General features: G+C 42.2%; 1 protein-coding gene across 1 annotated transcript; it reads left to right on the top strand.

Moving 5' to 3' along the window:
- Positions 1–23,903: 23,903 nt before the first annotated feature.
- On the top strand, positions 23,904–35,941 carry LOC110078247 (uncharacterized). Its single transcript, XM_072978958.2, has 2 exons — positions 23,904–25,959; positions 27,181–35,941. Exon 2 carries the CDS (start codon positions 27,267–27,269, stop codon positions 28,392–28,394), a length of 1,128 nt encoding a protein of 375 aa, XP_072835059.2. The 5' UTR covers positions 23,904–25,959; positions 27,181–27,266; the 3' UTR covers positions 28,395–35,941.
- Positions 35,942–72,089: the final 36,148 nt, after the last annotated feature.

The raw sequence follows: 72,089 nt of genomic DNA, 5'->3' as shown, positions 1-72,089 counted from the left end.
AACAGGTTCCTCCTTCATTGGTATTTCAGCAATATTGTTTGTTTGTTTGTGGGTGTGTGTATGTGTGTGTTTATGTGTTGTTCTGCTTTGAGTAGGAGACGTGGTGGCACTGCGGGCTAAACCGCAGAAGCCTGTGCTGCAGGGTCAGAAGACCAAGCAGTCGTAAGATCGAATCCACGTGATGGAGTGAGCTCCCGTCGCTTGTCCCAGCTCCCGCCAACCTAGCGGTTCAAAAGCATGCAAATGCGAGTAGATAAATAGGGACCACCTCGGTGGGAAGGTAACAGCGTTCCGTGTCTAAGTCGCACTGGCCATGTGACCACGGAAGATTGTCTTCGGACAAAACGCTGGCTCTATGGTTTGGAAACGGGGATGAGCACCGCCCCCTAGAGTTGAACACGACTGGACAAAAATTGTCAAGGGGAACCTTTACCTTTACCTTTACCTGCTTTGAGTAACCCACCCAATCAAGCATCATATACGACAGTAGCTCCCAACCTTGTGCCCCCAGATGTTCTTGAACTACAACTCCAAAAATTCCTGGCCAGCACAACTACTTCTGAGAGAGGCCTTTCTCAACTGCCCTCCTTGGTTTTTCAATATGCCTCACGTTCTGCTTGTGAGCTATCATTTCCGCATCTTGGTCTTATGTTATTGAAGTTGTGCTTTATTTTAACTTGATATTTGTTTGTTTTGTCTTGCTGTAAACCATTCAGAATAGTGCACTGCATTACTGGAGTGGTATATAAAATAAAATAAATTCAGCCAACTAACCAACCAACCAACCAATGCAAAAGAGGACACAGATATCCATTCTTTCTATCTGCAAGCAAAGAAGTCTCTCCTCACTTCCAAGAGAAAAGAATCTGTCCCCCATAACTCATGAGGTCTTACCTTTTCTGTGGCTCCTGAACAAGTTAATTTTATTTCAGATTATTTTAATGTAGCTTCTATGAGCAGAATGTAATGATCTCGCCAATATTTCTGCTGATCTCACATAATGCTGAATATCACAACCAGCATCATAGACAGCAATGGAGGATTAGGTGAGTTTAGAAGTGACATGTAGATGCAAAAGGTAATAGGTAGCAGATTCTTTGCAGTCCTTTCTGAACTATTTCTGATTTAGGTTTGAAAGAGTGAAAATGTGTACAGAAGATGGGAGGGGAAAATCTATTCAGCAAGTTGAGAAATTTGTATGGCTTATTTTCTTTTTGCCTTTGCAAGAAAAAAAGAAGGAAAAAAAAGAAATTCTGTTCCTATTGACAGCTCCGTGTGCCTGTTTGTGTTTGCCTTGCAGCTAACAGATGCCAAGAAAAGGGACAAGCAAACAACAAGAAACACATCAAACTAAATCAATGCAATCTGCTCCACAGATCCTGGACTACCAGATGCAAATGAACAGGGACTTGCCTCGAAATAAGGGATTGATGCGTCGGACTCATCAGGGGAATGTACACAGAGGCTGGGAGCCATCTACGTGGATGCCCCATTCAAGCCGAAAGCTCGCTCTCCAGCTTCTGAAACACAAGCTGGAATTTGCAGGCATGTCGTGATGCCTGTTGTTTAGTTTTACACTGCAAATCTCAAGCCTCCTCTTATTCCTTCCAGGACGTTCAATGGGATAGTACCAGAGCATCTACCCAGAAGACCAAAACAGCATCTGTTAGCCACAGAGCAGGCTTATTGGAAGAAATTGCATTTGGGATCGGAGAAATGGAAAGGGGAAAGAAAGGTCTCAACGTGGCCAGTGAAGGAGGCAGTTGAAGCGGGAGAAGTTAAGCCCTGCTGGTTTGCAAATGTAGTTTTATGTTCTGATTCCATGTGGAGGCAGGAAACCAAAGGTCTCAAAGTTCTCTTTCTGATCTTTCTCTGTGTCTTCCCCACATACAGTCACGAGTAGAGTTCTCTGTTATTCTTTCATAGCCAATGGTGTAGTGCAGCCAATGTTCACAGGCTCATAGTCTTGGTTCATTCTGACTAACAAGGACATTATCTAACATGCTCCTCAAGCATTTTCTACTCCCACTGGGTTGTGTGCCTGTCTTCCCACTGGAAGATGTTCTAGTGCACCCGGAAGTCTGAAGCTTGAATGGAACCAGAGGATTACCTTACAAAACCTGTGCCCAGGTTAAGATTCAGGGGGGGTTCATCTTCCATCCCCAGATTTCCTGAGAGAGCTTCCAAAATGCAGAGGGTGAAATCCTATTCAAGTTGGTGTAGTTTAATTTTACACCTGTGGAAGTCGTCCAGGCCTCACGCCCGAGCAGCCAAGCATTGCATAATTGATTGTGCAGTTCACATGGCGGTTGCACAATCAGTTACGTCGTTCATGAGGGGACTGTTGTGGGACATTGCTGCTTTGTTCTTGGAGATGCTACAATTGATATAACAAAACAAAAATTCCTGTCAAAATGCTTCTAAAACTGCCCTTTGGAAGCAACTTATAACTAGAAAATAGTCTTTGTTTCATCTACCAAGTAGCTATCCCTATTAGTTATCTTGCTTTTGAAATGTAATTTTCTTATCCCATTGTTACTCCTATTGTGGGCAACAATGCATTTTTTAAAAAGCACCAATTTATATCAATTCTAGCTCTTTCCAGAATCCCAACCGAGAAGAGTACGGGCAAAAGATATCTGAATTATTGTCTCATCCCTTCTCTGTTTATTGAGGCCCAAATCATGTTTCCACCTTTAATTTGCAATTATGTCAGCATGCAATTGATGAGGCACTTTGAGTAAATGATTTCCGTTAATGAGCTCCTTTCTGAGATAATACTTGGGGCTGAATCGAGCCAGAAAACGATGGTTCCTTTGAGCAGGGAAGCTGCCCAAGACTTCAGAGGGTCGGGAGCAGTGCGGTGGGATGAAGTGGGGGCTTTTGACCTGGCTTCTGAGCCCCCACATCCTTGCTCAAGGCTGGGAAGGTTGGGAGCATCTCACTGCACACCTCAATCTCATTTTACCACTTGTCCAAGGGGAATACACTACATGGAATACCAGAGGAAATTGTGGGGACAGCTAATAAGAAAAAGTCTAACATGATGGATACCGGTGAGATGCAACAGACGTTCAGTGATCATGAGGCTGAAGGGAGTTAATTTGTTCATTTCCAGATTTCAATCCATCCTTATTTTAATATTAACGGCCATATGTATGCAGCATTTTCAAGTGGTCACAGGATTATATTGTCCGGCAGTCCCTACAATAGCAGCCTTTTGTAGGGGAAATCATGTTCCTTTTCTAACTATGTTTCCCAAAATCTCTCAACCAACAGGGCCATCGGCTGTGGGGAATCTGGGAGTTGTTTCCAAAAAAAAAAAAAAAGGGGGGGGGATATTCCAAAATTCGAAAGGCGACAGATTTGGCAGAGTTGCTGCAAAAGCTAGGAGAAACAACAAGCTTCCTCAGATATTTCCCTTCCTTTTTTTGTGCAAACAGAATAATCCTGTTTGCAGACATCATCTCAGAAAGCAAGACCTATACTGTAAATTCCTGCATGTGTACTTTGAACAAGCAGCAGGATCATTACCAGTAGACGTATTTTGCGAAATGAAAACCAAACCAAATTGACAAACAAGTCCATGTTTCGCTTCTTGCAAATGTTAAATTGCTACCTAATTACCTAATTGTAAATTTTAGCTAATGGTGTGGCTAAGATATTTTTTTCCAGTTATGCACTGTGCATGCAACTCAGGAGAATTGCCATATTTGGTAGGATCCTGTTGCTTATAGCAGTACATCACAACTTGAGTAGGCCCACTGAATCAATGGGAATTTGGTGACTCTAGTCCTTTGTAAATTCCACTAATTCAATGGGCTTACTTCAGTTGCCATTTACTGTCCTAAGCAACAGGACTTCTCCCACAGCCTCTGAAACCCATAAATGATTATGAAGTTGTGCTATATGAGGTGGCGTTCAGAAAACCAAACAATGCACTCTGCAACTTTAAAAAGTCTCCTTTTGTGTATTTGGTAGGCATGGCTCACAATTTCATTTATTTCCATCAAGGATCTACCCTTCCTTGAGAGGTGGCCTTGAAAGCACGGATCTGGGCCCTAAGTCATTTACTGATTTCTTCAGTTTACACTGCCCTCTTCTCCCTAAGATAGGACTCAAGCCAAGCCCCTGCAATGATGCATAATAAAATCAAAAATGGGAAAAAATCAACTATTAAAACAAAACTAAGTTAGAAGAAATAACCACATGGTTTGAAAACACATATCTAATGGCAGCGGGGTATTCTTCTGGTTGCACGCTCAGCAGCTGGTGACTTGCCAAGGCCTCATTTAAAGGTCAAACCCTGCCCTTTCAGTTGCCCCTTAAAAATGGGTCATAATTAAGGACATAAATCCTCCCGTGTTTTGTTTTTGTGTACAAGAACAACTCTTTAAAAACAGCCTGTTTGTGCGGCAGCAGAACATTTTCTGTTGGTCTCTGTGGCATTTGTAGGAACTGCCTTTATGCAAATAGAGGAGCTGAATTATGAGAGCGCCTGTCTTGTTGCACGCATGGACCTTTAGAAATTAATAGCATGAGTGTCTGTTGTGTCATCTTGCATGCCTTTCACAAAATGACCCGTTCTTCTGTGTTTACTAGATGTATGCAATTTGTTTCTCAAAGGGGAAAGGATTTCTGCACAGAGATATTTTGCCAGCATGGGAGTTTTGGAGTTTTTGGACTATGAATCCCATAATTCTCCATTCTGGGAGTTCCATCTGTCATATGGACACTTAGAATCATAGAATCATGGAGTTGGGAGGGGTGTATAAGGCCATTGGGTCCAACTCCCTGCCAAGTGCAGGAATCCAAATCAAAATGGGAGATGATTGTCAAATCTTCTCTTGAATGCCTCCAGCATTGGAGCACTCAGCAACTGTCAAGGTAATTGGTTCCACTGTTGTACTGCTCTAACAGTTAAGAAGTATTTTCCTGATATTGAGCTGAAATCTGTCTTCCTATAACTAGAGCCCATTATTAATCACCCTTCAATCTAGGATGATCTAGAACAGATCTTTATGGATTGAAACATCTAAATGTGGCTCATGTGGAAGAAAGGCTTAAACTGGAAGACTTTAAAAGCCAAACTTTGTCCTAGCCCCCTGTTTGGAAAGGAAGTTCCCAGCTAGCAATGGCACAGTTTGGTTTCTGAACAGAAAACTAGATGGAAATGTGCTTAATTGCCATTTGGTGTCTGTATGTTGGGTGGAACTCCCATACTGGAGAATTGTAAAAAAAAAACCCAAAAATCCCCAAATGCCTACATTTTGGGGTGAATTGAAGACATCATAACAACAACAAAAGGATTTGTTGTCTCATTCTTGTGCTGGAGGGGGGAAATCTCACATGGGTTGAATCAATCCTTCACAGGTTAGCTCAGCATGTCAAGATAACCTGCCTGGTTGAGAATGAGTACTTTAGCAAGGATTCTTTAAATCCCAGCTGGTAATCTAATGAATGGTGGGATTTTTATATATTCTTGCAGAAACAGCTCAGTGCATGAGCATTTCCCTGGTGACCAAATTTAGAGCTTCAGAGAGAGGTCTACTTGGATCGTGAGACTTGATTGGAAATGTACAGAACAGTAAACAAACTTCAGCACCTCCTCTTCCTAGTTTTGTCCCTTGATGGCATATTAATCACTGCTCAACAGAGGTGATGGTTGTTTGCCATTCAGCTGCTCTTTAATGGTGTTTTGCCCGTAACAGGTACCTTTTCATTCTGTTCTCTCTCCTCCTTTTTACATTTAAACAGAATTATTTTTTGATACCCAGGAACAAAATACAAAAGCCAGAGAGTTTCTTTTTGGATGGGGGTGGGTTTAACCAAACATCGGGGGCACGCCTGCTTTTTTTGTATTTGCTCTACCACTTTTCCTGTATCCTTTAAGTTGCACTAAGGCAGCGAGCCAGTGGGTGGAAGAAAACTGACACCCTAAGCTCTCTCAGCTTGTCAATGCCAAAATAATTAAACCGATCCCTCAAGGCCTGTTATATGCCTTCCCCTGCTATGTGAATTTCTGGAAGGATGTTTGGGTGGCGGCTGAGCAATTTTTATTTGTTGTGGCGAATTGGAAAATGTTATACCACTGCAGAGTTTGCTCCCTGCCTCTTTCTCTGCATTGCACCTGCACTTTCCAAGCTGTAGATATATCTCGAAATAGCTCTCAATAAATTTATGCAAATATTTCTGCATTTCCACCAGCTCCTCTATGCAACACAACTAGGCCTCTTTCCCCTGCCAGGCACGGTGTGGCCTTATTTTTAGACCTGTAGAAGTAGAAGGGGGAAAAAAATAACATATGGCATGATGGGGTGCAGGACGAAGACTCCAGACATGGCCTTGTATTCAACACACGCCCATGTGCAAAGTCTAAAAAGAAGAACTGGACAATCGTTTTATTGTGCCAAGAAAATATCAGAGTCAGTATACTAAAGTACAAAGCTGAAGGATAAGATGTTGTTTGCGATGGGTGGCATTTTGGACTATAATTCCCAGGATCCCCTTGGTGACATGGCCAGTATCTGCCCTACTCTGTACTGCAGGACTTTGCATGGTTGAGCTCTCATTAAGGTGCCCACATGCCTTTGTTTTGAAGAGTCATCCAGGGCAGGTCTGATTTCGAGACAAAGCGTCACTAAACAGGCTCACTAATCAGAGTTTTCCCCATTTTGCTGTAATAGACTCCATTTTTGTACAAGTTTCTAGGAGTGTTTCTATGTTCCATCTGAAATAAACAAAAATGTGCAATTGTAGGTAAATCAGTTTGGGAGAGCAGGCACATCTCCCTTTTGGGGGCCATTTTAAGAGGACTCTTGAACACTAGTTCCCATCAATTCTTGCCAATCTGGCCAAACGAGAAAGGATTGTTGTTAACAAGCTATAAATGAAGGCGAACAGGGTATAAATCTCTCTCTCTCTCTCTCTCTCTCTCTCTCTCTCTCTCAGCATCCCCATCACCCTCAAAGCTATCCAGTTCATTTCTTCTCTCCCCCCCCCCCAAAGAACCAGTTAGTTACCAAATCACCAGTTGGCTTCTATTTTTCTGTAATAACTTTCCATATTGAACCCTACAGCTTTGAAAAGGGTGCGCTAAATTAATCTTCTCAGCCGAAACCATCTGGGTACTTGGAATAAAGGATGTTCTCTTGATTATTAAGATAAAGTTATTCCTTTTATATTACAGCTCTGATCTGGGTAATTGGTGCTATGTAAGTTCTCTCTCCAGCCAACCAATACACCATTTGTTCTCATTTACACCACTCACCATTCAACAAAATGTGCTACTAAACATGACTTGAACATGACTTGGTGTGGGTGTGCGCACATGCACACATGTATCTATGCCCTTAAACATGTATATTCCAGAGCACGGTTAAGTTATTTTTTAAAAACAATACCCCAGAATTTCATTGCCCATGCTGGCAGGGGAATTCTTGGAAAAGCTGTGTTGTTGTTTCTTAATCCCCAAGCTCTGGCATACACTTATGTACAATGTGCACCTCCATGTATGAGCACATGTCTACCCGGTGAGCTCCCCTCTTGCAACTCTTGAGTAGCCACAAAGGAAGGAAATCCAACCAACGCCAACAAAATTCTCTTCTTCCTTACATGCTCCTTGCTTGTCCCTTCAGATCAGTCCCAGCGAATTAAGCTTTTAAATGCATTCTATTATGTACCAGTTGACCAAAGCAAACAAACCCAGTTTTCTGTACTGCCTTGCCCCTTTGTGGGATGTGAGGGCCCAAATCCTATTCCTTACATACACTAGCATAAGTCAAATAGCAGAAACTGCAGTGGCAAATTGCTTCAAGTAGTCAATGCTTGTGACTGGGTGTGCAACGCAGAATACGTGACTGGTGCAGGATGAGTAGTACTTGATGTCTTCACTTGCAGTGATTTATTGCAGTGATTTAGGTTGACGTCTGCCAGGAGATGTAAGTAATAGGATGCTGGCTTATGGGATGCTGGCTTATGAGTAAATCCAATGTCTTATTCTGAGCCTTTGCTAATTGTGCAAACTAGAAGCACACTCATATGCATGTGCAAAATAACTGAAAATATGGGCAGTGACGTAATTTGTGGGATTCCACTGTCCTTATGTAGATTACCTTGGTCCACAATTTAATTTTCTAGCACAAAATATATTCATCTTTCTAATAAATACTCCTTCTATTAGCATCCACCAAGATCTACTTAACACTCCTAGAAGCACTGCGCTTCTTTAAGACAAATGCTTTGTCCTGAATATTATGTGCAGTGAAAACTCTATGGGAGGAACATATTCCCCCTTCCGATGCCTTTGAATAAAGCAACAAGATACATATTCCTGAACAAGCATCCTGCTGCCTGTTCAGTATAATTACCTCCGCATACAAGCAATTTTGCATTAGAGTGGTGAAGAAAATATGGCCAAATAATTCACCTTGAGTTCAGGCGCTTATGTTATCGAATTTCTAAACAGCGTTCTTGAAATGGCCAAGACCGTTTTCTAAATGTCAGTCCCCGGCACTGCCATCCCATATTCTACGCATTTCTGTAATGTGGGTTGCGAGCATAACAAGAAATTCAGGCCACAGCAAGGCGGTGGGAAGCATTCAAACCGCTTTCTGTTGCAAAGGGAAGCTGAAAGGGAATAAAACATGATTTGTTTGTGAATTTACTATAGACGGAGGTGGGTGGGATGGGGAAGAAGCAGGGAAAGAAGAGATGAGACAAATTGCAGCCCCTGCAGGCTGCATCCCAATGCCTTTTACACTTTTGGAAGTCTCGGAGAGAAACCAAGATGTTGAGGTTGGATCGGCGGGTGGATTTACAGAAATGTTAACACAGCAGAATCTGGCCCCAGATCTGCAGAGACGCTTATCTGTGAAGACGACAGATAAAGAGGAATCTTTTGAAAGTACTGTTGACTCTCCCATTTGCTTTGCAATTGAGGAGCTAATAGGAAGCGGTTTCCTAAATGCCGCTCATCCTTTATACGACAATACAGCTCAGGGACCCGTGTCAAAAAAATTCCAGAGTTACTCACTGTGATGGGAACTGCCTGAAGCTGAAAGAAGCAAAAGACTCTGCCCCAATGCACATTATGCAGCTTGTTGATTTATTTTCCTTATTTTTTTTTTTTGCAATCTGCATACTTTGGCAGATTTCAAGGTGGAGTTATATTTTTAATAGCAGAAGGTTGGGGCTTTCAAGAGACGGGGAAATAATCAATTATGCAAGCCTTTTTCCAGAGATTATACGAATCTTAGAACTGCAGAGCTGGAAGGGACCCTATGGATCATCCAGTCCAGCCCCTGTCAGGGAAACACAGTGGGGGAATTGAACTCCCAACCTCTAGCTCCACAGCCAGATACCTAAACTACTGAGGTATCTATCCAGCAGTCCAGGAGCCCTGTGTTAAAAAAGAGGTGGTGATCCCAATCTATTGATAACCCTACAATTGTATGCTTATTGGTAACTGTGACACTCTGCTAATTTAGTGGTAGTGAATCAGCAGATAGGGAAGGAATATAGAAAGGAAGGTGAAAGTTACTGGAGTAAGTGTTTCCTTCTCTCCTCCCCCCTCTCTGTCTGGTAGAATAAGAAACATCACATTTTTTGGCCACAGAGTGGGGTGCAGGTAAAACACTGTGCATGCCTCAGAAGCAAGAGAAGAGCAGGAGATGTACTGTGTATCTACACTGTACAGTTATAGCAGTTTGATACCAGTTTACATGTCAAGGCTCCATGCTAAGGAATAGTGTAGTTTGTGGAGATCCAGTTATGGGTTTTTCTGAATTCCTGCGAACTACAGCAGAGAATCTATAGCACATCAGCCAACTCTACTTTTGGGGAGTCTTTGTGACGGAGGCATGGGATCAAACTTGTCTAACAGTGTAGTGTAGACACAGGCATGGATAGCCATGGGTTAATGGAGACATAAGGGCCGAACTCCTTTTGCTTGCTATTCTAGCAACAAGAATAGGTCTGTTGAATTACTGGAGAATTGGTGGGCTAATTCCTCTGTAAATTCCATTGATTAAACAGGCCTACTCTAGTTACAACTTACTACACCAAGCAATGCTATTTCAGCCAGTATTCCACACCATTTACTGTCCTGGCTGGGGCTGATGGGAACTGAAGTCCAACTGAGTAAATACTTGCAAACTGACTTATACACATCCCACCTTTCTTCTTGAAAAGGACCCAGCTTACAACATTGCAAGACAGCATTCAAAGTTGAAAACAATGGGTATACAAGAGTGGTTAACATCATTAAAAAGCAATATTAAAGCTGAGAAAAATAAGTATATAAATATTAAAAAGGGAAAAAAAATCCATTCGGTTTGCTTGCATGTCCCCTGCTCCTGTTATATACGCTGGTATTTTCCCATTGGTCTGCAATATCAGCTATCCAAGATCAAGCTGTAGGATTAGCTGACAACACCCTAGGGCCCAGTCTACCTGTCTGCTCAAAGAGGCAGATGGTGTTGACAATACAGGAGCGAAGGTCAAGAAATGTTCAGCACCATGGACAGAGACCATGGAAAGCAAGTCTTCTGCAATTAAGAGCCTCAAATAACAAAATGTTAGCCAATGCGATTTTTTTAAAGGAAAACTAGTATTTTAAGTGACCTTAAAGTGTGTCCTTTAATTTTATTTTAAGGACATGTTAAATACATTTGTAATTTTATGGTATATTTATTTGTTCATTCATTTTAAAACTGTTCTGTAAATCTAGGTTTACAGAATGTAGTTCAACCGCTCCAGTTTTTGCTGTGAAAAAAATTAGACTGCCATTATGCCACCATGCCTCCTGCCATTCTCATCTTTAGATTTCAAAGGGGAAGGTTCTTTCTGGTGGTCCATGGGATGCTGGATCCTTCTTGCATCCCATCATTTGGTCCTCCCTTCTCTAGTAGTACTCACAAACAGAAGCATGACACCATGAATTAAGAAGAAAGCAAAGGTGAAGATATGGAGAGGGGAATGTGTTTAGAGAGTCATTTAAAGTCCCTTTAAACACACAGAACACAAAAGTGTTCTCCTGGAAAGGTCTTGGAAAGCAGATGACACCCCATTAACTTTTATTATTTCCCCTACTGCATAAAAATACACACCTTAATTCTTTGCTTTTGATTTTGAAAGGTTCAATTAGAGCCCTTCCTTTCTACCTGCCTTATTCTTTGTCCTGCAGGCGCAATATTCATGAGGAAGGGGAAAACTGAGAAAAACAATTGTTCAAATGAAACAGCAACATTGGATTTTGAAAGGAGGAGAGTGAGGTACTTTGTTTTCATATTCTGCTTGTTCCTTAACTCGCCGCCCCTCCCCTTGAAGGTTTTAAAGCACTAGCAGAGGAAGAAAAAGACTTTCCAAAGCAGTGAAGTCTCCTGCTGTTGTTAAGGCCTTTCTTAAAGACAGGGTGGGGGGTGAGACAGTCCTGATAAAAGATGGTGATAAGGGCTCAATAGACTAGAAACACCTCCTTTAAGGGGAGAGCTGTAAACATCAGCCTCTGTTTCTTCACCCAGTAACTCAGACAAAGGAAAACACAAGAAGGCAGCTTAAAGTTAAATGCTTGACAGCCGCTTCCTCACTTAGTAAATAATGTGAAAAGATCTTTCCCCGGGAGGCTTCAAAAGAAGCCGGGAATTCTAAAGGCCTTGTTTAATCAGAAAGATATTTCCAAAACCAGCACTGCTACTCCACCAAAGACTGGCTCCAGCAGCGACAAAGAAGGCTATTTATTTTATTTGTTTAAATATTTTACCCTGCCTTTCTCCTTAAAAAGGAAGCAGGCTAAACAGCATGGTAAGCAAAAACACACTGAAAGCAGTGAGGCACAACAATTCATTTAAAAACCCACTGAGGCTGCCAGTCATTGTGGGAAAGCTTGCCTGAAAAGAAAGGTCTTTGCCTGCTTCCAGAAGGTCACCAAAGAGGGGGCCGGGCCGGCTTCCAGTGGGAGGGAGTTCCAAGGTCTGAGAGTAGCAACAGAGAAGGCCCTTCCCTATGTCCCCACCAAAGACACCTGTGAAGGTGGTGGGAGCATGGAAAGCCCTGTCCTGATGATCTTAACACCTGAGCAGGCTCATAAAGGGAGACACAGACCTTAGGATAGCTTGGACCCAAGCCAATTAGAGCAGTGGTCCCCAACCTTGGGCTCCCAGATGTTCTTGGACTACAACTCCCAGGAACCTTCACCACCACCTCTGTTGGCCAGGATTCCTGGGAGTTGAAGTCCAAGAACATCTGGAGGCCCAAGGTTGGGGACCACTGATTTAGAGCTTTATAGGTTATGACGTCCCCCATCACCACCTTCTGGTTTCTTTCCTCCAGGAAGGACCAGAGTCATTGTAAAACAGTACCTGCAAGCCCTATCACAAAATAACACCTTTTCTCTTTGGAGGCAAAGCACACGGAGAGTGTGAACACAGGGGAGCTGAGTGACCGAGGAGATCCCTTCTGATAGATCCACTTCTCAAACACAGCATGCAGCAAAACAGCAGCTCTCATAACTTCAGGCAATTGAGAGCATTTGGACAAAATTTTGTTCCTGCAAACAACAATTATCATCTGAAAGTTTAGGACTGAAGATCTGGAAGGGACCCTATGGATCATCAAGTCCAAGTGGGGAAATCGAACTTCTAGCCTCTGGGCTCTGCAGCCAGAGACCTAAACCACTGAGCTATTCTGCAGTTCTTCTAAGGACTCTCTCCACTTAACCTTGCTGTCACACAGCCAAGAGGGAGGGGAAAAATGGTTTCCTGTACTGATGCATGAGAATGAGACATGCAAAGATTTATCTTTCTGCTTCAGGCTCAACAGCTCGGCACTTGCTGACCATCTCTGCCAGAAGCTGATGGAAACGAGACACACATAGTTACCTTTGGCAAAACAGGGGATCCCACAGCCATTGAAAGCAATCTAGCTTCATGGGCAGATGCGTCTGTGTTCTGCTCATTTTGCATTCCGAGCCATGGAGAAGCAACCTAGGCAATAAAGAGAGCACAAGCGCACCATTTTCTATCGCCCAGGGAACCTTTCCAGGTGATTATTCTAAAGGCAATGGAGTGGAGGGAGGTGGAAACCCACATCATTTCATACTCCTCTGCTGCCGTTCCAATTGGAAATAAATGTTTGTACAAAATTACAGTCATTTGCGGTCAACAGAAGGGGACTTTACAGTCTGGAGCATCCTATACGTCCCCTTTAAACTACCTTTTGGACTTTTAAGTACTCAGAGATATATACATATATATAAAGAAACGACACTAGAGATGCTGAAGTGCCGTCCGCTCTCCATCACGTCCCTCAGCAATTGTTATTATCTATAAAACCTGGGCCAGTTAATAGAAGTGGCAGCAGAATAGAGTACACCCCTTAAAATAATTTATACCATCATCGTCACTAAATGCAGCTCCAGACAGTGCGTTTTTAAGCACCTACATTCATTTTGCGTCGGTGTGTGGGCTCCAGTGAGCCTTTTGCTTGCCTGTGGTGCATGCTCATGTTTATACATTTACACGGTAATTTAAAGATAAACACTGCAGAGGGATTTGATGAGGAAAAAGGGAAGAGAATGCTTCCGAAATGGCAAAAAGATGGCACAAAGAACCCACTACTTTAGTATGTAAAATATGAGGCCCGTACACATTGGATTCATTTCTTTTTTGCCCATTTCAAGCCGATTCCAACATAAGCCAAGCGCGGGCAAACAAGAAACAAAACCAGCCACGTCAAATCCCCCTCGATCTCATCCTCTTGAACATTAATGAGAGATCCCATTTTTATATTCCTACCAAAGGTGCAACAAGATTTTGGGGTGTTTGTGAATCATTTTTGCACAAGTGGCATAAAATCGCACACAGTGCAAATTGTTTTGTTTCCCATTTTATTAAGAATTAAACTCAGTAGAGGCCCTGACAGTAAGTCCAGCAAAGCTTTGCAAAACTGGATGTCCCAATCAAAGGAATAAGAGCAATGGAAAGGACATCACAGACGGGCTGAGCCAAACCTAGAGCAGGGTAGATTCTTTCGCTATACAATCTCTTGCACTTCTTCTAGTCTTCTTGAAATATATTGCACAGTGGACTGTCCACTGCATTCTTCGGGTGAGTGCTTTGCACTTCGATAGATTCACCATGGGAACATTTATCCTGATGCCCTTTCTAATTATTACATAGCTGAATCACATCCCGTTCTCACCCCATTGCTTGGAAAAAAAAGAGAAGAGAAGAAAGCAAACAGCATAGCTAAGCAGGTGGCTGAAAGATCACAACTGCTGTCATTGGCTAATTGTATTTAAAAAGACATGGCTGTGTGTTCAATCCCTTACAACTGTCAGAGCTCAGATACAGGGGTGGGGGGCAGAGGTGGGGTACAATTGTTTCCATCTACTCACCTTAGGACTCACCAAGTAACAAAGGTTAAGAACCACTGGCTTAGACCAAAGACCTCTGTTTCTATTGACTGTAATGTCCAGCTTGGTGTTGGGAAGGGTCTGAAAAGATTTTAGATACCCTTTGGAGCATAATTTGTAGTGTACCCTCAATTATTTGTTCATAGCTGTGCCAGCCTCTCCACTATCTTCCTGTCTTTTCTTAATCCTTGAGCAATATAGGCTGCCAGTATCTTTCTTCAGTGAACACAGGAGACTATTCACATCATTGATCAGCAATTTTACTCTTATCCTTGGTGGACAGTTAGACCTTCTGCCTTTTGGGTTGTCTACTTCATCTTCAGATTAATATACTAACTTTTCGCATTGATGGGAGATTTCATAGATCCATTTCAGGGAGAATCAGTGGTTGGCTACACAAGACTTTTAATATTCCTGGGAACATGTTTCTGACTTTGCACCTCTATTTTTGTACATTTTTCAAAATGAGAAAAGATGTCTGGAAAAGATACATGGCCCTCTCCACATGCAGCAATTTGATTGGGCTTCTACCTGAAATCAAACTGTGGGGTGAAAGGCCACCATTTTTTTTGGAAAATGAAATGTCCTTCAGAGATTAATCAAGCCATTATGTAAACTCTGAAGTTCTTTGCAGTCATGCCCGTCCTTGAGAAGCTCTTCCAGATTTCCACACAGCTAAGAGTTCAAACCTGCCTGTTCTCCAAACTAAATTTAACTTCCTATTAGGTCAGTTCTTGTGTCACCAAAGGAAATCCTGTATTCAGATCCACACTGTTCTAACAACATGCTTCCCTACCTGCCTTTTTGTCTCTGCTCTGTCATGCTGTGATTGGATTAACCCTTCTAATGTACTCATAAAAACTGTATCAAAGATAGCCCAAATAATAGTCAGTGTCAGTTGGTTTTGCAACAATTCCTTTTGAACCAGGCTGGATAACACATAAGCCATGGGTGATGTGAGACTCCCCATGAGCCGAAATGCAGACCCCCCCAAAAAAAAAATGTTCAAAAAGCCCCCTTCTGATGTCTAAGAGTTCGGAAGAAAAAAATCCTATGTTATCTAGAGCCACTAGAATTCCAGCACACTCATATACCATGTTTAAAAGATATAATAATAATAAATTGCCCCATATTGGTTAGAGAGAGTGGGAAAGAGAGAAAAGCCGTGTGGTGTAGTGGTTAATATGTTGGACTAGGACTCGGAAGATCTGAGTTCAAATCCCCACTCTCTTGCTGGGGAGCAGCGATGGTAAAGCACTCCTTGAATATCTAACCTGCCTCAAAAACTCTATTTGAGTCCCCATAAGTCAGGAGTGGCTTCATGGTACTAGCAAATAAGTGAGTGTGCATATATACATATATGTGTGTATATCTGCAGTAGCTTATATATGTTTCATTTATATACATGTGCCTTACTACACATGTGCATACAAACGCATACACAAACATACACACACAGAGCCACAAATGTATATATATATGTCATTGGTGTGTGTGTGTGTGTGTATCCATGCACAAACACACACAAAAAAATCTGAAAGGTGGGGATGAGAGCTTCTGGCCCAGACATTCTTAGAAACACTCCAGTAGAGGGTGAAGAATAGGAGCTGGAAGAGGCCATATTGCCTTTTTGATGTCCTATTCTGCTGCCTGGACCATTACATGCTGAATAAATGGGGTAAGGAGGTCCTTATGAATGGATCTACAGGGAGGCCCAAGTGGTCTTTCCAGCTACAGTGGGGTCTTGACTTGAGAACTTAATCGGTATTGGAAGGCGGTTCTCAAGTCAAAAAGTCTGTAAGTCAAGTCTCCATTGACCTACAGTGCATTGAAAACCGATTAATCCCGTAACAGGCTATTTTTGTTCCATTTTGGTTTTTTTCTGGTCTGTAAGTCAAATCTCAGTCTGCAAGTCAAACCTAAATTTTGTGGCCAGAGAAGTCTGTAACTCAAAAAGTCTGTAAGTCAAGCCGTCTGTAAGTCAAGGGTCCACTGTACCTAGATAAGATCTGAGATGTTTCATTGATTGTGATTCTAACGCACTGGTTCTTAACCTTGGGTTACTCAGGAGTTTTGGACTGCAACTCCCAGAAGCCTTCACCACCAGCTGTCCTGACTGGGGTTTCTGGGAGTTGCAGTTCAAAAGCATCCGAGTAACAAAGGCTAAGAACCACTGTTCTAACGTACCTTCCTCTAAGAAAGGGAGGAAGTTACTCAGATACAATATTTTGTTTAAGCTTCACAAGAACTCTGTGAGGAAGGCTTAAACTGAGGGCTAGTAATTGGCTCAACAATTCTAGTGCAATGGAAACAAAACCTAGATTATCTTCTTTTATAGTAGGTTTGTCCACTCAAGGCCTTGGAAAATTTCCTTTTCCATTTTTTTTAGTGACTTTTTTTTTCAGGATCTGTGCTCTAAAAAAAGTAACTTTTTCAAGCTTTGCAGCCCTCCTACTGTGTTTCTGGTGGCACTATGGCTGAACAGTACCAAAGCAACACATTGATGATTGTCCAAATGTATACTTCCCGTCACATTACGGAATCATTATCAGCATAATCACCAACAAGCTGACAATCGCTTACAGCCCTTCATAGCTGCCAAGTATATTATTTTTATCATTACAAAAATTTGCAAAGTTCCGTATTACCATTAAATAGCTAATTAATAGTCCCATCCTTGGGGTTTGTTTGTTCGCTGTCACCTAACTTAATGAAAATTGTGATTAGCTGGCGACATGCCATTAAAAAAAATAATTAAAATCTAATTTGAAACTTGCCCAAAATCAAATGAATATTTATTTTCCCAGCCTGCATTAAAGACTACGACAGCTTTTATATGTGCCTTCCAAAGCATCAAAATAAATAAAATAAATAGATCAAAATCGTATTTTAAAAAACCAGTGTGTGTAAAGGGCCATCATGCACACCATTTCCTCCGCTCGCTTGTTGCCCATTGTGTGGCTGGGCATACAGTCACATGCAAGAGAGCGCTGCCAATGGCCAGCTACACAAACAGAACGGCTTGTGCTTCGGATTCTGCCCAAGGAATCAAAGTTGATTTTTGAAACATTGAAATAAACCTTAGCATCTGCAAAAGTTGACCAAATATCCCCACTGTTCTTCCTGTTTTCACCAATGAGGGGCTATTTACTACTTTATGGGGTTTAATTCTTACAAAGAGCCTCACTTCTCAATATATGTCTTTATACCTTGCACAAGCATCCTGTGAAAAAAGCTTAACCAATGGTGTAAACATAGCCCCAGAAAACCAAGATTCCTAGTTACAGTTCCATCCCCTTAGATATGTATGGATATGCCATAGTAAGGTGTTTGGAGTGGCTTAATTTACCCTACTTCTCATTTCAGCCAACCGTAGGCATCTCATGGATGAAACAGAAAGGGTACCTCAACTGAGCATTTCAAGACTGGTTCCGCTCCTTGCTGTAGTCACAAACTGGCCTGGCAACCAACATCAACTCTGCCCAGACCCTCTCAAAGCCCATGGCCTGAAATCCAGGAAGATTTTTTTTAAAAGAAAGACTCCAGAAGGAAAGAGAGAGAAAAAGTCACCCATGCCATTGTGTAGCACAGCCTTCAGTTCTAACTCTGAACAAGAGTTAAGTGGTTGGTTATTTTCTCCAAACCAATTTGCCAACTGCTAGAGGTAGCCTTACTGACAATTGATAGCCCAATAAAGCAGAAGGGGGGGGAAGAGACTCCCTTGGCAGGTGGTAAAACCACTTTGCGGAGACCCTCTTTAATTGCACCTACACCCAGCAACCCAAATAAGATCTAGTCTTGCTTGCAAGAGATTTTTTTTTCTTTCTCCTGACAACCCCTGGGTAGATCTTTGACTGGAGAGAATTTAAAGCAACAAACATTAAAGAAAAGAAAAACTTATTTGCTCTTTTCAGAGTGCAAATCCTAAAAGTTTTTCTCTCTATTTTTTTTTTTTGTTCCTTTCTGTCTCCGCACCTTCTCCTTGACCTTACCGTGTCAGATGCAGCACAAAGATTATTGCTCAAATCAAAAATGCCTGCTTCGCCCGGAGAAAGACAGCACAGCGTGCTTTCTCTCCTTCGCAATGAGATTCAAAGGGCTTCAACCCGTATATCAGAGGTAATCAAATACAACGGTGGAGTGTGCTTTGGCCTAGACAGTGCCTTGGAAGAGGGAGACAGGCTGAAACACATGCGTCTCTCCGGGAATTTTAAAAAAAACATACCACCTAATATTCATGCTAGGTTCACACCAGAATCAGCCACACCGCTGCAGGTGTTCAGGGGGCAAGAGAAGAACTCAACCACAGGATTTTGCCTCTCAGGAGAAAGAGCCTACTCATGAAGAGATCACTTACTCACAAGGAGACGTCCTCAGTTGTTTGTGGGCTCCATCTTGAGACTTCCAACTGAGTTCATGACCTCCATCTTCTTCGGTCCCTGGGGTTGGGGGGAGGTCTCCTCTCTTCCTCGCACTCAGCTCCTGAGCCCTCAACATCCACACGCTCCAGCTCCCAGTCCTCTGATGGTCTGGGATCTGCAGGTCAAGCAGTTCCTCCACCCTACCAAGCTTTTGAGTGTCCAGTTCCTCAGGGCTGTCCTTCCTGGAGGACTCCTTGGCTGAGATCATGACCATGAACCTATTCAACAGAGTTTTGCAACAGCCATCTGCCATAGATGCTTCAACTGTGACTCCATACTCCTTGGACTCCCTTCCAGCTTAAAAAAACCCCTATCATTCTACAAGATGCATTCAGCAACATTGACACCACATGCAGCTATGTGTCCTCCTTAGTTTTCCTTCCCAGTGTTCCAGCTGAAGGCTGCTTCAACGATGATTGCTTTCAGCAGAAATTAATTAGGCTTTTTTTTAAAAAAATGAGATCTCATTTCATGAGAACGTCTTCACTGGGGTTGTGGCAGCAGTTTGTTAATGCCTAATGCTTAATCTGATGTTTGTTTTTAAATGCAGGTGGGACTTAATGTGGATGATGGAACATTTGCCGGGAGGAACAGTTGTACTTTATCACATGCTAGATTGGTTTGGTATATTCCTGTGAGTCTGTGCATCTGTATGATGATAGGATTATAGCAATTACCTTTTTAAAAAAAATTAAAAGGCACATGGCTACATTTATGAGTAGTTTCTGAGTCACCCTTGTGTAGGTAATGATCCTTCGTTTAGGGCTGGACAAATCTGTCAGTTTTTCTTTCTCCCCCATTAGTCAAAATCCAACTGCACATTTCTGCTGGCATCACTCAGATACGATACATGAAAAGCCACTAATTAACAAGCTGGCAATTAACTTCCTAGTTGTGTGCTGAGTCACATAACTAGGGCAGGTCTAGGACTCCAGTGAGGGATTCTTTAATTGGTGGGTATTGATTGCTCCAAGCTATGCCATCATACTTACACAGGCATAAAGGTGTACCTAGATTTCAGCTAGATTTCAATTGCCAAAGTCACAAAGACTTTTAACAGTTTTGTGGGAAATGTGGCAGATTTTTGTAAGGTGTTACGAAAAACCAACAAAACGAAAATGTCCTCAATGGCCAAATTCAAACAGAGAAGAAGAAAGTAGAAGATCATAGGTAATGGTAAAGGTTCCCCTTGACATTAGTCCGGTCGTGTCCAACTCTAGGATGCGGTGCTCATCCCCGTTTCCAAGCCGTAGAACCAGCATTTGTCCAAAGACAGTTTCTGTGGTTACGCGGCCAGCGTGACTAGACACAGAACAATGTTACCTTTCCGCTATGGTGGTACCTATTTATCTACTCACATTTACATGCTTTCAAACTGCTAGGTTGGCAGGAGCTGGGCCAAGCAATGGGAGCTCACTCCATCGTGTGAATTCGATCTTATGATGGCTGGTCTTCCGACCATGCAGCACAGAGGCTTCTGCGGTTTAACCCGCAGTGCCACCACTTCCCTAGAAGATCATGCTGACCTCTTAAATATGAAAAGACTGTCAGAGGGGGAAAAACCCAGAAGGCAACCTTGACCCATCATCAGAAAGATAGCTGACTACCCAGTATCTCAACATGCAAACACCCAAAGCCTTGATGGCAATAGTGTATTAATTTTCCTTCCTTCCATATATACAGTATATATAAAATTACATTTTTTCCTCTCTGAGCTTTATGGAAACCCCACCACCACCACCATTCAACTTTTGAATAACCAGTTTTAAAATGACATTTCATTACTTAAACGCATGCTTTGCACGCATGACTTATTGATCATGTCTGATAATAAATTCGCACATGACAGTCTGTAGATCTGCATTTATTCATGGCATGATCAATGGCCACTAAGGCTCGTGTTCCCTAGAGAGTCACCTGAACATATTCCTAAATCCTTTCCTGTGCCTAAAGAAAACACCTTCCCTCCATCATATCAGAATTTGGGGGATTTCCTTATGGAGTGAGTTACATGGAAAGGGTCCAGCCCATTTCTTAAAGCATCATTAAAATGGTCTAAAATGTCCCATTTTATATCGCTCAAAGTAGCTAAGAGGAATGGGACTCTGGGTTTGGAGAAGGAAGCAATTTAAGATTCTAAATATATATTCTGTGGTTGCAGAACTTCATGGGTGTGTTTGGTGGGGACACAGGAGAGGGCCTTCTCTGTTGCTGCTCCCAACAGGAACACAGTATGCAACTCTGCAAAAACTCCAACAGAAACAGCCATGAAAAATACAGCAATCTAGTTCTAATTTGTATGTGGCCACACTATACTTGTTATCTCATCACCCACCTTGCTATTAACAGGAATTGGTTCAGAGATTTGTTTGTGAGTCATCAAATTATGAGCAACTGCAATTTTGAAACTACAGAGCGTTATGGTTATTTAGTTAGGCATCCTTGAGTCTCGAAAGACTATGGTAACATGCTCTTTATGGAGGACTTGGAACAGTGTCTATGGTTATTTACTCAGTTGTATATGCCAGCATTGAGCTTTGTGCTTTCCTGGTGGAAACAGAAGTTTGTCTCCTGGATAATCCTGACATTACAATGATGCATTTACGACTATGGAGCCAGAGGTCTATCAAAAGCCTAGGACCACAAGTTGAATCAAAAGAAATTGAGCTAATGTGACAGATCGCCACGGGAATGTTTAGTCAATCCCATTTGCGAAGCATATCAGTAAGGAAGGAGTTTAATGACATGGCCGTTTGCTCTGGATCTGATTGGTCTGCCTCAAAAGTTGCCAGCTCCAGAGTCGTATGTCATCTGAGCTGTAAGGCTGTTGCAGGAGTCGGTGTCGAGCTGGGTTTGACACCCGAGATCCATTTTTGGGATTGGCTTCCGTGGCAGCCATAGATCTCTCCGCCAATTGAAAAGCAGGCCATAAATCTTGCTTTGGAAGCAGGCACCCTGTCAGAGTGGTGTAATCCGCAGGAGCAGGACATATTTATTTGTAAACAAAAGCTATTTCTAGGAAAGTGAAAGATGGATGCCCAACCTCCCAGCATCATGCTTAAGCTTAAGGACCGAGAGCTGGCACTTCTGGGTAAAATGACTGTAACAAAACACAACAAGAAGGAACACAAGCAGTCTGATGCATCTGACAATCTGGGGTCACTCACAGGTCACCGCTTTTCATTCAGGGAAGATGACAGCCGAGCTGCTGTTTATATCATCAACCTTCAACCAGTCCCCTCCGGGAACATCATTTGGCTCCCAAAAGCCCTTCCCTTTTTTCTTGAGGAAGGGGCAGATTTTTCCTCCAGGGTTGCCATGTGAAAAAGAGGAGAGGGCTCCTATGCTTTTGATGGGGATTGTGTTGGATGTGGCCTCTCGTGCAAGCTATCCCGGCTGAGCGAGCACCTTTTGCTTGGGTCTGCAATTGCTGCAGCTCATCCACACCTCCATTTCTGAGGTATGCTGCACGCATACACCCATTCTTAGTCGCGTGAAGATTCTTTTTGTGCAGTGTTTGGCTGATGCACACCTACACACTGGCAAAACACCACACAAAATGAATCTAGATACATCTCAGATTAACAGAACAGCAGCATGCCATTCCTTCAGATTTCATGATGAAAACTTGTTGTTATGCCCCATCAAGTAACTTCTGCCTTACGGTCACTATGAATGAGCAATCTACAAAATGTCATGTCCTCAACCTCCCTGCTCAATTCTTGTAGACTGAAGCCTGTGGCTATCTTTATGGAGTCAGTCCATCTTATATTTGATCTTCCTCTTTTCCTGCTGCCTTCTCCTTTTGCCAGCATTATTGTCTTTTCCATAGAATTATTTCTTCTCACAATGTGCTCACAAAGCAGGACGGCCTCGGTTTCAACATGTTTGCCTCCACAGATAGTTTAGACTTGATTCGATCTAGGACCCACTTCTTTGTCTTTCTAGCCACCCGGAGTACATGCAAAGCTCTCCTCCGGCACAACATTTCAAAGAAATCCATTTCTTTCCTTTCAGCTTTCTTCACTGCTCAGCTTTCACACCCATGCACCACGCCCACTGCTTCAGACTTCTTATTAAAGTTCTTATTAAAAGCTTAATTATAGCCATGGACAGGTGCCACCCCATTGGACTCTGCTTTGAAATACACCCAGATGTTTGCAAAGAAAGGCTTCTCCTGTTGATTCCACGGCCTGTAGCGGCACTAATTTATTGGCTTCCCCGAACAACTGCCAATTGCCAAGCAAGGGAAGGAAGTCATATCTCAAGGTTATGATGTCGTCAGATAGCCATATTTTATATCTGTACTGCTCTGGCAATAAAGAAGCAGTTTTTTTTGAGGGGGGGGGGGTTTCACACGCTGGAAATTGCTTTTCTACTTTTCTCCCGACATATCCTAGAAAGAATGGCTTGCAGCATGCAAATGAATTAACACCATCTCAATCATCTTTCCACCACTTATAGAGAACAAAAAAGGGTGTCGCTAAAGCTTTGTAGCGCACTCCTTCCCCCCCCATACCCAAGGAGTTGGAAATCTCAAGGACCACGTTTGACAAGGAGGGTTTTGCTCATGAAAAATGGAAGAGTGAAGGCTTGGGGGTGGTACTGGGAGCTGAGTTTTGGATACACTCCTTGTAGCCCAGATTCCCCATGGGCTTTCAAAGTCCTGATTATTATTCTATTGAAAGAATTGATCCCTAGAGATAAAGAAGCCTAAATCCAATTATTGGTCCCAACCAGAGTAAATCACCCGTTGAGTCAAGATACGACAACAATCATATGAATTCAACTGGTCTGGTAGACCTAGTCTCTTTCAGGCTATGCATTTCGGTTAGGCAATAACGCTAAAGAAGAAAGGACCCCCAACAGGCAGTGTTGGTCTTTAAATTAGCACCAGTTCCTTAAAAAAAGAATTGGTGCATTTTAGAGGGCTATAAAAACCCAGAAAGATGGCCATCTCTTTGCTTGAGACCATAAAGACATATTGAAAGCAACACATTGAGAAACCTCTGGATTCAGTACGAACGTTTTCTTTAAATTGTAAGTGCTCTATAGAATGGAGGTTTTTCTCTAATTTGGATTGATGTAACAGGGGACCCCAGGGACTGAAGTTTCCTTTTGTGTGTGTAGAATTGAGCTTAAAGGAACCTGAGTGTTGTTAAACCAACAGCACATGGGATTCACAATGCGGTGTAGTGGTTATAGTCTTGAACTGGGACCTGTTGGCCACCAACTCAACTGGCTTTAAAAGAGACTAAGGCACATTCATGGAAGATTAGTGAATGGGCATGGCTGATGACCACTATAGGCTACTTCCAGCAACAGGGACACATGCTCTTGGATACCACTTGCTGGGGGAAATCAACAGGGTGATGCTAAGATGCTCTTTTCAGAGTTTTTTCCATAGGCATCCAGTTGGCCTATATGGGAATCAGAGCGCCAAACTAAATAGTTCTTTTATTCGGTCTTCTTTTATTCTTGCCTTACATTCCCATTGAACCAGATATAACAGAGGAGAAGGCTCCTGTGCATTTTATGCATGCATGCAAAGCCTGACAAATGCACCTCATTGTGCCGTAGTGTCATAAAGTTCAGAAAAGCCATCATCCCTTGGAGAACCCACGAAGTGTATAGACTTGAGGTCATTCTCATGTTAATCTTCAAATCTAAAGCTACTTTTAGGCTAATGTTACATCTAGCGTCATAGTGTCTTCACCAACTGGCAGCAGCCATATGAACCTGGTGCTTGACACATGCAAAGCAGATGCTCTGAGCTCTCTCCCTTCCTCACAGCATCCTCTTTCAAGAATGTAGTTAGAAGTCCTAAGTCTCCGATAATTTGACTTGGTCTGAAATATTGTACTCACTGCATGATGACAGTCTGCAAAATTCCTGTTTTGCTGAGTACTTAGAATAAGAACCTGGCCATTAGATCACAAGAACAATAAAGAAGGACAAGGGCAAGAATCATCAATGGCCCTGCCTTACTTGCAACATCAGGAGAAGCTGAGTATGGAGTCCTTTAACAATCTGTCTCTAACCAAGCAGTTTGACAATCCTGAATTTATTTTCCCCAGGCAAAACCGGGAGATACTGATCTTCCAGAAATGAACTGAGGTATTGCCCTGCTGTTTCCAAAGTGTCCATTACTGGACACAATCCTAGTTCAGAACAAAGAGAAACTTGAGTTTCTATGCAATAAAACTTGAATAAGGGTTGCTCTGAAATTAACAAGTTGGAATAACTATATCCGAGGGGGGAAAACATCTCCTACGGACTGTTAAGAATACTGCTGCTTCGAAGTGTGTATTTTGAGAAATATGTAGATGAATGCCATACATGTTTACTCATTCGGAGATAACACCTGCTGTGAGTAAGCTCCATTTGTCACATTTAAGTCTAAATAGGGTTGCAGCCATGCACACCGCTCTAGAGCATGGAAAGAGGGAGAAGATGGAATAAACAATTAAGGAATGGGAAATGAATGTTGTATATGTTGATAAATGATATAGGGAGCTTGCTTAAGAAGAGAGTTGTGGGCTTCTTAAGCAGAGATGGCCAACACTTCCAGGTGAGGCTGCTGGATTACAACTCCCATCAGCAGTTGCCAAAATAGTTGGTGGCCAGGAACGATGGGAGGCATGGTTCAGCATCTTCTGGTGTTCCCTACCCATCTCAGCTTCCTACCCATCTCAGCAATAAAAGACCGTTGTCACCTTTTAAAATTGTTTTAGCTGCAGCATGACAAACATGGCTACTTTATGACATGGGTGGGACTGGCAGAGAAAGCTTCACCTGGAGAATTCTCGTGTTTTGTTGCTCTTAAAGGGCCAGGAGAGGAGTCTAGAAAGTGGTAGCCATCCTCAGGTGTGGGGTAATCCCTATGAAATCTCTCATTTAACAGTCTGATCTTAAATACTGCATATTTGAGAGATAAACTCAATCTAAAGGCACATACTGCTTTCTGTGTTTCAGATTGCAGTCATCATTTGAGAAACAAGGGTAGAACGTCACTAGGAACTAGGAGTGCAGGGCTTTGAGGGGAAGTTGTTCAGTGTGGCTCTTCAGCTTTATTTAAGACCAGCCCAACGAGGTAGTATTATAGCTGTTTGACTGAGTTCAGAGGTAAGAAAACCTTTTTTTGTTAGCGCAAGGAAGGACGTGAGTCTATATTATTGCTGTAACATTGATTTCTCTCTCTCTAACTTTTAAAGCAAATTAAAGTATTGGTTAGTATTAATGCTGTTTCTACAAAAGCAATTGTGTCTCTGTGAATTAGAAGTATGGCCGAGCCATACAAACTTGCATAATCTGGATTTCCTAGAGATTATGTGGGTAGCCCTCACCTGAATCCTAACCTTGAGTAAGGCAGTTCCTGGACTGCTTAATGATTAGTCAATAAGGTGTCAAGAGACAGAGTGAAAACATTGCTTTGTCTCTTGAGTATAGCAAAATGTGATGGGTCCACCTACCTCAACACAGCACACTAATCTGCCCTTAAAAATCCCTTGTATGCAAAAGTTAGGAAAGGCACACATCTTAATCATAGCCGACTGTCTTAGTTCTTGTATGCTCAAGGCTGATTAGCCAAGGTGGATGCTGTAATGGCTAAACCTTTCGTTGTAGTTATTGTTTTGAATTCCAAAATTCTCTTTTTCTGTTACAGTTGCACATTTTTAAAAAGGAGATTCTGCCTTTTTTCGTTTTCATTTTTCAAAACTAACTGAATGCTTTCAATCGCTTTTTTGAAAGTGCAAAAGGAGTGAAGCCTTTTCCCGTTAGAATTACGATGCCATTTTGTTATACCTTAATGAATGAATGTGAAATGAATCAATCCTAAGAAAATAACTCATTGTTATAAATGGATTCCCTGCTATAAAGACGGTTCAGCACATTCCTCTGAGAAAAGATCCTAGGAGCTGCGGATGCTTCCAACTAGGATCATGACCTACTCAGGTTTTGCTGATATTGAGAGTATCATAGGTATGAGAGAAGCCACACCTGTGGATTATACATGGAAGAAGCCATTGGAAGGTGTAATGTCTCCAGCTTTAGGCTGGTGTGGAAAGAACCACAAATATGGTCAATGTAAATGCAGTCAATACAGCTGTGTAGTCTTTATGTCTGAGACAATCCAGCTTTGACATTAGGTGGCATTTTTATTTTAGACAAGAGTGAAGCTTCATAATGTGAAGTGGGCTGCACTCCAGGGTGACAGCTGAGGCCACATAAAACTTTTTAGCACCTTAAAGACTTTGTTGTTCATTTCTTGCTCTGGTGATGGAGCCAATGTACTGGACTGGCTATTTGGAAGTCCTTGTATCATGTTATATTTCTGTTTTCCAGGCTGCTTCTTGGTGGACATCTCATACAAGTTTCCCACTTCTTCAGTTGTTGAAGCATTTGTGTCCACCACCTTGGAAGCTCCAGACATGGGGATGGAACAAAGCATCCAAGGCTCTGGTGTCTTTCTTGACGTAAAGGGTTATCAAATTAGGCTGACCAGAATCTCCGACTTGCAACCAGACGGGGAAGCATTGGCTGATGTGGTGCAGAGAGCATCAGAGGAGGTCTGTGCTGAAGATGAGCTGCAAGGCCGCTCATCTGAGCTGGAGAAATCTGAGGGGCAACCAATTGAAGAGGCATCTCCTGATGGAATGACTGGGAATGATTCTGGTGAAGAGAATGTAGGGCAAAGTGACGAAGAGCAGGAGAAATCTGATGGTTTCTCCATGCCAGCAGAAATATCAAAGACACAAGTACTTCAAGAGAACAGCCAGGAGGGTGATCAGCCTGTATCAGTTCCGAAGAGTGTCATGGATACTGAGGAGGAGTCCAAAATGGCATCAGAAATTAATTCTGCCAGTTGCTGTAGTGGGGACAACACAGAGGGAACTCAAGCCCAGCTGAGGGACTTGACCTCTCTGGACAAAAGCCAACGTGCTGAACAGACGTGTGAGTTGGATGTTGGAGGACAATCTTTGGAGCATACCTTGGTCCACCTGGCTCACGAGAAACCAACTGTAATCAACAAACATGAGCTACCTGATGAAACAGTGTTGACTCTCCTTAAAAATGAAACTGCGGTGGCTACAGATGAGACCATGAATTTCACTGAGGTGGAACTTAGGATGCCAGCCGTGGGTGCTTTACCAGTTTCACCTTCCTTAGAAGCTGTGGCATGGACTAGTTCAAAGCCTTCTGCAAAGACTTGGCTAGAGATTTCGGATTCAACAGTGTCCTCATCCATAAAAGAAGTTGATAAAGCCTTTCTTGATGAGCCAGCTTTAGAGAAAACAGAAGCGCCAAAGGTTCCTGATACAGGTGAAAGATGTTTGTCGAAAGAGGATGCACAAATATGCATTGAGTTGAGGGTCACACCTGTTGATCGCCAGGCAGAGGCTGTGACAGAAGATGCTGAACAAACTCAAGCTTGCTTCGGAGATGTCGGTTCTCCCGTGTCTATGGAGAAGCCGACTGATGCACCAAATGAAGAGGACAAGCTTCTGAGGCCCCTGATCTCAGGAAAGAGGAAGCGATTTTGCTGCACTATTTTGTAATCTTGAGGTTAAGGCAGACACCTTAAGACTGTACAAAGAACTCAACATTGACATGCACTGCTTTTTAATATCAGTTCATACTATGCCTTGACAAGTCTTTTGAGAAGGTGTTGGTAATCAAATTTAAAATCTGGGAAAGTTACTTTTTTGGGGCTGCTCTTCTCAAAATCTTGAGATCTGGGAATTGTAATCCAAAAGCAACTTTCCCAAGCTCAATATTGTAATGCTACTTGAAGGTAGGACAGATCCTTTGCTGCAACACAGCTAAGAACCATCTTGCAACGTGAAGCCTCTTCCTAGAAGAGAAGAAGACCAGGAAGGATGTCTAGGTTCAGTGGATGTGTTTGGACTTCTCTGATTTGGTAAGCAAGTGGAATGCTCTATGTGACAGGTCTTAAACACCACTTGTCTGCCGCCTTCTTCCCTTCCTTTTAGAGTTGAATGGGCTCAGCATCAGAGCTGCTCTTCCAAATGGTGTTGCTGCCTGGGTGCCTCTGGATCCATTGTTTTTTGTTGTGATTAGATAGCTGTCTCTGGATGCCTCTTCTGTCTGAAGAGAGAGGGGTTGGGGAAGTGAGTGATGGCTGCGACAGCTGTCATTTTAAATGTTAATAAAAATCTGTTTTACTCACAGTAGTGTGGCGTCTTTCTCTTCCACCTCCAAAATGCACGCATCCAGTTCTCATCAGCACCATCCATGCCTTGCCTCCCTTGATGACTGCTGTTGTGCTGCCTACTCACATAATTTAGTGCATGACATATTTCTTTACTGGAAGGTGTCCTAAGAGGTTCTTGCCACCCATGCTTTTGGGAGATTCAAGCGTTGTCCTGTAAAATCACTTTTCTAAGCTGTGGGTACATCAGGCAGAAGTCACAGATACCAACTGTTCGCATTCTATCCTAGACATGTCTTTGGTGGAAGTTGCACAGACATCTTACTGGGAGTAAGGCAAGAAGGATCATGAGTTCTGTTGATGCTGATCAAAGCAGAATTAAGGGGCATGGGGGAGGACACTACATTTTCACCATGTGGTGAAGGTTTGGGGGAACATATAGCTTTCCATATGTTATTGGACTCTAGTACCTATGAGCTTTGCCTAGCTTGGCAACTACTGGGAATAGTTAATCAACAACTGGAGGGGGCCATCAATCTCCCACCCTTGGGGAAGCCCTCAATAATGGGCAATTCTCAATCTAAATGGCAATTTTTTGCACAAAACATGGTTCTTGGTCTATTAAAAGTATTGGGGAGTTCCTTGAAGATGAGACTGTTGTTGTTGTTGTTGTTAATCTTATAACAGTAGGTTTATAGCTCTGCTGATCAGCCACATTTCTTCATCAACCAAGGGCAGGATCCTATTGCTTTATATTGCGGCCTAAGAGCAATTGCGTAAGCAGCGCTACCTGTTATCTTGCTTAGTTGCACAACCGTGGGACTGGCTCGGGTGCACAACTGGCATTCTGCAAAATTCACTTACACAATTGCCCTCATTATTCTGGGTACGTTTTTCTTCCCAGAATATAATTTTGTCCTAAGTGTTCACCAGTCCTTCCTTCCCCATTTTGGCTCTGCCTCCCAAAGGAGAAATGGGTGCAAGAGCTGCTGGGGTGTTTTGACCTGCAGGTAACTATATATTACTGGTGCTGTTTTGCACATTTCAGATAGTGTAGGATCCTGAATGTTGAAGGATGGTGGTGACTTTATCGACCACTGTTAAAAGGAGGCAGTTCTAACTGGGACTGATAGCTAAACACCAAGATTCCAAGCATTATTCTCTTTCTGCGCAGCACTGGCCCTACCATTGGGCAAAGTGATGTCATTACCCCAACACTAAATATGAGAGGTGGATGAACTGGCAGTTTCTTGTCTCTTAGATCAAAGCTCCATGAGTGTTGAGCTCTACCATGCAATTTGAGAGGATTGCTCTGACATGGGAAGAGCCCATTTCTCTCCAACAATTAGATGGTAGTTGTAATGCGGCTTCAATTGTTTTTGGTGATTGGGCCACCTAGATTTCATCTCTGCCTTTTCTGAAATGGGGGGTTGCCATGTTTCTGGGTGCTTCTGCTTCCAATCAGAGGACTGTACTTCAAGGAAAAAAGGGTCAACAGAGAATTCACTACATGGCCACCATTCCTTTGTCAATAGAGGTACAGGGAGACCCCTGAGTCAACCATCTGCTGATACGAAATTTGGTATTATCAAAGATTTAGAAGGTTTCCAGGCTCCTTCTTGGAAGGTAACTCCAGATTTTGTAACTTCAGCATCCAGCCAGCACAATTTGTCCACTTTTTCATTTCTCCTGTGTCCTGCCCAAAGTGCAATACCCATGTCAATGAAGATTCCTGGTGACTCAAAAGTTCCTATTTTTCACGAGATTTGAGTGGTACAATAAGAACACCACTCTTTTTGATCTTTGACCTTTGATAATGAGCCATACCCCTTTGATTCATTCTTATTTGTACAGTAATTAGGAATTATATCTACAAGCTGGCCGAATAGCTCAATGATTTTAGTATCTGCCTGTGGAGGCAGAAGTTGGGAGTTTGATTCTCCACTGTAGCTCCTGGGAAAAGAGCCAGCCTGTGTAGCCTTAGGCAAACTGCACAGTCCCAGAATTTCTCCAGAGAAAAGAATGGTAAATTCCATGTATTTCCTACCTGGAAAATCTCGAAAAGGGTCACCATTATTTCGAATTGATTTGATGGCACACAATTATTATTACTATTCTTCTTATTCACACAAGAGCTAATATAGCTAAGCTCTTAAAATAAATGCAACTCCCATTATGCTACCTATCACTCAGATTATACTCACTGGGGATCATCTTTGGAAACTCTCTCCCAGGATAGAATCTGTTTTCCCATTTGCTTTCAGCTAAGAAAAGGACAGCCACTTTCTGATAATTGCATTCTCGCTTCTAATTAAAAAAACCCTTCTGGGTTGTAATGCCAGCAAATCACTTGACAGTGATTAAGAAACCTGTAGTCTTGTAATCTCTTATTTTGGTAAATTGTAATTATTGCTTTTTTGATGACCTTTGTTTAATCTGCCCATCAGCTGAAACATCATTCCATTGCTGTAATACCTTCCTCACCTTCGCACTGATGAGAACATGGCTTCTGCCAGTTCCTATCAACCAAATGCTGTTATAATGGTATCTAGCAGCTAGACAGCACTGCTGAATGTTTATTATTATTACAGTTGCATATACGTCTCACACACAGCTGCCCACATTTTTATTTCAGGGGCTATTTAAAAACACGAACATTGCATGGAATTTTTGGGGGAATAAACAAATATTTGGGTCCAACCACTGCTTGTTTGTATCGCTCTCGTCAGTTTTTCAGCAAATGTTTATTATTTACAAATTTAAATACTTATAAATTTACATATGGGTCATGTGTACATAATTTGTAATAGCCTTTTGCAGATTGGGATATGTGATTTTAGACTTAGATTACTTGTGGTTCTAATGCATTTTTATGCAAATTAATAGCTCTCCTGAACTTTTGGGTGGCAGCGTATGGTATCAATTAAATCAATAAACATGAACACAGAGATATTGCTAATGGTCCTACATAGAGGTAGTAGCCAAGTCTTTTCATTTCCAGCAAGCTTATTGTATGTAAATGTGTTTTCAGTTCAAATTGAATCTCTCTTCATATACATCATCATCATCTTCAAACTGCAGAGCTGGAAGTGACCCTATGGATGATGGAATCCAGCCCCTCTCAAGGAGACACAGTGGGGAATCAAACTCCCAGTCTCTGGCTCCACCATCAGAGACCTAAACCACTACTCACCACAGCCTTATATCATGAGTTTCTGCTAAAGTTCTGGCATTGTGAGGAGATTCTAAAGATAATATTGTTTCAGCTTTGAACAGGTGAATTCCTGGCTGATGTTCTTACATTTCAGTATAATGATTTTGATTATTTTCATGGTTGGACGTCAGCACTAAGCACGGTGTTCTCCTGAAATTCATTCACACAGGCAAGCTGGCCACGTGAGATGGAGGAGGGGGTTCTTGTGTTTCTAACATTGGTGTGGGAGAGGAAATTTCATCACCTGTAGCCTGCAGGTAAGCCACACCTGCTGAAACTATTTGGATTCCAAAATGTTGTCTTTTTTGAGGAACCCTTAAGAACGCAGGAGACCTATCCTCTTTTTCATGTGAACATCCTCACACCCTGCTTCTGATGTAGGACACAGAGCAACCTCAGTTGGGCACACAAATAGCCATATCAGTCCCATTTGACACAGGAATGTGAAGGGTGTTTTTTGGTCTGTGTTTTTTAAATCATCTTCTTATTCTAAATCTCAGCCTTCAAAATAGCTGCCTGTAAAATAGGGTCATGGGCCAGATTCCAGAAAGCAAATTGTAGGATCCCTCATGTCTTGAGAGGCAAGTGTGCTTCCCCCAAATTTTCCGAAAATATTCTCCATGAGGAATCAAGCAGCACACAAGTCCTTATTTTCATTTTGCTGCTTGGTTTGCGCATTGCTCCTAGAGATGGGCAGCAGTAACAGCTGTGCTGCAACGTCTCTGCTCACCCCCATGTAAAACTGTGGGGTTTAATTAGCTTCCTTTAATTGTGGATCTCATTGCCATGGAGTTTCAGCAGGATTTTAGCCTGCAGTACTATTGTAATCAGGGCCTCTGATTGCTGAAAAGCTGCTTTGAAAAACCAGCACATGGTGAAATGGCTGGGTAATAATAGTAGTAATGATGATGATGATGATGATGATGCATTGCATTGATTGATCCATCAGTGAAACAGGAGTGCTGGAAAGCAGAATAGCCCACTAGACGTCATGTGCCATGTACACAGAGAAATTGCTAGCGATGGGTTGGGTTCCTTCTTACTGTTCTGGAGACTCCAACTCCCACCTGATGTGCAGGCTTACCTTACCGTGGATAAAAAGGTGGGGAAAAGCTTCACCTGAAGTATTTCTGTGTTAAAGGCAAAGGAACAGGAGTGTTATCCAAAAGGACGCCAACTCTGCTTTGTTGGAATACCTCTACGAACATCTCTCTTTCTACAATCTTGAATTCTCCAGGAGATTCAATGATGTTTACTTGACAGCAGATTGCAGCCATGCCTAGGAGAAAAGGAAAAGACAAATAAAAAGCAACAGCAATGAAAAAAGGGATAGGAACGATGTGTTGGGGATCTAAAGGGCAAGGCCAGGCAGGGAGGTAATTTGGTGTGACTCCATAACCCTATATAAGGTCATCTCGAAGTAGGTAAAACAAGCTACGTAGGCTTCAGGTTTACAAGTAAGTATGTTAGGGAGTGTTATGCTGTTGTGTTGATATTCATTTCTTCTCTTGGCCAGATTGTAAGTTGTGGGTGAACAATTGTAGTTAATTAGCTACTGCTAGATGCTGCTTAGATGATAATAATAAGATGTTTTGCTCGTTTGTGGGGTTTTGTATCAAGTAGTTGTAAGCAATCCTAAAATGCTACTCATAAAGCCAAGGGGATCTAAATGATGAACTGTAGGAAAGACAGTGCCTTGCTCAGGCTGTAATAAGCTGCTTAATCAGGAATGGGGTTTTTTTGTTTGTTTGTTTAGGTGGGTTATGATTCATGCATTTAATGCTTCTATAAATGATGAACAAGTGTTCTTGCTGCCCTCTGAAAACTACAAGACAAAATGATTAATGATTATTATTTTCCTAATACTCCTTCTGTATATAACATAGGTAGTTTAGTGAGCTCTTGTGCTTTAGAGCTATCCCCTTCGGGAGTTGAATGGGAGAAAACTGGCAGGTGTATTTTCTTGTGTAGGAGTGAGAAAACACTAGTAAGTGGCCCAGCTTGCGCAGCTGTTATCAAATTGAATTTACTTGGAGGAATGGACATTGTCTTCTTCTACAGAATGGGGGTGGATAAGGACTTTTCTCAGATGCTATAGCTATTCCATCTCCTCCCACCCAGTTTTAGGCTGAGACTGAGATCATAACATCTCTCATGAGAATACCATGAATGAGCTTGGTCGAAAGTGTTTGGTGTAGTGCTTGACACTAGGAAAATTCTTGTAACTGAATGTGAAACTCTTTAATCAGAGCAGGAAGAATTGACCCCCTAACAATGTCAACACTGCAAGACACAAACAATTCGGAAAAATCTGTTGCAGTTGAGTAGTGCACTCAAACTTGAGATTGGGCTCAAAATGATGTGAACTAAATGTGTTTGTTCTCCTGGATGGATGATGAAAGACTGCTGGAGATTTGCTTGAGTTACCTTTTTCTTACAGGTTCCTTGTTGGTGGACACCTGATACCTTCTAAGTCTTCAGCGCATCTTGGTCTACAGTTCCTCTTTGCCCAGAGTCCAAGATGGGAAGTGAATGTTCTACTGTGCGTGGCGATTTGGAAGACCACCCAACAGAGCCAGAAAGAACTCATGAGGGGCAACCATCACCAATCTTTGCCCAGGTCTTTCCAAATGATGCAGGTGCAAAATATTCTGGGATCAATCCTGCTACACTAGCTCCAGGACCAGTGAGTCCACACCAGATCCCGCCAACGTCTTTGTCTTTCTACGCTGACGAAGAGGTGGACAACAGCCGAGAATTGCCCGATCCAGCCCGCGAAGTGGCTGAGGCACAGATTGCCTATCTAGCTGAACAAACCTACCCAGAAGATCAAGAAGGAGCTGGCATGGATACGGATGCTCAACCTGGAACTGAGGAGGCCTTCTCAGAAGAGGCTGAAGAGGACCACGGTTGGTCTGGTGCCCTGGACCTTCCAAAGACTGCTGAAAATGAAATAATTGTGCCACACAAAGGGGACAAACCGCACAAAGAAGTGTCACTCAAAGAAGGCAAGCCATGGTTGGCTTTGAAGCCACGGAGACCTCTAGAGCAATAGAAGGTTCTTTTGATATTCTGGTGATGGTGTAAGGGTGTGTATACTGCTGGAGTGTAAGGGTGATGATTCTGGTTTGGGACACCAATACAAATCTTTGATGACACCAGTGGTTCCTGAATTCGTTGGATTTTGCAAATTCCTGACCATTGACTATGATGTCTCAGGCTTCCACCAACATCTGGGAACCATGATCACCTACATCTTTATGATGACATTTGGTAAATCTGGAACACGATCATTATTCGTCAGTGTCTGAAATATGGTCTTCTGTAACACAAAGCACACAACAGAGGAATAAATTTGGGAGGATGAGTTTATACAGTAGCACTTTTACAGAACTCATCTGCTTTGGTGTATTAATGTCACATTTTACTCTACATGTCCTAGATGCCAATTGTTTGCTGTCACCTCCCACACCTGTTGGAGAACAAGTTTTCAATTCTTGCTTTTCTGCAAGGACATAGCAAGCCGTTCATGTCACTCACCAGCTGGGTTCTTCCAGACTATTTTTATTCTGTTGGGATTGTGTAGCACTGCTTGAACACCTCTTCAGCTTTGGAGATATTGAGGGGAACATGAACTGTTAGTAAAGGTTGTTCCACCGAAGATGTAACTGTTATTTTAAATTTGAATTCCTAATAAAATAAAACAGCTATTTTATTCATATTGGTCTTGTGGATGATGAATAATACCTCCAGTGGTGCTATTTCTGCCCCCTAGTCCATTCTTATTGGCCAGAGTGCATGTTTGCTGGCCAATGGTATGGAATCTATTTTTCCCCCTCTATTTTCAGCCGAGAGGAGATGACCACATCTTGATAATTACATTCCCACCTCTAATTAAAACACCTTCTGTGCTGTCATGCCAGCAAAGCACTTGACAGTGATTAAGAAACTCTTATTCTGTCATTTTTTATTTTGCTAATAGCAATGACTGCCTTTTTGGTGATCTCTGTTTAATCAGGCTGTCAGCTGCAATGGCATTGGGTCAGTGATATTCACATTTCCTCACCTTCTGTATAATCTTCCTTGTCACTCTGGCAAAAGTTGTTTTTCTAGCCAATCTCCGTAAACACAGATTGTTATAATAATACTGAGCATTTAGGCAGCATCTGAGTTGTTATAGCATTTATATTCTGGCTGGCCACCTCTGAGGAACTCAAGAAGCCATCAAGGTAGTATCCTGTCCAGGAACTGACCATTCTCAAACCTGCTTAGCTTCAGTGAAGGCTTTCTAATATTTATTTATTTATTTATTTATTTATTTATTTATTTATTTATTGGACTTATATACCGCCCCATAGCGCTACAAGCACTCTCCGGGCGGTTTACAATTTTTTAATTATACAGGCTACACATTGCCCCCCCAGCAAGCTGGGTACTCATTTTACCAACCTCGGAAGGATGGAAGGCTGAGTCAACCTTGAGCCGGCTACCTGGGATTTGAACCCCGGGTCGTGAGCACAGTTTTAGCTGCAGTACAGCGTTTTAACCACTGCGCCACGAGGCTCTTATTTGTTCTTAAACCAGTACTCTCATTTTCCTTAATTCTGACAAGAGCACTATAAATGAGCTGGTATCATTGTTCAAATACAACATCTTTGTGATGAGAAATGGAGGCAGAAGGAATGTGAATTTCCATAAGATGATCTAGCAAAGAACTGGTTGAAGAGTTTATGAAGGAATCAGGTTAGCTTGGAATGAAGTCTGGCTGTCTTCATTACTGATGGTGTTTGTTTGCTCCTTTACCCTGTTGGTTTTGTTTCTGCCGCTTCTTAAATCTGCTCCTTTTTCAATGTAATAGAATGAAACATAGTCATGACAGGCTGTCCCATTCAAGAAAGGCACACTGGAGAGTCTGAGAGGTGTGTTATTTCCTTCCCAGCTTTCAAATTGGCATGGATTGGGGTGGGGGAAATGACCCAAGATCTTCCAGTTCATTTCAGAAGAACTCGTGCCATTTTGGAGCTGAGAAGAGTTTGTCCAGTTCAACCCCATTGCACTATGTTCAAAAGCATAAAAATATCATCTAAGTATATTAAATGATATACAGTTAGAAGTAAAGACAGGAACAATGAAGTGGAGCCATTAGCCAAATGACACATCCTGAATGGTACAAAAGCACGGTAGTAGTTGTTGTTGGGACATAGAGTGCCTCTCTAAAGACTGGCACAGCTTCATGAGTCGAAATTGCCCATTAAATAATGTACTCTTGAGCCATTTACATCATTTAGGTACCCAGGTAGAATAGCCACATGTTGTCTTTCAGAAAGGACAGCCTGCCATTTGAAGGGCGAACAGGAATAGGCTCCTTTTGGAGTAGGTCATAGGCATGGGATTTTTTGGACTACAAATCCCATAATTTTCCTTTCTGACAGATGAGGCACCTTGAAGTTCCCCACCACACACAGTGAGTCCCTAGACAGCAGACTTTGGAAGCAAACCTTCCGCTACTTCTCCCCTTGAGTGAGATATATTATGATTCTTTTTTAACTTTCAAAAATCATACCTTATTATAATTTTGCATCTGATTTCTAGATTAGCATAAGTCAATGTAGGTTAGCATTTCCATAAATATGTATATAGCATATACAAGTAGTGGCTTGCCACTGAGTGGGCAGTATATCAATCAATCAAGTTTATGCAATTTGCTCTCTTTGTTTGCCCTCACCTTTTTGAATTGCATATCTTAATGTAAGAGGTGTAAGAGGCCACTGCATACATGATGTCGCTTGCCATTTCTCCAAGACCCTACTGGGAAGAATACACTGGGAATAATTACCATTATGGGTTGGCTCTGTATAAAGTGACCAAAGCCTTCTGAAAACCACCTTCAAAGATTTTGTAAGGTTCTCCAGTGTGTCCTGCTGCCTGTGCAGCCCACCTCAGATACAACGTATGATTCAAGAAGATACAGGTAAATATTGTTTACAACTTTCTTTCAGAAATTTACCAGAAGGTGTATTAAGATGTGAGGTATCAGGAAAACAGTTTTAATGCTAGCAAGGAAATCAGTACATAAGGTGCCAGTATAGAAGTCCAAATTCCAAAATGCATTGGGTAGCTTTTATAGATGCCTACACAAAGCAAAATACACAAGTAAATTAAACTAGTTTTCCTTTTGAATATTCTCACAGGATGCAACCAAACTGAAGCATTCCTTTGGCATCTGGCCTGTCAACCCAGAATGACAGATAAGAGTTGATCTGCTGCTTCCTCTGGCAAGAGTGTCCTTGGCCTTTTAATCCGATTCATGCTCTGTGAAGAATGGCTGCTACCCATAATACATTGGGCTTAGCTACACTACAAGGTTCAAGGAAAGTGCATGGGCTGTTTTACCACATTAATACATTTGCTCAAGTCTTAACACATATGGTTATGTCTTAGGCATTACAATGTGGAGGAAGCACCTCGTATCGTGATTAAGTGCACACAACCTTATATACTAATGAAGAAAGGGGGATTTGGAACAAAAGCATGAGAAAGGCAGCAAGCAAACACAGCTGGCTGTCATTGAGGGAAGCGTGCATTGTTAGAAGCACATTTGCATAGGCTGCTCCTTATCTCCGTCTACCAAAACTCCCAGAGAAACCGTTAGCAATTGCAAAAGGTCTATGGGGAAGGAGGAAATGCCAGCCACTAAGGTTGGCTGCTCACCGATATCTATTTTTCAGCTGGGATGACAAAGGAGAAGCAGCATCCAAAATTAAGGTGACCCAAATTATGGTGTCTTCCCTCGGTTGTCTCAAGCTGGTTGGTTTCCTCATTCCCCCTTGAAAGGGAGCAGTGGATCTCAATGGGTCTGTATTGTATCCTGCATTGATGTGCAATACAAATCGCTGTGACTAGCACAAACAATGAGCTTGTGTCTGCTCTGGAAGTGTTTTCTGTGCCCCCTGTAAGCGGACAACCTGTTAAAACTGGAGCAGATTTGCTAAGGCAGTCCTGATTCATCTGAAAGAAAATCCCTCTAGCAATTAATACACCTTGCATTTTGATACCTGAGTCCAGATGGAGACAAACAAATTCATTCATTTATGTTTCTTTTCTCTTGCCTGATAGCTCAAACACAGTTGCTTCTTATAGATCAGCATGTCAAAGATACGCTATACTTTGGATAGGTCTGCTCAGAAGTCAATCCTTTTGATTCAGCAGCACGCGCTGAACATACTAGGGCACATTCAGCAGCTTGGAAGTAACACTACCTATAAGTAATGAGTTAATTATTACTGAGTCCTTTTTCAGATAAGTAAAGAATAGCTACATCACATTATGATTTGTAAGCTGTCACTCCTTTTGTACTGTAACTGTAATTTTAAAGCATCGGAGTCTGGTGACTCCGGTGTTATGGGGGCAGGGACGCTGCTCTGAGTTTGAAGATAAACTTCAGATGAGCTATCCGAGGTGCTGAACTGATTATGGGAATATCAGATAGCTCCTGTAAAGTGTCAACTAAAACCTAGAACAGATTTATAGTAACAGGGCCACGGTGTCACTAAATGGTAGAGGAGAAATATCACATGGGCCAAGTGCTGACTTGTGTTGTGCTTTGTGCTACTGAAAGCAAAATATCTGGGTAACTTTTTGGAAAGGAAATAAAAGATAACTGGCTTGGTTACCAGTTGCCTTTTATAAGTTACCTTTTCCGAAAGGAGCAACTCTAGCTGCAAATAACTTTTAAAAGGGATTTTGGAACTATTAGTTGACACTAATTACTGCCTAAAAGCAGCATTTTAAGCTCTAAGCGCCAAAGCACCAGTTGAATGCCATTTGTTCCTAATACAGTGGTGCCTCACTTAATGATGATAATCCATTCCAGGAAAATCACTGTTAAGCAAAAACATCGTAAAACGAAATTAAAAACCCCATTGAAACGCATTGAAATCCATTCAATGCATTCCAATGGGGTAAAAACTCACCGTCCAGCGAAGATCCCCCATACAGTGGCCATTTTCACTGCCTGTATAGCGAGGAATCCATCCCTAAATACAGAGGGGAGACATTTTAAGCACCCGGTGGCCATTTTGAAAACCCGACAATCATCTGTTTTTGATTGTCATAAAGTGAAAATCGGTTCCCGAAGCAGGAAACCAATCATCGCTAAGCAAAATTCCCCCATTTAGACCATCATTTTGCAATCGCAATTGCGATTGCAAAAAGATCATCGTAAAGCAGATTCATCGTAATGCGGGGCAATCGTTAAGCGAGGCACCACTGTATCGTTTTCTGGTGATGCTGATATCTTTGCCTGAGAGACCATCAGAGACTATAAATATCCCCAGAGCATGGCCTTCAATAGAACCATAGCCCTCAATTTCAGCATGGGTAGAGTGATTTCATGTGGTGCATGGAATACCACATTTGTCTCTGCGGGATCAAAGATTTTGCTCTCACCTACATGTATAAAAACAGATGAATAGAACTGCAAGGATGAATTCAAAGTCATAGTTAGCAGCCAGGAAAAAGGTGGCTTTTTCTTTTTCAATTTTTTTAAAAAAACTTTGAACTAGCTTTTCATTAACATAAAAGCAGACATCAAATTTGCATGAAAGAAAGAAAGAGCTTAAAGGGGGGAAATATTAAAGAGACTCAGCTGGCCTACTCACCAAAACGTGCTTAGTGGTTTGTATACGAATATGAATACCCCCATCTGTAGTCCTGACTTTCTTACATGGCTGACATAAAGCTGAGGAATGCCTTTCTCTTTTTTTGGGGTCTTGTGTCATTAACTGATGGATGCTAACCCTTCTAAGTTCCATAAAATTCTGACCATCAAAATAGTTCAGATGGACAGATGGTTAAATCAATTTTCGCACCTCTTGCTCCTGAGCGGTACTTAAGCATTTTTCCAACCATGGGCAATGCTTACCAGGGGAAGAATCTAGAAAGCTTACAGCTCATAGGGAGCCTCTTAAATGTACGATTCTCACTCTTTAAATTACAGCTTATGTACATTTGACATAATTACAAATCTGGTGCTCTTAAGCTTGATAGACTCATAGCTGCCTGTCATATATATCCAATAAGGTTTCAAAGTATGAATGGATATTGTTCCAGTCAATGTCTGTTTAAACAAGCCCCATTAGTATTTTTTCTCCTTCTAATTATTTGTGTAGAAACAGATAAAGGATTTTTATTGCTTGTTGGATAAAGATTTTTACTGTTTCCCGTCAGTAAGGTGTCATTTCATAATTATAACCTACCAGTGCTTTTTCTTTCATCAGGCTGGGCCATTGCTTGAATGGTGAAAAATATCTTCTGCGGAAAGCTTAGATACTGCCTCTGCCAAGCTTCAAATACTTTTAAAATAATATTGCACATGAAAAGCTCTGCAGGACAAATCTTGAAGCCCACTGAAAACGTTTCCCTGTCCAAGATTTTCCATCACTTGGTATCTATCTATTTATTTATTTATTTATTTTATTTTATTTATATCCCGCCTATCTGGTCGGTTAAGACCTCTGTCCGAAAATGATTTGAAATAAGTGGCTTTTTTAAACAAACAGTGTAATCCTACTTCAGACATGCATTAATTGTGGAGCCCTTTCTGATGGTGGACATATCTTTCCATCGACAAAATTATCTCATGTCAGAGAATCTCAAAGATCAGCTAGAAGACTGGCCCCATTGAAGGGGGGGAGAGGGTTGGAACAAGGGAAGAGCTGAGATGCTGATACAAAGCTAGGCCAAGGAAAAGATAGTCCGACGTACAGTGGTCTCTTGCTGAACGATTGCCTCGCTTAACGAGGAAATCCCTGTACGATGACATTTTTGCAATCACTTTTGCGATCACAAAACGATGGTTTAAATGTTTTTTTTTTTTTCATTTAACAATGATCGGTTCCCTGCTTCAGGAACCGATTTTCGCTTTATGACGATCAGCAAAAAGCTGATCGTCGAGTATCAAAATGGCCACTGACTGAAGAAAATGCCCCCCCCCCCGCTGTTTTCTAGGACGGATTCCTCACTTTACAGGCACTGAAAATGGCCGCTGTATGGAGGATCTTCTCTGGACGAGCAGATATTCAGCCCATTGGAATGCATTGAACGGTTTTCAATGCGTTTCAATGGGGGTTTTTAATTTCGTTTGACGACATTTTCGCTCTACAGCAATTTCGCTGGAACGAATTAACATCGTCAAGTGAAACACCACTGTAATTTGCAACATATCTAGGTGGATTGGAGAGGACTGGAATTGGTATAGTTTCAATTGACTGCCTGATGGCTCTGCTGGTCTAACTGGACAAAATGGTCAATGAGAAAGGAGTGGACTATCTGGGGAACTTGAAACTATTCTCCTCTGTGAATCCCTGTACTTCTGCTGTATAGCAAAATGAGTTTTAACCAGAAATTCAAAACTTTGCATCTAATCAAGGGCTGATCAGCAGAGAATAGGAGCAGTGAATTTACTGCAAATTCTTTTTCAGTCCACTAATTTTAGCCCACTAATCTCTCCATAGAGGGAGCTTTCCCAGCCTTGTTTGGGACTTTTGCCTCCAAAGCATGGACTCTTCTGCTGATCTACAACAACACCCTTCCCAAAGAGAGAGGAAGAAGGAAACTTCTCTTAATTAGGCAGAAGAGCCCCCTTCTGAATCAGTTCATCTGGAAGAGCTTCTAGGCCTTTTTCTGATTAAACACTATGCAAGTAAGCAAGGGCTCATATATATCTTGCAAACATAGTAGGGATATCTTGATTATACCTTTGTAATTGCTCTCCAAGATACAGTTTTCCTAGCAATTATATGACCATTACCATCCCTGTTACATGTGAGCAGAATGTAACACAGACCAGCTAACAACTTGTACATTGTTCAGTCCCCATTATTTGATGCTACGGTTGTTTCTTTCAAGGCGCTCGGAGTAATAGCCCTCTCTCCCAAGCACTTTCCTCATTAAGGTGAGTAAGCATTATTTGGAGAAATGATGTCACCTGTCTGGCTGACATCTCCAAGTGCCTAAATCCATGGAGTATTTCACACATAATCAAATCAGGAGGCAAATTAAGTATCACTGGAAGCAAACGGGGAAAGAGCCAACAAAATATCTCAGGGACTGGCTTCCTCGACCATTTCCAATTGCTCATTTACATTCCTCAGATGAACTGAAATTAATTCTGCAGGACGGGTTTCATGGTGGAAATCCCTATGCTGCAATTATGTCTTTGCAGCAAAATTTGGAAACCAACCCACTCTTGTCACTGGGCAGGGTTGAGGTTTGGGATTTCGGAAGCACCCAATCAAGAGAAAACCATGGCCTCTATGCCTCCTTAAGGATCCCTAACAGCTTCTTCCAACCCATCACTCATTTGGCTTTCAGCTGAAATCTTGACAATTCATGCCATTCAGTTTATTCTCAATGAAATCTGTTATCCAGCTTGTGGTGCTGATGAGATGAAGGGTCAATGAGAATCCGGTTCAGCTAGGCAACCCAAAAAACCCAACCCAGATCAGTCTTGGAAAACCTTCAGTGCATGGACCAAACTGACAGGAATTTAGGAAGCATCTGTATGTGAGTCAAACTGATGGTTCTTTGTGTCCAGAAGTTGGTTCTGAACAGCCTCTGCTCTGCTTTCAGACAATCCCCACCTAGATTAGCAAGGCCTTCTCCTCAGTTTTGGAGATGCCCTGATAGATCTCCTAATTTGTTCTCTCCATATAGTTCATTTTCTACGTTTGGAAACTAAATGTCGTTTCTTTCCTCTCCTAAATGGGAATGAAATGAGCAATAAAATTTAAAAATAATTCTGCTTGTTGTGATTCATGTTCTTCATAATGAATTGTTCTATCATAATGCTTCGGATGGGCTTCGCTCTTGCTTTTTAGTATGGTATGTGTTTGATCCTTTTTGTATTTGGATACTCACCATTGTTAGCTTTAAATACTATCTTTTAATGACGAAAGCTGCTTTGGGTCCTTTTTAAGTAGAAAGGCGGGCTGAAAATATTTTGAATGAATGAATGAATGAATGAATGAATGAATGAATGAAATTACTTAAACTTGCAGTCTAATGATAATCTATGTGGTTTGGGAATAAAGAAATATGCTTCCTAACAGAATGCAGTTGAACACACAATTTTCTCAGTGGACATGTGTACACACAGGCACACAGACACACAAGACGGAGATGTGTTTTACAAACCATACAGACGCATGTGAGACACCCAACAACCATTCAGACTAACGGGATAGGTGGGGGCAGAAATAATGTACAGTATTTTGCTACCTAAAATTGAGAGTCACACAAAATAAGCAGATGTTAGCCTTTCCAGGAGAGAGATTTTACCACACCTGTATCTCATTGGAGATACATTGTCCGGCTTTTTCACCACTCATTGTAGAGGTCCAAGCCTTCCAAATCAATCTGAAACGTTTTAGATCCTTTCGATTCTCTCTAAAATCGCAGCTAGCCAGTCCATTTCGATCTGGACTTTATCCAGTTGAAAATGGCAATTCAGTTTAGGATTCAAGATGTGGCAAAGCTGCTTTGCAGCCCTTGTCTCTGGCTTCTGCCTTTCTTGATACACCCAACTCTTCTTGATTGTTGACTCAAACCTCTGGTTTGAGAAGTTTCACATATTCACTCCTCCTCACTCCAGTGGGGTTGAGATGGAAACAGAGAGCAAAAAAAAAAAAAAAGCTTCTTAAAACAACCTATAAAAGAGATAGATTGAAAACTAATCTCTTGCTAACTTAACAGCCTGTCTGAACAGCTGGTGTGTTGCATTCACTGTTAGATGACAGCGATCAATTCAAAATTTCTGTCCCTTGGAATGAAGCAGGGACAGGAGGCTCCTCAATGAGGTAAAAATAATCCCATACCGGCAATCAGACACCAAACCGGTGGGGCTCATTTAACCCATTGCATTGACAAAACTCTGTTTCTCCCTGTATTTTGTGCTTTGCTTCTGGGGCAGCTTTTGAGGGAGGCTGACAATGAAAATGAAAAAGAGTTATTTAAAAAGAGGGTGACCGATACAGAACATTGTTTCCCTGTTCCCCCCCCCCCGCTCTCTTAAATGCCATGTAAATTGCCTCCTGCTGCTCATGGGCAATGGGTGATGCATATCTGTGCTTGCTTCCAACCTGTTTTTCAAGGTCTCCTTCGGCTATTAATCCTAAATCCTCTTTTTCTCCCACCCCACCCTCCAACCTGACACTAGTGAGTTCCCCAATTAAGGGAGGATAGATCTGTGAGGACATTAATTTAACATCAGATATAAGTGCCATACAAGCCGGTAGGGTGTCTCAAGCAAGACCAATGTGTGCAACCACCCTAACGGTGCTCTGAGGTTTATCGAAGCTCGCGTACTGCCATTTGAATTTAAACATGCCAGGCTTTAATGTTGGAACCTGCCAATAAATATCTTTTTATGATCGCTGCAAAGAGACAAATGCCTGACAGAGCTGAACATGCAGTTCATTTCTACCATTAGCAAAATACAGGACAAGTAGACCACGGGGAAGCTTTACTGCCACTTGTTATCAAGCCCAGATGGAGAAGCAAATCCATCAAATGGGCTGATCCATATTTCTTGATGGGCTCTGTTACTCCGTCCTTCATCCCCTTCAGACCTCAGCAAAGTCACTGGCCTGGTCACAAGGCATACAACACATACACACCAAGGTTTGGGGGCAAAAAGAACTGTATCCAAGCTCTCCTTCCCATCTACTTTTTAAACTCCTGAATCGTGATTCTTAATCCCACGACTCTTGTGTGTGTGTGTGTGTGTGTGTGGACAGGGTGAAGCCCAATAAATACCCGTCCCCAGTTATCAGGGACATCTAGTGAGTGTATGATAAACCTACCTTCCCTTTTCTTCTTTGACATTCTGGGTTAAAGGTAAAGGTAAAGGTTCCCCTTGACAATTTTTGTCCAGTCGTGTTCGTCTGTAGGGGGCGGTGCTCATCCCAGTTTCCAAGCCATAGAGCCAGCGTTCGTCCGAAGACAATCTTCCGTGGTCACATGGCCAGTGTGACTTAGACACGGAACGCTGTTACCTTCCCACCGAGGTGGTCCCTATTTATCTACTTGTCTTTGCATGCTTTTGAACTGCTAGGTTGGCGGGAGCTCAGACAAGCGACGGGCGCTCACTCCATCACGTGGATTCAATCTTATGACTGCTTGGTCTTCTGACCCTGCAGCATAGGCTTCTGTGATTTAGCCTGCAGCGCCACCACATCCCTTCGACATTCTGAGTTACACACCTGCTAAGACCTATTATGGAGGAGTGGTTACCCCCAAGGCCGGTTGGATCAATGTTCCATGTGTAGACTTCGTGATTTTTGACCAGGTGACTTCAGAGGCCATGTGAGGTCTTTTAAAGAGGACCGTCCTTTTATGTCAAGGGGTATCAGAAGACCCTCTATGCATTCAAGATGGAACCAAATTTTATTAAGAGGCTCAGATCTCGTATTGTTCCATGGCTCCTGCAAAATGCAATTTATTTGTGGGCTACTCCCACTGAATACTGTAGACTTACCACTGAGTAAACACACAGAAAATCAGACCACTGAAAGGTAACAAAAAACAAAAAAAGACAGACGGAGAGTCAGAATAAATAAATAAACAAACAAATAAATCAATAAATGTGGGGCAGATCTTGCTTACCATATGGTATGAATAGTGTAATTTATAAACAAGTTTAAAAAAAGAGAAAAAAAATCAAACTTTTAAATAAGCCTACACAGGATCTTAACGCATATGTTCCATACATTGAAAAGGCGAACCGACACACGGTGACTTAGGACTGCAGATGAATAAGTAAACAGACAGAGAAAATGCAACAGAGCCAGATGGTGGCCTGGTTATTTATTTACATTCCCTCATAGCATTAACAAAGCAGTTACTACTTAATATTGACAGTGTTGACGATGCATTTCAAAACATACTATGAAGGAAAGAGGACGTCCTTCTCTTTATTTTGTAATATGACTGGGATGAGTTCTTTATTCTGTGGTAATCTTGTTCAGAGAAACAGTGGAGAGATTATTGTCCATTACCATCTTGGTTATTCCTGGTTTGACTGTTTTTTGTTTTTAAATCAATGTCGTATGTGTGAATTTGTTCTTGGTTAAGAAGAGATGGATAATGATGTTCTCCATGTTTAATGGTGGTGCCTTCAGAAAGTTTAGAAGGGAGAGAGAACACATATCAGGAGGGGTTCAAGAGCTGAGGAAAAAGGGCTTCTAGTTTCCGCCAAAGGTCCTGCAGGGGACCCACCCACCTTCAGGTGAAACTGCGAAACAATGGACATTCACTTCCAGTTTTATAAAACTGCTTTTATAATATAACAGAAGAGTACAGCATCATCAGGAGCTCATGACTTGTTTCAAAGGATAACAATTCATTTTCCCTCAATACTACCACCTTCACAAATTGTTTTGGTGGGGACACAGGAGAGAGCCTTCTTTGGTCCTGCTCCCAGACTTTGGAACTCCCTCCCACTGGAGGCCAGTCGGGCCCCATCTTTGCTGCCCTTCTGCAAGCAGGTGAAGACCTTGCTCTTCAGACAGGCTTTCCCTGAGTGACTGGCTGCCTGAGAGGAATATAGGTTGTTTTAACTTACTGCTTTGACTGCAGTTTTGTTTACCCTTTTTCTTGTGGTGTATGTTTGATTCTTTTTTAAATATTTGTATACTTACTATTTTTGGTTTGTAAATGTTGTCTTTTGAAGATGTAAGCTGCCTTGGGTCCTTTTTAAAGGGGAAATGTGGAATAAAATATTTTAAATAAATAGAACATAAATTATACAAAAGAGCTACTTCTGTTCTTCCTCCTTTTTCCCTCCCCCATTTTTTCCCTTTTTCCTCTGCCTGAATTTTCTTTCCAGTGATGATCAGAAGACGTCTCAAATAATGGAGGGAGCTGCATGTGCCTTATCGTTCCCAACTCTTTTTGACTTGCTGGATAGCTCAGTGGTTTAAGTATTGAAGTCAAAGGCTGGGAGTTCAATTCCCACTGGGCCTCCCTGGCAGGGGCTAGACTTAATAACCCATAGGGTCCTTTCCAACTCTGTAGTTCTAAAATGATTATGATTATGATATAGTCAAGTGTTCACTTTGTTGTGCAAGAAAGCAAGGTAGAAACAAAAAACAGTTCAGCCTAGAGGTGTGGTTTCTTCCCTTTAAATGCAGAACCAAGATTCCCATTGGAGTTGAGAACATGGATGGGTTTTTTGAGAGGGTTTTATATGTAATAGAATTTCAGGGCACAAAGAAGCTAGAAGCTGTGTTAGTCTTAAGGAAACTGCACATGCTTTATCTTGGTGCCACATGACTTCTTCTTTAAAGATGAGAAATTTTAACATCTCCATCTTGGCCACTAGAGCGACTGAGAAAAAAATAATAATAATCTCAAATTCAGAATCATCACAGTACTGTACCTTGCTTTTCATTCATCACTGCTGCTCTACAAAGCAATGAGATGGGTGGCTGATGCAGAACACAATAGGAAGAAGTTCTGATGACTTAATTCTCAGTATGACCATTTTTGAACAGGCTTGCCATGCTTTGTAATCTGAATTCTCCATGTACCTACAGGTCAGCATATGTGAGTAACAAGATTATTCCGTTCTTTAGCCCTCAGCCTCTTCTTATGCTACTTTGCCAGATCAATGAGTACTTTAAACATTCTTCATCTGAAACAGTTTCCTGGAACACTTCCACCAACTCCCTTCAGTTACATAAAAACCTTCTTGTTTCTGCAGTCCTTGAGTTAAGCAACACCACTTAACGGCATGATTATAACGGACTGAAAACACTGCTAAGTAGAGTCTTCTGAAAAGAAGGTGCTGGAATTATTGTTCCACAAAGCGGTGCAGTTTGATTTGATCTATGCCAGGGGAGGGAAATTATTTTAAAAAATGATGTCAGTAAAAATGTTTGGTTTTATAACCAGATAGTAAGGACTAGTCTTGATCATGGATGAATGCGTTTGGAAATGGAGAAACCGAAAGCCTGCTGAGATATCTGTCATGAAAATCTGAATTTTTTAATTTTGATGCATAACTATCTCACAATCCAGTTTCCACTTCTCCTCGTGAATCAAGGGAAGGACCAACATTTCTATTACAAGCAATCCAGTTTTAAGAATAATTCAGGTAACAAGTCACTGCCTCCCAGCTCTTATCATCTATATAAAGAGAAGTGGGCATGTTGTGAGAATGGCTGATGGTCAGATTCCAAAGGATCTCCTGTATGGAGAATTAGTGCAGGGAAAACGCCCCAGAGGGAGACCACAGCTGCGGTACAAGGAGATCTGCAAGCGGGATCTGAAGGCCTTAGGAGTGGATCTCAACAAATGGGAAACTTTGACATCTGAGCATTCAGCCTGGAGGCAGGCGTTGCATCATGGCCTCTCCCAATTTGCAGAGACACTTGTTCAGCAGGCTGAGGCTAAGAGGCAGTCCCCAAACCAGCAAAATGAGGGAGCTGGAAAGCGGACAGATTGTATTTGTCTTCAGTGTGGAAGGAATTGTCACTCTCGAATCGGCCTTCTCAGCCACACTAGATGCTGTTCCAAGTCCTCCATTCAGAGCACATTACCATTGTCTCTCAAGACTGAAGGGTGCCTAATCTAGAACCTCTGGGGAGACCATTGGAGACAAACCCCATGACCCAGGTCTCCCCATAAAGATTCCTGGAATGGGAAAGTGTGGTGGGGTCTGCTTAGGATTCCTGAGGATCTAGTAATCTAGTATCAGACCTTCTTAATGAACTGCCGCCTTACACCTCAGAGTCAGAACCTACGTCTTCAGATTAAAGACCAAGGTCTGGACCAAACATGAATGAAAAGGTTGTTGTGGGTTTTTCAGGCTCTTTGGCCGTGTTCTGAATGTTGTTCTTCCTAATGTTTCACTAGTCTCTGTGGCCATGGGCATCTTCAGAGGACAGCACCCTGTGCTCACAACAACCATTAGAACCCGACCATGAAAGCCTTCATGAATGAAAAGCTTTGCCATGACTTCTCTGAGGTTTGCCTCTTCTCCAGGAGTCTCTGCTCTGTTTGCATTCAATATACGAAGGGACTTTCTCGCCTTTTATTGACTTGACATGCCTAAAAGAGTTGAAAGCACTCACCATGTTCCCTTCTGAAGGGAGGAGATAAGGCGGGAGATATGTAAAGTTATGATCTCCTTACCAGAAGAGGGTTGTGGAGCACTGACTGGAGATAAATTAAGGGAGGTCATCAGTTAACTAACTTTGGCTCAGGTTCTGCCCCCCAAAAAAGACCCCTCTTATCTTGATAGGCAAAATAACAGGCCAAACATACTTTGTAACAGAATAGCATTTTGCTACATCTAGGCTGCTATGATGGTTTTTTTATTGCAGACCTTGATCTCTGGAGCTCCATGAATGCTAAAGGTGGGTAATAAAAGACACTGCATTTCAATCTCCCTCTTTGTGGGAGCAGTAAGCTGACTTCCCTGGCCTCTGCCAGCACAAGAGATGATGGCTGAAATCCTGCACAGAATTGAGCTTATATGAGTCCCAGGGCTTCCGTTTCAACTATAGTGAATGTACCAGTCATTTTAGGCTTGTCCCCAAGTCTCTAGACTGTTGCCCCAGAAAATGGCAGTGGTATAGAGGGGTGAATCAAGAATGATGATGGATTTTTAAAGGTGCAGAGGCTGAAATGTCAAGCAGTTACTGCTCAGACAGAGTCCATTCTTCAGAAAATCTCTGGTTTATAAATAAGGGATATTGTCCTTCTGTACCCATAATTGAAAAAGCCAAGAAATGGCCCAATATTTTTGCACAATATCATGCCTGCTTGGCTAGCAGTAAAAAAAAATATGGCAAGCTTTACATAGCAAAGGACGGCCTGAATGTTGACATCCCCAATGGCAGCAGTCTAGATGGTCTATGGGATCCCCTCTTGTGCTCACTAACTTGACTATTGATTTGTGTTTGGATGAGAAGTGGTTAACAGATGGAAAAAAAGAGGCAGCTTCTGGGATTTTCCCTTCTACACTGACACTATCCTGTATCCTGTCACAACAACCACATTTCTGAAGATCTTTTTTCTCTGGTCATGTTGTCTGGGAATTTTTAGAAGCTGCAGTTCAAAAAAGTGAGGCATATTAGACTATAGGTGGGGAAGATATTTTTTTTTTTCCTATTCAGTGTGTCTTTGCTTGGAGGGACTGGCATGACACCTTGAACATATCGTCTAATATTGGAAACTAAGCAGGACAGGATCTGGTTAGTACTTAGATGGGAGACCACCACCTTCAGATCTGGCTTGGAAAGAATCTTAACTGAGAGTACGGGTAGACATTCTTCTTGTTTCTATCCAGCGAGAAGCTGCTAAGAAGGACAGGCTGCTCATGCCAGAAGCCAGAACTGATTGCTTGAGGTCACCTCCTTCTGATCATCAAGGGAGGAGAACCAGAAACATATAGTCGAAAGTGTTTTCCAGTTGTATTGGATCATAAGCCTCAACCAGCATGGCCAGTGGAAAAAAATGCCAGGGTAAAACTGGAGGGCGTCAGGTTGAGAAAAGGTGAAAGAAAGGCATAACCTGTCTTAACTGCAAGATTTAAAAAGATGTGGATGGCTGAGAATTGATTCCAGAAGCAAAACCTAAATCAAGCAGAACATCCAGGGGGGAAGTACATCTTAGATACATCTGTTAGCATGCATAATTTCACCAGCTCCTCCATCACTGCACAGAGGAAGTCAAGCTTGCATTTCAAGCAGTGGGGGTTCCCATTCCCTCTCTCATTAGCTTACTGGCAACAGAATCATGTTGCATGGCTCTGTCCCCAAAATGTGGCCTAGCCAGTTAACATTTCTCTAAAACTCCAGAGGCAAAACAGCAGACTTTGTGGTTTCCCCCCTCAGATTCACAGGCTGATTCTAAAGGCACACATAGAGTTTCTTTAAAAAAATCTTTTAAAAACAACAACCATGTAAACAAGAAATAGAATAATGGCAAGGAAATGATTTCTTTTGGAACTGTAGGGAAATAATTTTGTTCAATTAATAATAATAATAATAACTGTGTGTTGTCAAGTCAATTTTGACTTATGGTAACCCTTTTCCCTGGAAGAGAATATTCAGAAGTGGTTTACCCTTCCCTTCTTCTGGGGGTGCTCTGGTACTGTGCATCTTGCCCAAGGCTACACAGGCTGACTCTACTTGCAAGAGGCACAGTGAAGAATCAAACTCCCAACCTTTGGGTCAGCCAAATACCAAAACCACTGAGGAATCCAGCCAGCTATTTTGTTTAACTACTTAACTCAATTTAAAGAAAGTCATTGAGAGGGATCCTTTGAGATACATTCTATGATGAGTCATTTGGTAAGTGGCAGTGTGTTTTTGTTTCCCATTTTTTATAAATGAAATAATGACCAGAGTCTTATTTTACCCTCAGTTTCTACATTGTCAAAGTATTTTGGGCCCTTAGCGAAGAAGTAGACAGGAATAATGAACTTCTATCTAGGTGGGTGATGGAAGTCTTTTAATATCTCCATGGACACAGTGAGTGGTTAGTACGTACAAAATGGAAGACAACTCCCGTCTCCCAGTGTCCTGAGAGATACACAGAAGTCACACCACCCTGCCAAAATCTCCTTCATCTTGGCAATCAGAGAGGGTATTGGCTGGATGGCTTGTGTGTGTTGATAAATAAACACTTGGCAGTGGAGGATGTAATCCTGAGTATTGCTCACACGAAGTTTTTCAGAATTTCAAGATACATAGCAATGGACTAAAGGCGGAGGTTGGTCCAACTGCTGACATTGTTCAGTTGTTAGAGAAAGTGGCTCTTCGGCAAGAATATAAATTAAATTTGTCTGGTACTAAACATTTACTTATTTGCCACCTCCACTGGCAACGCCCCCAAGCTGTCATTCTCCTGCCAATGAACTAACCCATTGAAACCACTGAGAAATCACAAAAGGGACACAAATGCACACTAAAGAAGCAATAAAGTGGCACTGAAACAATGGCTATAGATGAGGGTAGTTTTATAAATGATCCAAAATAATCTGAAACAAGACTTCAGAAGTTGAGAGTATAAAAGAGCCACTAAAACACACACACACACACATACACAGAGAGAGAGAGAGAGAGAGAGAGAGAGAGAGAGAGAGAGAGAGAGAGGCGAAATTTAAATCAGCCACACCTGACTGAGAAAGACCTCAGCAACTGAAGAAGGAAGAACCTTTTATGGAAGGTGGTCTCTCCTTGAAAGGAGAAACCACCTTCCATAAAAGGTTCTTCCTTCCACCCAATCCCACCTTCCACCCAATCCCAGTCTGCTCTAATGATGAGTAGAAGAAGCACCACTTATCTACACCTTCTTTTGCTGTCTTCTTTGGTGATACATTTCATCTGTGGTGTTGCCTAAGTGGCCACCCTCTCCAGCTACAACAACCACATTTTTATGATCATCTGCAGCACAATGGAATTTTGAGTTGCTGAACTCAAATGCCAACCTGTTTGAGTATTACCTTTGCTCAGGTGGCCCAGCCTGGGAAAGTATATACAGTATTGCCCTCCAGCCCAACAGGCTTAATGGCAGACTTTCCACCCACGCTTCTTCCTAATGTTCCATTTAGTTCCTGACTGCAGGTCTCCATTATTGGCACAGTTTTTAGAATAATTCCAATATGCCAGAAAGCTTCAGAACCAATTAACCTTACTCTGCAATTCATCACGGCGCAGCTGCATAAATCAACGGGGTGTGTCAAGCAATTGGAACCCAATGAGCTACAGACTACCTGGAAATTTGAGTGGATAATAGAGGGAAGGGCATTCATCAGGTGGAACTAATGTTCTGGAGGTTAGGGAAGATTTAGAGTGTGACTCACCCAGCTGTGTTTAAGACAAGACTGCAGAAGGGACTGGTAATTGAAGAAAAGTTTGCATAACCTGGCTTCTGATTGGTTAGGTTCTCTGGTGGATTTCACAGTTAGTTCTTTCAAAGGCTGTTGTCCTCAGCACATGTGCATGTAAACAAGGCCCACAGAAATAAGTGAGTCTTACATCTCACACAGAGGTGGACATTCGATTGCACTGCTTTCAGTAGGTGATCCCATTTAATGAAAGTTGGCTTAAATATGATTATTCATGGATGTTAGTCTTCTGCAGGTCTTCTGCATCCACAAACAGTGGTTGAAGACCTGTGGTGCAGATATGACATCTTCAGTAAGCCAACTCTGTTTTTCCAAGGCGGAAAGAACTTGACATCGCCACAGTTTCACTTCTGCAGACTGGCAAGCAACAGTGTAAGGAGGAGGAAGGAGGGGTTGTAGGTAAAATCTTTATTCAGATGGTATTCCTGAAAGTATGTACGGCTCTAAGGGAACTATGATATGGGGATGCAGGTAAGTCCCAGTTAGAAATCATGCAGATCTTTGCAGGGTTAGCACAACAGTCTACACAGATGTAGGAGAGGCTGGTGATTCTGATTTGGCAGGGGGGGGAGTCAGCAGATCAACTCAGGATTTTAGTCTGGACTATACAGGAGCTGTCCATGGTGCTGACCTTCTCAGAGGATAGGGTTCAGCACTTTGGATAACTCCCATGAAGCTCAAACTAAACCCTGGGGTGGATTCACCACCCCCAAGGAACTGGAGTCACCCACATTCTTACAGTGTTTCTGTGATCAGCAGCCCTGATCATGAGTGTGGAGGGAATGTAAAGTAGCAAACCTATATCTCAGCTCTAGGATCAGTAGGCTTTATTATGCTTTTCATTATTGTACTCTGAAAATGAACAAGTGGATCCTAGAGCAAATAGCAACTGAACTATCTCTGGAGGGGAAACTGCTGAAACGGAGACTCTCCTACTTTGGACACATCATGAGAAGAAAGGATTCTCTGGAAAAGACAGTTATGCTGGGAAAGGTTGAAGGCTAGAATGTTTTGATCACATACTGAGAAAGAAAAAGTATAGGTATATTATTGTTGTCATTATGTGCCACCCAGTTGCCTCTCACTTGTGGTGACCCTATGAATGAGTGACCCCCAGAGCATCCTATTGTTAACAACCCTGCTCACCGCTTGCAAAGTCAAGGTTGTGGTTCCCTTAATTGAGCTGATCCATCTCATATTTAGTCTTCCAAGTTCTTATGCTTGATCATTCAAGGTAAAATAAATCACAGAAAAAGGTGCAGGAAGGAGAACGTGTTAGCTGCAGGAAGTGGAAAACTGGTTTAGATTCAACTCAACATCCTTGTTTAGACCTACTCCAAAAAGTCAAGACAACATTCAATTCCCAGCATAAGAGGAACAATAAGTGGTTTTGTATCTGTTCTGATTAGCACCCTAGTAGTTTAAAAGTAGCATATTAGCTTCGGAAGAAACCATTGAATTTTTCAAATCCATATTGTGAAACCGGATGGATAAAATGACTGGCTGGCATTTGTACCTCTCAATAAATAACTTTTTAAATGATTACTGTAGCCTACCACTGTATTGATCTGTTTTACTCTCTGTTAAATTAAGGGGAAAAAACAATTCATACTTCAGAGCTTTAGTCTTGCCCGGGGATTACTGGGGAAAGTTGCAGTGGGTATACAGCCTGAATTTCTAAAGCAAAAATGGAATCAAAGCAAGGGTTCAATACAGATAAGCTTAAGCAACTGAGAGACTCCTGGGGCCCCATTGCTAATGTTAAGAAGCTGAAAGACCTAGAATAGTCAATATCCTGTTAAAGTTCGAAGTCATCCTAAAAATGTAAGGTGGGAAATTGGTTCACTGCCATGAGCTATTCCCATACTTATAAAGAAAAAGATATGCCTTGCATGGAACTCCAGAGTTTTCTAGCATGCAGTCTAAATGTCCTAGCCAATTGTACTGAGTAGAAAGCATCAATGGTCCTTGTCTCAACCCAACTATGGTACTTCAATTGAACTGAATTGAATTGAATTGAACCATGGTACTTCGTGTTTGGGAATACTCAAACATGAATATTTGAGTATTCAAGGGGGTTGGACTTGATGGCCTTTGAGTTCGGCAGATCTGGGGTCTGCCCCATTTCAATGTGCCCTCATCCCCAGTCAAAAAGGAAGTGGTGTGTTGGTGGGAGGATGTGCTCTTTTTCTAGAGAGATTGGGAGAGAGATTCCAAGAAATACCAGAGGTGACATCCTGATCTGCAGTCCCCATTTGGACATTTGCTTTCAACAAAAGCAACATTATTTTTGGAAGTTTTTAGTTTTTAGTTTAGGGGTTGTTACTGCTGTTGTTTTCCAGTATCAACAGTACTGAGGAAGACTGATACGTCTCAAAAGTTAGCTTTTGTTTGCAATTTTGTAGTGGTTTACTAAAGGTACCACTTCCCCTCACCTTTGGATTGTCAATATGGTGAGACACCTTGCTGCTGACGGATTATCAGGACCTGCAAGAATCTTCACCTCCAGCATGAGAGTGAGACAAGGATGATTTTTTAAAGGTCTTCTATGAACTGTGCAAGATCACCCTGCCCTTTCTCCAGTGAGCATGTTGGCTGCATTTTGTACTCTCAACCATCTTATGAGATAGGTCAGATTGGGAAAAAGAAGAAAACTTTTGGAAGAGAAGAAACTTTAGGGATATCCAGCTCTCACACGATGGGGAAAGAACGGGACCTGACTGACTGATGGGAGGCAGTGCTGTCTAAACTGTAGGTTCAGAAAAATATCCCTTCAAATTGCAGTTGCTGGATAGAAGTTGCCTTTATAATGACCACTGTTGGAAAGATGATAATAAATTGCATGGGCTCATGGCTCTCAATCAAGGCCGACCCTACTATTAGCCAGAGTGAAGCAGCTACCTCAAGGGGCATGTGTAGGGTGTTGAAAGGGGTTGGAGGCCAGAATTGTATCAGTTGAACAGCCTGTCCTATACCACCCAATTTGGGCTGAAGTTGCCACATGCAGTGAAGGCTGCTGTACTGACAGCTTGGTTCAAATAACAGCCAACTCTGTTCCACTTGGAATAGGTGACATCTTGTCCCCAACCCAGCAGAGTAACCCTAGAGTATAGAGATACATGTCTCTATCTCTCTGTCTTTTACTGATTGCACCCCACTTCCCAAATTAATTATTAAATTGTCAAGTTTTTATTAATTACTTTTAAGTAATTATTTAATTAAATTTTATTTTTATTATTACATTTAATTATCAAATTTGAGATTTCTATGTAGGAAAAAAAACTGTTGATGAAGAGGGTCAAGCAAGATCAGACATGGGATATTCCACATGTATCTCACCATGAAGATGGGAATGGGCTTTATGACTTTGTGCAGTCTCTTCCTGATTGCCTGGAACCATGAGATATGAGAAAGAGAGTCTTCCTTTATCAAACAATATCCCTGGTGCCCCAGCTCAGCATTTGCTCTGGGAAATAAGAGGTGGAAACATGAATCAACAAAGGAACAGGGTGTCTGTCCTAACTGCAAAATGGCCATGTTTGTAAAAATATAAGCGGCAGAATATGTCTTACTGTCGGCCTTCGAAGGTTCTGCCAAGAGTAGAACGCTGGGTTGGGCTAATGGCCTCATGATAATCCAGCAGGTCTCCTGATCCAACCCTGCAAACTCAATATTGCCATAGCCTGGGGGATGGTGTGAAACCTGAAAAGCCATAGCAGAAGCAATTAAATGTAGCAGGCATCCCGCAGGAGAAAACATGGCATCAGTGCCCGAGGATGGCATTTGTTGGCAGCTGTTTCCAAGGTGGATATACACCATTTTATAGGCAGAGCTCTCTCATAGCAATCTCAGCACAGGCAGTTCTAGGGGCAACCACTAATAGGTGGAGAACATTGCTATCAATGGATGACCAGAAGCCTTATATGCTGAGACAGGGCTTGATAAAGCATACACATTTGCAGAAATAAAAGGGCTGATTTTAACTGTTCCCGATCCAGGAGAAATGAATGTTAACTGATGACTGTATCAGATTACAGTTTTATGGGGAGAAGTGGCCTTGGGGACCTGCAGAGATACATTGCTTGCTTTTATCACAGTTTTGCACTCCATCCGAATTGCTCCCCTTATGCTTCGCTCAGTGCAGACTTGTAAAGAGATTTTAAAAAGTAAAATCACTTGCCCCCAAATTACCTCCAGTTATTGGTCTCAAAACATTCTTCCTTGGCATTTCATCCCTGCCCTGAATATTTCCTGCACTCGCGGGAAGCTGAAACAAGACCTCAAGGCAATCCATTGGGAACCTCGCCTATAAACCTTCTGCTCTGGCTTGGCCCTAGAACAGAAAAAGTGCTTCCTCATCCTGTAATGTAACGTTGAGGTCAGGGACGGTCCCTAAGATGTTCCTGGCCATTTTGAAAGATACCCACCCAATCCCTCATCTCAGGCTGCCCGTTTAGCCAAAACTGATGGAAGTTGTGGATGAAAACATCTGGATAGCCACAGCTGCCCAGCTCCCGGTTTGCTTCCTTAGTTCACTGAATTGCTGCTATTCACCCAGAATCATTAGCACTGGGTCACTACACAGTGCCTGGTGGTGATGACGAATGAAAATAGTTCCAGGCGGCGTTTGTAGCTGAGAAGAAGCATCATGATGGAGTTGATCTCTTTGCATCAGGCTGAATGCATCTTCGTGCGATAGTACGGGGAGAATATACTTTGCTTGATGACGGGCGGGGAGATGTGGCCATGAATGATGGCTGCATTGAAGCTGGTCATCTCTCATTGTCTTGTTGCTGTCTCTAGCCAGTCAGTATGCATTCAGGTCTGCATTTTTCCCAGCACAATGAGGGTGAAAACTCACCGGACAGTTCTTTCGAAAAATCCGGGCGGATTTGACATACGACTGCAGCCTGATTCTCTTTTGCATAATATAACCTCCTTGTCACAGAAGGCAACTACAGATATTCCTCATCCAGGTCGGAGGAGGATCATGGGGACTAGAGACACCACCCAAACTCAAAATGCATCTGTTTATAAATCAAATCAAGTAAGCTCGTCATAACACCTGAACATGTAAGGAGCTTGAATTTTGATCTGTTTTACTTTATTTAGCTGGTTGGATAGCTTAGCTGCAGCCCCAGAGGCTGGGTTCTCAATTACCTTCTGTGCCTCCTGGTAGAACAGCCAGCCTGCGTAGCCTTGGGCAAGCTGCACAGTCCCAGGGCACCCCCTAGAGGAAAGGAATGGTAAATGACTTCTCTTTCAAGAAAACCCTGAAAAGGGTCACAGGAAGTCAGAACTGCCTTGATGGTATGCAATTAAAATGATTATTCCTTTATTCCTTTATGTATTTATTTATACGTTCCAGTAATTCAAACTGAGAGTGATTAGTCTATGTTTTCTGTGTCTGTGCAATCTGCATGATCAAACAGGTAATAAACGAAGCATACACAGAAACAGAAAATTAGGGAAGGATATATTCATTTGTGGGAGGAGCTACAGTATCATGCATGCAGTTAATCATGACCAACTTAATTATGGAAAAATTGGGATTGCAAAGGAAGCTTGCATTGAGCTGGGTTGTTGTTGTTGTTGTGTTTTTGGCCCCAGAAAGAATTCCAGTGCCTTGAAAGTGGTAAATCTACCATCGCCAAAGGGAGGTTTGTACCAGCAGAATGAAATGGATTCTACTTGGACACCTACAGCTGAAACATTACAGGGTGGAATAAAGGTAAAGAAAAATCTGTTTCACTGTTTGGAGGGTTTCCTACATTCCTGTCAGAGAGACATTATCACCTCTTCCAAAGGAGAGATATCAGCATGTGTTTGACTGTTGTGAGGACAGAATCCTAGACCTTAAGACTAATGCTGGTCTGATCCGGCATGACTCTTACATTCTGAAGTTTTTATAAATACCATTGTTGATCAAAATGGTTTTTAATCCATTGTATCTTGTAATACATTACAGCCCAATTTTCTCTTCATCTCATTCACGAAAGCGCTTGATGGGTTGAATGTCACAAAGACGAATGGCTGGAAGTTCAATCCACCTTTCCTGGGAGGACTCCAAACCAAAAACAGTAGCACTGAGGTAAGATCTTTTTATGGGCGGATTTGGGGAAACTCACCAATACTGTGATGGATGGAGGAAGCGAGAAACAGCTTGGTGTCAAGTGAGCAGCATCCATCAAGTCGAGCTGACATCCACCAGTATTAACAGCATCCATAAAGAAGCAAGGTGTCTTAATGCAAAAATCCCTTGAAAGTAGACCCATCTTTCAGGTAACTGTGAACGGGAGATGGCTCCTTGTACTGGCACATCTGCAGCGAAGTCAAAACACTTCTCCTCTGAGTGAAGCAATGCTATCAATAAATTCTGGCTGTCTGATCTCATGAGCAAGACAAATCTCACCTCCCCTGCCCACCCATTCAATTTATTATGCTTCTAAATGCTTGGGTGCATCATGCTGTAGATCACAGAGGAGTCTGGTCTCCAGGAAGAGTGCAAGCAAATCTTATTCCCAAAATGTGCCTGGCCTCTCCTTCCCCTTCAGATTGACCTGGAGGCTGTCAGCCTCAATTTATAGAGGAAGGAGATGTAAGGCAGAAACAACAGGTGTGAAACTTGGTTGGATGTTCATCTTGTCTAGATATTGATTGCTTGTCTGTTTCAAGATTACTGCGATCATAGGGAACATGTTCTTTAGCTCTTCTCCTCCAACCAACAGATGAAGTCAAATGGTTGGGGTAAGCAACTTGCTACCTTCTAAGTCAATGGCCCCCAACCTTGGTTCCCCATGTGTTCTTGGACTACAACTCCCAGAAGCTTTCACCCCTAGCTGTCCTAGCCAGGATTTTTGTGGGCGACAAAAATTTGAGAGAGAGAAAGACACCGAGCATATAAATGCATGTGAGAGATACTTTAAAAACACTTACTCCCAGGGCTGTAGAAATTAGGAGCAAAGCAGCTGGGGCAGTCCATGAATCTTGTGATATGCTTGTTTTTCTAACAACTCGTAGTATTATTGCATGTTACCATGAGCACACGTGCACCAGAGGCTCTCAGCCTTTGGCATCTTGTTATTGTTTAGTCGTATCCGACTTTTGTGACCCCATGGACCAGAGCACGCCAGGCCCTCCTGTCTTCCACTGCCTCCCAGAGTTGGGTCAAATTCATGTTGGTAGCTTCGATGACACTGTCCATCGTACTTCTCATAAATCTCTCCATCAAAGAACCCACATCCTGTGAGAACAGAAACACAAAGCCTACCATCTCCAAGCCATTTATGTCTTTCCAAGTACTCTCTTCCCAACTTCATCATTTCTACTACATTGGTGGGCAAGGTGGTACAGGAGAACCATTGGCCTCGCATACTTGCACATTGAGGAGGAGAAGCTATAGATGGTGGCCAATTATTGAGTGGCCCCAAGAAGGGATTCTGAGTCACAAAGCAGAATAATTCTACATAGATTGGCCACAAAGCTTATTTTACTCCCTCTACCTTTTTCCCCCTAATCTACGTAACAGGGATTTCTCACTCCTTCTGCATGCCCATCGGGGACAGGTGGTCATGTCCATTCCAAGCTTTGGCCTGTTTACCAATTCCAGCCAGATGCCCTTCTTAGAAACACATCATTTGCTACCTTCAAAGCCAGAAGGTGTTAACATTGGCACTAATGAGCGGTGTGTTCCTCAAAGTTCGCCTCTTTCTCTTTCTCCTCTGCTAATGAGTACAGGGGAGACAACCTGCTTTGTGTTGCAACGGCAGCAAGGCAGAAGGAGTGAGCCAGTTGTGTTTTGTTGTTTAATTCAATAAAGGAAAAGCCTTGAAAAACAGACCAGAATCATTGTGCCCTCTGTGTCCATGCTATTCACCGTATGGGGTGAATTTTTCTTATCTTCATAGCAGCCTCCTTAATTAAGTGTCACACCTGATTTTGTGTTATCAGTGAAACACGGAAATCTAAAGCCCTTCTGGGCACCCCCTACCTTTTCACTCCATTACAAAAAATAACTTTCATATCCACGCAAAGCTGGGACTGGATCGCTATCTCCTTCTTGTGCATTTGCAAAAGACATCTGATGCTTCTCATAAAGTTGTATTGGGAATATGACCAGTAGACTATTTGGTGATAAACACAAACTCACCACAAGTGTGGATGCATGCTCTTGGATGGTAGGGCCCCTTCCTGTCTTACTAACAGGTTTATGTACCTGTGTTAACAAAGTTACCATGTTTTGTAAATCCTGATTCAGAAATGCAAATCTCAGCAGTTCGCAATGCTCACCTTGAATACAGGACCTCAAAAGTTCGTCTCCAGAACTTAACATGGTGGTTCCAAACTGTATGCCATGGCACCTTGGGGTGCTGGGAAACCCATCCAGGGTGACACCCTGAACCTTCTCATCCTTCACCCGCCCTTCTCCAAAGTATTGTACAGCACTTATTTCCAAGTTCTCAAGTATCCATGCATGGCGCAGAGAGGGAACCCTGCCCAGTCTTGTTCACAAGGGAGCCTTCCCTACACCCTCCTCTAAAGTGTGGCTTCTCCATTTTACCAGATGCTGCTTCCCTCAGAGAAGTCAAGCAATGAGTGCATTTTGATTAAGTATATAGCATAATCTCTGGATCCATCTAATGGTCAGTCCTAGTCATACACCTTGGAAACATGTATTTCTGTTTTTATTTTTTTTTTCTAGGCAGTGGATAAATGACACTGCAGGTACTGATCCCATGGATATGGTGGTCCTACTCTACTGGGGAGCCACAGCTAGTGGCCAGTAAGTCAAGGGAGCTGTGGGTAAAAAAAGGTTTGTCAACCACTACCTTCACCTGAGCCTGTCTCCCTTAATCCCAACCTGTCTTGAAAGCCATGATGAAAGAGAGGGAGGACTCTCCTTACCTGTTACTCTGCAGCACCTACCCCAATGCCTTAGCTGTGAGCAGAGTGCTGGGAGAAGTTGGGATGGTATGACTTACCAGTGTCGGTAGTCTTGGGAAAAGGATATTATTTACCCTGCAATGGTCTGGCTTGTACCAACAGTAGAACTGAGCACCATAGAAAGGGGGTGGGATGACCTAGTTTGGTTTCCCGATCTCATTTCATGGCCGTTTCCCCGATCGCTAACCTAGACATTACTGGAATGGTGTTAGCACTTCTGCTGAAGTAGCTCTTCTGTCTCTTTAGCAACATATTGTTCCATTTCTCAGCAGGTACACGGTTTATGCAGGTTAGACTTTTATTGTGTCCTATTATTTATATGTTTAGCATAATTTCTAGACTGTGTATAAAACAATGTCTGAGCCACGCACAACAGCAAAACAGCTAAACACATAGAAGAATAAAAACAGCTGACTGGATCAGTTTCAGCTTCTGGGTTTTTGTTTTTTTCCCTAAGGAGAGATGGTGGATGTGGATGCAATTTCTAGAAAAAAGGAATACCTCCTATAAAGCATTTCATCTTTGTGGCTTGCATGCTTCTTGTTTTATAGAGTTTATTAGATTGCGTATTGTTTCCCAAACATTGCTTGCTCTCTTGGTTTTACTGATTCTAAATGCTTTCTTTGCTCTGCCTCACTTCTATTATTAGATAGGGATGGCACAACAACAGAAACAATTTCTTATTCTTAGGATCTTGCCTGTCAAGACCTCTTGACAAATATGTCTCCCTGCACCGGTGAGATATTCCAACTTATTGCAAAAAAAGCACCCTGGTCTCATTTTCCTCTCCTCTAAGAATCACGTCATGTCACTCTTGTACTGAAGCAGGAAATCCCATTTAAGTGCTTTTTCATACTCTAACAGAAGAAATACTGGGATCAAATAAATTCATAACATTTCGGTGCCTTTTTATCTAGTCCAAACCAACTCACTGAAGTGGGCACCTCATTCTTCCTAACTGTAGGAACAAATGACCCTTTAAATTTGCATATGACTCTTTAAAACGGTTATTTTGGCTATTTAAAAATATGAGGAAGAAAATGCTGTATCCAAAGTCTGTGTGACATGATATATAGATAGATGGATAGTGAAGAGAGCTAATTGGAAGGAAGTAATTTGTCTGACATACAGCGCTGGAAGAGAACTTTGGAGATATGCTGGAGCTTCAGAATGGTGAACGAATGTGTCCTAGAGCAAATAAAATCTTAACTTTTCTGGAAGCAAAAGTGATGAAACCAAGGCTATCCTGCTTTGGGCACAATTTGAAGGCAAGACTCACCGGAAAAGACAATAATGTTAGGAAAAGTTGAAGGCAGCAGGAAAAGAAGACCAAATATGAGGTGAACAGACTCCCTAAAATAACCCACAGGCTTAAGTTTTCAATAACAGAGAACAGATGTTGAGGACATGACATTATGGAGATCACTCATTCATAGGGTCCCCATAAATCAAAGGGAATTTGACGGCACATAACAACAACATACATTGGTAAGAAGGTGTTTATTGAGTCTACGACTTTTTACTTGCCTTGTTTCAAACTGTGTCATCGTCGCCTAGTCGTTTAGTCGTGACCGACTCTTCATGACCCCATGGACCAGAGCACGCCAGGCCCTCCTATCTTCCACTGCCTCCCGTTCAAACTGTGAGGTAAATGGAAAACATGGGGATTTTCTCATTGCTGCCATTTATGTTTGGTTTATCTTTTTCAGAGTCAGTGATTTTGCCCATTTCAACCACTGATATTTTTTTCCAAGTATTACACCCGTATGTATTTTAGATATGTGGTACTTTCCTTTTGCATAACCATTACCTTGTTTCGCAAACTTCCAAATGCTAGTACGGGTTGGAGTGTCTATGTCTTTCTTATCAATCAGCTTGTCTTTTCTTGTTTGCTCTGTGTGTCTGTGCACCCATTCATATGCCCTGAGAAAGGCGCTTTTTTTGTTTTTGCTCAATTGCATTTTGTTTCCAAATTTGCAAAAAAACATAATGCGGAAAAAAGTGCCTGATGTCTTGTTCTCATGCTGGAGGCCACAATGCCTGTAGCACTTGCAGGACTCTCAATAGTAGTTTCAAGGTGGCCTGTTCTGAAGATAAATGAGTGTTCCCTTCTAACCCTTAACCAAGGCACATCACTGCTTTCTTGAGCCTTCCATGTTTACTCTAATTCTGGCCCAATGGGTACTGCATTTCAGTATCCATTGACCTCCCCTAACTGTTCCTAACTTCCCTGTCCTTTCACAGGGCCCGGGAGCACTAGAAACATCACTGTCTCATAGGATTTAGCATCCTAGGTGGAAACTAAGCACTTGCTGCTAACACTACCTCCAGCTAACTTCCTAATACACTTTGCATTTTGTTCAAACCAGCAGGTTTGATTTAACGAGGAATAATAGACTCTTCTAATTTGGAGGCTGGCCAGGATAGTCACTTGACAGTTCAAAAATGCAGCTCTGTTATTTCTGTCCAACACAGATATGCATATTCATCTGTTCTGCATCAAAATGAATTAAGTTATGCAAACTATGTGTATTGTCCTCCTTTATCATTCTCTGCTGTATTTTGTCATTACAGCTCTTTAAATTACCAGTGCTTAATAGGAGACATTCTTGAACATAAGGGCAAAATTAGAGAAGAGCTGAAATGCTCACCCAACATTGCAAGCAATAAACCCAAGATAGCGGCAGAGTGTGAAATGTTACATTTAAAAGGAACTTGTTGTGTTACTCAGTAATCCTTGGAAATCAAGTTGCCATTATTGTCCGGATTGCAGAAGGAATTTGTTACTTTTCACATTATAATAAGTTGCTTTGTCTTGTCATTGGTAACAGCCTGGAAAAACACAAAGAAACGATGTGTGATTCCCTCTAGTGGCCACATCTGATATTGCACCTTGAAAATATGTACTATGTAGTTATGAAAACACAAACAAGCAATAATTCTCTTTCCATTTCAGAGAAGCAATTCAGATCATGCTCCATCTGTCCTTGACTAGCATTTACTGTGAAACAGGAACTGATCCAGAAAGAACTGGTCCAAAGGAGCTTAATAGGGAGCTGCTGTTCCAGGAAGGATCAAAAAGAAGCCGAGGTTCACACTATACATTATATGTGGGTCATACAGAAGACCAGAAGGCATCAAGAAACAATAAGTTGGCATCCTGTAGTATTTGGTTCCATTGTTGTACTGCTCTATTAGTTGAGAAGTTTTTCTGATATTCAGCCAAAATGTGGCTTCCTGTAGTTTGAGCTCATTAGTGTGTCCTGTACTCTAAAAGTGACAGTTTGATTTCTCCCACATTTCTTTTTTTCTCAGGTTTTGAGCATGAAAATTTTGTGAATTATGGAAAAATAGTACAGGAACCTAAATGAAATAAAATGAAATGCCTGCCTTCACTAATATGTAGCTACACACACACACACACACACACACACACACACACACACAGACACACACACACACACACACACACACACACACACCCTAAGAACTGGATAACCAAACGCTCCCAGGCCAAGAAACCAAGGGTCATAATGGATCCGCTTTCTCTATAACATAAGGAGACAGAAATGACTCTCCTTCATTAGGACAGAATGTAAACACTGAATACTTAACTTAATGTCATAACGCAGGAGACCAGCAAAGAAGAGCAAGAGACAACTCAGCATTAGCAAGAGGGAAAATTAACCTGGTGGAGAGCATAATTAAGTTACACTTAGTTGTTCCACAATGGTGTCATACCAACAATAAATCATTAACAACAGGATCAGGAAATGCCACTGGTGAGTGCCGTCAGAGGTGTAAGGCGCTAAGGATGCATTAAATTTTGATGGCTCTATTTTTTTCCCCCACTGTGTTCCTGTGTGTCAGCAAATCTATGTCTGCACTAATTTTCCAAAGGATCCAGTTAATCACATTTCTATCTTCTATCTCTCTCTTCGCCTGGTTGGACACAAACCCAGCAATGTTCCAAAGTATTTGAAGCCTTGGAATTCATCCTCAAGGGGCTAAATCTAAGAGCAAAGGTTAAGATCTCAGAGAGATAGTGATGAATCACTTCTGCAGACCAATGCACTGGAGAATTGTCCAGGTTAAAAAAAGAAAAGTAGAAGTAAAAGGTTGGGATTTTGGAAAGAGCACCAGGTGAGTTGACAGCAACTTTCTCTTGGCTATTACAGTTTGTTGACTCATAAAAGGGAATTTCTACCCCTGTTGAAAGTATATTTATGACAGTGCAAAGCACATTCCAACATTGCACAAATGGAAACCAAAATGGAATAGGCAGAAACTGAAACATGGGGAGTAGTTTATAAGCAAATGCACATTTGGTACAAGTGATAAACAATACTGCTTTTATCAGCTGCAATGCTCAAGACTGAATTTGGGGAGGGTGTGGGTGTGAACTCTTTGGTGGAGATCTTATTCAGAAAAGTCCAGGGGACTTGTCACATATGGACGGTAGCTTCAGGACATCCCTGATAGATTTGGGCTTTCCCTGAGCTAGAGAAAAATGTCAAGCAGGATTAAGGGCCAATAACACTTGCACACTACTGCGGCTCAGAGTTTCAAGAGAGACCTGTTCCTGGTATAAGCAATTATGGAGCTTGGGCAGCATCGCTATTGCACGAAGAATGCTCTCTCTCTCTCTCTCTCTTTTCGGCTAGCAAGTGCTGACATGCAAGAAATGTGAGTGATGATTGCCTGCTATTGTTTCCAGCTCTTCCGAAGGAACTCAGCGGGCAAAGAGGAACTGGTCCCATCTACCACCTGACCTATTTTGCTCAATTAAAGGCAATACTGTTTGGCTGGCATTGCCCTTCTGTTCATTTGGTCATCCTCCACTGCTTTAGGTCACCTTCCTTTAAACACTCTTCTAAAAGTATAGAGCACACTTGATCCTTCACTCTTTATTTTTGTTGCTTCCCGATTTCTATTTTTTGCTTTTCATAACTGACCTTGCTTTAATCCAATGCTGCAGAAGACCTAAAAGCACAAAACTGCTGGCCAGCTTAAAGGTCTCTCCTGGCTTCTTCCGTTTGGGCCTCCTGGGGTTGTCAATTTTCCATGACGTTCATTAAGACTTGCTGATACACTGTAGGCTATTACAAAACACCCAAAGGAATTGTGCACAGAACCTTCTTAATATATTATTAAAAAGAATTGTTTGTTTTGCACATGTAAGAGAGCACTGAAAGAGGTGATTCTCTGCCTGCGGAGAATTAAAGATGTGAAGAAATCCTTCTAATATTTTCTTCATGGTTGGGACAAACCAGCTCAATGGGAGGCCAACAGAGGGAGAAAACATAACACTAGGCCATTTCCAAAGAGCTCCTTAGATGGAAACAGTAGCTTTCCTTCTTAAGGAACTGGTTAAGTTTGCTTCTTGCACTTGAAGAAGTGCATCTGCCTTGACCCTTAGAGGGCCTTTTGAAGGCAAGCTTTAGGAGGAAATAACATTGCGGACTTTGATTCAAGCCAATTGCCCTGGTGCCCTGCCCTGCTCCTGCCTTCTCCAGCAGCAGCTTGTGAAGACGGGCACCTCAAATAGAGGGGAAATGTTGGACACCTCCTTCTCCGGGGCTGGGTACTGATGCAGGATTGAGAGCATCGGGGGGGGGGGCGCTCCTCTGGTGTTATAGGCATCTCTCTAATCCTGCATTTGTCCAACCCCAGGACTGTACCACCTGAGGCAACGGGCTCATGGTAACTCAGTTGAGGGCCATCTTGGTTACCCTGATGACAGGGCTAGGCTGAGGCTGACAAATGCACCGGTGGCACCCCACAATGTGAAGAGGTGAGGAATCTGTGGCTTGGTCTTGCTCACCGAGATACAGGTGAGTTGGTTTAAAGCTTGGATTTCCACCATATGCAGACAAGAGAGAGAAGGAAAGCCCCAGTAGATCAAACCAGCTCAGCCCATGCAATACAGCGCAGAGCAGGGGGTCCCAGTCCTGGATCCCCAGATGTTCTTGGACTGCAACTCCCAGAAATCCCGGCCAGCACAGTTGATAGTGATGGCTTCTGGGAGTTTTAGTTCCAGAACAGCTGGGGACCCAAGCATGGGAACAACTGGTATAGGGCATTGGGGTCCGATTGAGAAGAACTGGATTCAAATCCCTGCTCTGCCATGGACCTCACTGAGTGACCTTGGGGCCATCACCCTCACACTGCCTGATCTGCTTTACAAGGTTGTACTGGGAATAAAGAGAGAGAGAGAAGTGTGACAGATAAATAAAAACAATACCATAGGCATGGAGATCTTTGTTCGTCTCATCCTCAAACACAAAGAAGCACAGATTATCTTTCTTGCCTCACAGGTGGATAAAGTATTTTTCAGTGTTCGAGAGAGAGAGAGAGAGAGAGAGAGAGAGAGAGAGAGAGAGGATACCAACAGGAACAGAGTTTTTAGTGCAACTTAAGCAAAGTAAACAATGCAACTAATGCTTTGACACAAATAATGCAAATTGCACAAACTAACAATGGCAGATGCTTCATTGTGTGGATTCTTAAGAGCTAGATGCCTGAGAGGGCCTGTTCACTTGGGTTTGTTTTTTCAAACCATAAGCGTGTTGTCTTCTCCTCACTGTGTAATTGTGCTTCGCTTTTCCAAAATAAAAGTAAAAACTAGTCATCGGAAGGGTCGTTCGCATGGATTCCGGAGACTTTGATAAGCAAAATTACCGCTTCTTATCTAACAGTTTCCTACAGCTTTTTTTTAAATTTTTATTTTTAACAAGGGGGTGACAAAAAGGAAAAGGGGAATTGAGGTTAATGGGGAAGAGGAGAAACAATAACAAGCTAATGTCCATTCTATAGCTATTGCCATATCAAGATTCCAAGTTACTCTATTTACTCTTTTCTGCCTTCCAGGTTTAAATTCTCATTTCAATATATGCTATTCATGCACTGCCTGTTGATTCAGTCCACCTATAGAATAAGTCCCATCTTTCTGTTGCCTTTTGTAAAGGACAGTCCTTCATCACTTCTGATAAAATGTCCATTTCCGCTGTTTCCCGTATCTTCTCTATGAAATCTTCTTGTTTCGGTACCGTCGGACTTTTCCAATTTTTGGCATAGAGAATTCTGGCTGCAGTAACTATGTATATAACTATATATTCCTTTGACTTATCTATGTTGTCAGGTATCATACTCAATAAAAACAGCTGATGAAAGTTAGGGGGTTTGAAAATTCCTCATCCAGGTGCCATGTCATGTTCCAACGTTATAAATTGACAAGGATAAAGGAATGAGCCAGCATTCTTGATGTGCCTAAAGACTGATTCCAATATCAATGGGAGAGTGAATCCATTCTGGGTTTTAGTCCAGATCCAAGATGGTGAATCTTATTTCAGGGATAGAATCCAGAACATTGCAAAGCTACTCTAAAGTTCAGACTAAAAACTGAGATTGGACACATTGCCTGATTAGTGGCCTCACCCTTGATCAAGCCAGCGGGGTGGAATGAGTCCTGCTGAAGGCGGTTCTGGGTGGGATGGAACCAAATGGCAGTTTTGCTGTCTTGTCCCTTTTCTGCTGCAGCCGGGTGGAATGCAGTGTTTAAAATGCACAGGTTGATTGGTTAGTGCTGAGTTTGTTCTTTAATTACCGCAAAATCAATAAAAGCCTACAAATTTAAAAAGAGAGAGAGGAAGCCTGGAAATCAATGCTACCTATGTGTTTAATTGTCTAATTACATTTCCTCCTGAGGAATTTGGCAAATCACTTCTAAACCCGTTAGGCTCCTCTTGAAATAACTTGGCTTATTTGCATGACATTGCACCGGGCCCAGCAAAAGCAGCGCGTGTGGCTCTAAACACACATGAAGCAGTGTGGTGAAAGAAGGGGATGACTGGCACAAAGAGGAATCTCCAGGGAAAGGAGCAAAGCTTAGCCTCGTCCACCGATTTTCACTTGATGTGCTTCGCTCCTTTTAAGCAAGCGTCTCCCTCCGCAGCATTTCTGTCAGTGGAGCTAGAAAGGGACAAAACCATTTAGAAGGAGCAAAAATGCAGTGAATGTCAACTAGAAAGGGGGCACAGATCTTGGTTCCCTCTCCCTCTGTCATTTTTTAACCTATTGCATAAATTGCCATGCACTCGATTTCTATTACAGATGTGCATCGTCGTCAGACAGATGTGCAAATGTGGATCAAATTGGGGGGATCTGAAAGATTTGGGGAGGTTATAGGACAGAATATTCTTGTGGATGGAATCAGGTTACCAAAGCTTCCTATTCATTTTCAGGTTGTGAAATGAGGGATACTTGTTTTTCCATATATTCACCCAAGACATAGATGTTCTTCAAACAGGTTCTGCATGGTGGGGCATAGCCATCATCAACAGCTTCAGTTTCCTTTCCTTTCCTCTCTTGGCAACAGTAACAGTCTTCTTTCTTTTTAAAATTTGCATCGAAGCATTGCACAATTAAAAATTAGGGACATATATGAAACGTAGGTAAAATGAAAAACGAATTGGAATGTTAGAAATGATTGTCGTTTCTGGTCCACTTCTAGTCTTCTGTACTGAAACTCCCTTTCTCATAAAGCTGTGGTTCCCAGCCTTGGGTCACCTAGGTGTTCTTGGACTGCAACTCCCAGCACAGCTGGTGGTGAAGGCTTCTGGGAGCTCTAGTCCAAGGACACCCCGGTGACCCAAGTTTGGGAACCATCGCCACAGAGGAAATGAAAATTGGCCAATATTCATGACATTCTTGGTCTGGAACTGGGAAACATCCTTGTCCTGGATTGCAGTTCTCAACATCTTCTTCTCACACCCAGTGATGATCTTTTAAAAAGGAAAATTTCCCAGCTCTTGGTGTGTAAAGAAAGCTATGATGCAGGAGCCAAGGTGCTTTGTAAACTCCCAAGCTGACAACTCTTCCGATCACCTTTCTCTTAGTAAGCTCTGGTTGAAGTTAGTGGGAGTTGCATCTGCTCCCTCTCTGAGCAGAACTCCGATCAATGGCACCACAGAAGCAGGTGAGTCAGAGTGTGAATGACACCTAGC

This window comes from Pogona vitticeps, chromosome 8 (assembly GCF_051106095.1).
Source record: "Pogona vitticeps strain Pit_001003342236 chromosome 8, PviZW2.1, whole genome shotgun sequence".
In the NCBI taxonomy this organism is placed as follows: Eukaryota; Metazoa; Chordata; class Lepidosauria; order Squamata; family Agamidae; genus Pogona; species Pogona vitticeps.
The sequence above is the reverse complement of the archived record's forward strand: the minus strand, read 5'-3'. Positions and strand labels throughout refer to the sequence as shown.

Bases quoted from the DNA above. Each gene is read 5' to 3' on its own strand.
- LOC110078247 (XM_072978958.2), top strand. From the start codon at position 27,267: ATGGGGATGGAACAAAGCATCCAAGGCTCTGGTGTCTTTCTTGACGTA.